The sequence below is a fragment of the Mercurialis annua genome, linkage group LG5 (assembly GCF_937616625.2).
Source record: "Mercurialis annua linkage group LG5, ddMerAnnu1.2, whole genome shotgun sequence".
NCBI lineage: Eukaryota > Viridiplantae > Streptophyta > Magnoliopsida > Malpighiales > Euphorbiaceae > Mercurialis > Mercurialis annua.
This window is the reverse complement of record NC_065574.1, coordinates 14522455-14587575: the sequence shown is the minus strand read 5'-3', so window position 1 is coordinate 14587575 and position 65121 is coordinate 14522455. Positions and strand designations below refer to the sequence as shown.

The window sequence follows — 65121 nt, the reverse complement described above, 5'->3', positions numbered from 1 at the left end:
GCATATGACTCGATCTGGACTGGTAAAGTAGCAATTACTATTAAGCATACATTTAAGCCCGCGGTTTCCAACAAATAACAAGTATTGGTGGGTTTGGATATATTACATGCATAAAGCCTAAAACTGGATGTATATGTTTGATTGATTTTATCAAGTTACTCTTGAAAATCCTATACAACCTTACATTTTACATATAATCCTAAGATATCTAGGTGATTTGCTGGATTTGATTTGATTTGCTAATTTAACGTGGTTATTCCTTTATCATGTCAATATTGGATTTGACATGCTTTTAGAAAAGCGGTAAAAATTATCGACATACACAAGGGAAATTAATAAACATAGAAGGTAAGAAATACTTTTGAACCTCGTTGACTGTAGTGACTAGCACTCACAACATTTTGACCGTCAGTGTTGTCAGAATTGGTTCTCGGGCAAAACACGGAAGTTGTTTGTCTCATCGATACGATTCCACTGGCATAAACTGGGTTAGATTTAGAGTTTGGGTGGACCCAGAATTCAGTCTGGAAGTTGCTGGGTTTGCTAGTTGCGGGCTTAGGGGTCCGGTTTTATATTACAGATTACAAATTTGGTCTTCGAGGCCCAAATTACATTGGTACTAGCCCATTACAATACATAACATAAAACTATATTAAAAACTATGCAAGTGGACTCAAACAGGGCCCAATTTTAAGCTCAAACGAGCATATAAACATAAAAACAGAGTCGAAGCTAAGTCTGAAAGATATGGGATTGGTTATGGGAGTCAGAGGGAGTCAAAAACTCGGCTCCAGTTTCAGAGCCGACGGCGCCGATTTGAGTGTCGGCGGCGACGGTTCATGCAAGGGGCATCATCTTCCGTTTTCGTTTGTTCAACTCGGTTTTTCATGCAAAACACTAAAAAACGCATGAAAAAGAATAGACAAATACAAAAACATACTGGAATCAATAAATAGTGATTAAACATGCATTAATCAACGTTTCTAAGTAAATCTGGAATTAATATGCCAAAAACCTCAAGAACACATAACCATGACAAATTATACCTAACATGCATCCTAAGCAATAAAATTATATGGAACCCGGATATGTTATATAAAACATAGTAAAATCTGCCCTACACTTAATTCTAATCAGTTTATATGGTGATTATAGCAAGAACATCAAACTTGACAATTATGGCGATTTATGGCTAAAACAATCAATTTGAACTATCATGCATCCTAAATAATTTAAGCAATTAATATTAAAATAAGACAAAACGTACAAAAACACTCGTAGTTTTCGCTACAAACAAGTTCTTTTATTTTTTTGGGATACAATTAAACCCTTTTTAGTTTCAAATAGAACAAACCCTTTCGTCCAACATCATTTGAAACATTCGTTAATGACTAACATGTCTCTCAGAATCAAATAGAAAAAAAATTCAAAAATAATTTTAATATTTAAAATATTTACCAAAATTTTGATGGGGTAAGTGTCCCAAAAATAAACTAAAAGGGTTTATTTGTTCGATTTTAAAATAACGAAGGTTAAATTGTTCAATTTTAAAAGAACGAGGGCTTAGTTATGCCCAAAAAATAAAAGGGCTGATATGTACTTTTGAGAAAAGTCGAAGTTTTTTTTTGTACCTTTTACCTTGAAATAACATCTTACTGATAAAGAGTATTAACACTACTAGAAAACAGTCGATTAATGACAAATTTTAAATCTGTCGCTAAAATCAAATTTAGTGCGGATTTAAAATCTGTCGCTAAATCGTAAAATAATTTCCATCCTTAAAAATGGCGGGATGAATCCCGCCAATTTTTATTTCACTTTTAGCAACAGATTGTGGAATCATCGCTAAAAATAATACATTTAGCGACAAATTATTCCATCCATCGCTAAGTGATTACTTTTAGCGACTAAATATATTATTTTTATAAAAACAAGTTTATTAATAATAATTATTATATATTAAAACAATAAATATTTCTTAAAAAAATATTTAAAATAATTATTAAAAAACAATTGTTTAATTATATTGAAAAAATAATTAGTATGAAAAACTAATTATTTTATAACGCGAGAGTAAATTGCAGGAGTCAATATTTGTTCCTTTTAGTTATATTTAAATATAATATACATAAATATGTAATAAAAATCTGAGTTGTTTAAGAAGAAATTACGCAAAGGGAAGTTATAAGATTAAAGAGTTTTGGGTGGGAGCAATAGAAGGATGGGTGACCAACTGCCCTACTGAAAAGTTGGGAAGTTTGTAAAATTGCATATGGGTGATAGTTTATGGTATATCGCGGGTGGATTGGTGACAATGGACGACCAATTAAATAATAAACAGATATTTGATCCATACGAAACTAATATCCTAGCATGCGACACATCTCTTGAATAATCATATATCGTTCAACCCAATCATAAATCTCAAATTGTGAGTCCAACTCACTGGTGGGTCCAACCCACTGGTGGGCCCAGCCCACTAGATACGGGGCTCAGGTTACACCGTAACCGAGTTCACTCTCGTATCGTAATCATATCATATCATACATATCCAATCATTTCTCAAATGCAGACACACTAGACTGACTTAATACTGGTGATCACACAACCTATTGACACCCAATAGGTAGCTAGTTTCTTCGGATCGCATACTAACTCAATCCTAATAATAACTTCAAAAACGTCGAATTCAATCCTAAAACTCAATCTCAATAAAACAACCATATATATTCGAATTTATCACCAATTTTCGAGATATTTACCTTAAAACGAAGTTTAGGATCGATAGAGGATTCAATTTTGAAGAAATCGCCGCGAAAATCACTTGAATCGGACGTCGAACGGCGAAACGGCGGCGGAACGATCGTAATCGGCGATGGTTTCCAAATTTCTCTCGAACTCTCTTTTCCTTCCTCTGTTTCATATTTCTTTATACATATATTTTGGCAAATATACCACTTTGGTCCTTGTTCTTTTTATCCATTATCATTTATCTTTTAAACTTTTCTTTCGTACGATTTAATCTAGAACTAAATCGATAAATCCTTTTATTATAACTTATACGTATTATTTATATCCAATAAATAATACGAAACTCAATATTACTATTTTCCCGTCGAATCCTACAAATTTCCATTTTCGACACGAAGTGGCTAAATTACCACTTTGGTCCCTGTACTTTATTTTGAACTTCTCTTACCATTTTTCCTTTTAATTCCAATTCTAACTTTAGAATTGAAATATAACCTTAATTTCCGCCTAATTGTTTTTCCTAAAACCGACCTACTAAAACTTATTTATCTTAATTTTATCAAAATCTTTCCGATTTCGCCACTCTAACGAATCCAAACTGGACACGTGGTCCAATTAGATAATTAAACATTTTAGGGTATTACATTAAAAGTGTCGCAAAATTTTCTGGGACCCTATGGATTTGGATATGGTTAATTCTAGTCCGTCAAACTTGCAAATTTACCCATAAACTTCTAAAACATTGCAATTAGTCCAATTTTTGAACTTAAACTACAATCTCTTTGGATTTTTATAAGGTATTCACAGCTAATTACGATTTAACCTTTCAAGTTCGCAGTTATGAATTGATTATGCATGCTTGGATTCCAGCAAGTAAATCGATAACTTGTCATCCAGACAATTTTCTCTGGAAATCATCATTGCATGCTTCAGTCATTTATCTTTTTTTACCAGTCCGGGAAATAAGTTTCTACACCTATATTTTCAATTTTCGACGATTCTTTTATTCGAGGAATTAAACTATTAAAAAATTTAAATTTGAGGATAAGATTATGTTTTTTTTACTCGAAGAAATTCAAATAGGTCCTCAATCCAAATAAATCTAAATTATAATTATAATTAATTTTAAACTAATTTAAAAACTTAATTAAATTTAAATAAACCAAAATAAATCTACTCAAAATATCATTAATTTTTAAATCTTATTAAAAAATTGAAAACTATCAAATTAATTTCTAACATAGTTCTCTTCCGTCCCACCGCCCTCCTACACGGTCCATCTTCCACTATGGAAGATGAGTCAAATCTTGTCCGTCTGGACTAACCAGATCTGGTTCATGTTCCTCAAGAGAACTCAATTCGGGATCGTCTTGAAAAAGACGATCCGTTGGTCAAAGGACGGTAGCAGGGTCAGAATATGGCGTCGGCATTCAAATGTAGGGTTGGATATAAATAAATCAATAACATTAATAATTTATATTATATCAAAAAATATTATTCTTTGTTATTATTATTTTTAATTTTTTTAGGAAGACGGGTTTTTGTTATATTTACAATAAAAGCTATTTAGAATATATGCTAAAAAATATTTGATATTTTAGTTACAATTGAAAATAGAAATTACAAAATAAAAAAAAGTTGACGACTAAAAAAAGTATTAAAAGTCGGTAGTTTTTGAGACATAATACCCGACTGTTCAAAATCTTTGTAAACCGATTGAAACTTTTTGTAGACATTTTGAAACTGTTATTTTTAAGGACTATTTGAAACTATTTTTTGAATTTTTTATAAACTGTTTAAGACCTTTATAAAATATTTGAAACTATTTTTAGATAAAGGTTGTAAATTGTGATTTAGAAAATTATTTTGAAAGTGTTTGAAATTTTTGTAAACAGTTTTTATAACATTTGTAAACTGTTTAAGACTTTTGTAAACTGTTTGAATCCATTATATAAACGTTTTTTTTAATATAGTTGCAAAACTATATTTATAAAACCTTTTGAAACTATTTGAAACCGTTTGAAACTGTTTTTAATAAAATTTTAATTAGAGAAAACAAATTAATAGTTTATAGTGTTTTTCATTTTTGAGAAAGTTATTATCGTTGGGTCTGAACTTAAAGCAAAATTTGAGCCGATTTAATTACGAACTAAAAATAGCAGATCAGAATTTAGATTTAAAACTAGCCATAAACTTTTAAGAAATAATAATAGAATCACAGAAATTAATTTATTGAAATGTTATTAGTTGATGATTTTGAATTGATTTATTGATTTGTTATTTTTTTTGAATAAAAGAAGAATAAGAAAAAAAAAGAAGAAAAAAAAAAGTTAGTATGACTAAAATATGTAAAGTAAATATGGAGTATAAGAATGTCACGACCCATTTTCATGAATCGCGACCGGCGCTAGGGTATGGGTAATGTAGTACCGAAACCCGTAGCTAGCCCTTCATTTATCCCATAAACACATAAACCTGCAGAAAACCAATGCTCGGGGGCAACCGAGACTTCAGCCTAAAACTAGCAGTTATAATATTCAACAGTTAATATAACATGCTTAATCAAATTCGAGTCTAAAATAGATATAACATAAATAATCCGAAATAATTATATAACATGCCAGAGCAATATAACCAGTCGAACCAATCCGACAAAATAAATAATAATAATAAAGACGTCTAGTTACTACTGCGGTCTAAGAATAAAACAGTTTTACAGTCCTACTAAAATAAATGGAACCTCCGAAGAAAAGTAAATGCGGAGATCACCAGACTCTCTCAGATCATAATCCTGGGGAAAATTGGGAAAACAACGGGGTCAGATATACTGAGATGAGTTTATACCACTATCTACATTTATTAAGTGGAAAACCTTTAAAACCGTTTAAAACGTTTAAATACGATATTACGAATAATAGTTGGAACCCTAATCCACAATTCTAAATAATAAACATAATCCAACAGGTCTGGTCCCGAGAGCTGTGCTACACCGAGTTACCACTGACCACACTTATACCAGAGTCCCGAGAGCTGAGCTACACCGAGTTACTCTACCTGGTCCCGAGAGCTATGCTCACCGAGTTACCACATTTCCATATATACCTTACCCAGATCAACACCGGTGCGCACGCAGTCCTAATGATGCCCATTAGGTAGCATGTTCCAACTAGAAGCCATAATATAAAACAGTTTGAAATATACGTACAGTATATATATTTAATATTAAAATAACAATTTACTTAATAAAGCGGTAAATAGTAAATATAAACTCACTGCTTGCTAATCCACGTGAAATACCGGCAAGCAACTAACTCTGGTTCGCCTCTGAAGCACGAACAGTAGACGAGTCTAGACAAATAAAATAATTATTAAAATCAGACCCTAACTCTAAAGAGTACTAGACACCACATAGGACTAGCACAAATAACACGTCGGAATAAATAATTCAAAGCACACACAAATAATACCCATTAGGTAATAAAACCCAATTAATATAAGTCTATTGAGTTCTCGCTTATAATTCAATTTATAAATATTATTTAATAATTTTAAATAATAAATAATTTCCAAATAGTGGGTTAGCCGAGTTATCATAAACTACCAAGCTAACCTCACTTGTCGGGCGACCCAAGTCTAACCCGATTCAAAACGTTTATCAAATATAAACCCAAGTTTATATTTATAAAATAAATTAACAAAATAATAATTCATTTTAAAAGCGGAACTCAATAACTTCAATATCAAGTAACCCAAGTTACGACCCAAAAACTTAATTAAATAAGCTATAAAAAGTTTAGGGACTAAATTGTACTTTAGTCAATTAGGGACTAAATTGTACTTTAGCCAATTAGGGACTAAATTGTACTTTAGCCAAAATGATATCCGAAATCAAATTAATTGTTTTTGTTTATAATTAAAACCCAATATAAAGTTACTAATCAAAAATCTACTTAATAAGGTTATAAATAAGTTCAGGGGCTAAATTGTAATTTAGCCAACTTTTGACAAAACGACATCGAAAGCAAATATAACTACCCGAGTAATTATATTAACTTAATTTATAGTTATCTATCATTTCCACTATTTAATTTATACATAATATAAAAACCCAAGTTATTAGTTTAAAGTTTAACCTTAAGGATTAATTTGTTTTAAGTAAAAGACATTGGTGACTAAAGTGAGAATTCAACCATCTTCTCCAAATCAAATATCAAACAACCCGCCACCCTTGTATTAGCATATCACCATTTTTAAGTTTCTGAAGCTAAGTTCATTTATCAATCCTCATCAAACCAAAGCAACCTAATAGCCATAAATCAATCCAAATCAACATAACACCATTGCTACACACCCATAATCATTTAACAGGGAGAATCAAACATCAAACGTTAACTGCCGAAACCAAATCCTTAACACGAAAATGGAAAACGGATTGATAACTCCATGAAATCATAAACTAACAATTACCCAAGAGATCAAAAATCCAAACAAACAAACCCATGGCCAAGGGAAGATGATAACATTCGGCAGAGCCAAAAGGAAATAAGAACAGTAAATGGACAACTAAAAGCGATAAACCGAACGGCAAGATAACGAGATCAACGGCGTACCGTTAAGCGAAGCGAACGAATTGAATCGAAGGTATACGAGTTTAGAACGCCTGAGATCAAACGGTTTCAGTTTCGATCTAGAAACGAACACACACGGATCAGAAAACCGAAAGGTGTTTAAAACAAGAAATCTGAAATTACAACTTAAGAATACTTACCAATGGAGCTGAGTTTGGAGCAGAATTTGGAGGTGAAAACTATGGAGAAAAACGAAAAGAATGGAAGCAAGAGTTTTCTGAATATGTAGGAAAGGAAAATGAGAAATCAAATCAGCTGGAAAAGGAAGGAAATCAGAATAGTAATGGCAGAAATTAGGATCCCCAAACGGACGTTACAAGTCTCGAACGAGACTCAGCAAAACTGCTGAGGTCTCGTTTGAGACTGCCTTGTCTCGAACGAGACCAGGGCAGAAAATGGAGAGGTCTCGTACGAGACCTTCAGGTCTCAAAATGAGACCTGATAATAAAGAAAGGTGGTTCAACCCTCCGGTTGAACCACAAACCAAACCGGAAGTCCAAAATCACAAAAATAAATAAAATGACCAGAAAACCACCGGAAAATTAACGGAAAAATAATTTAAAATTTTACGGATATTACATTCTCCCCAACTAATTAAAAATTCGTCCTCGAATTTAACACGATAGGCAATTCACACCAGAACAACACGTAACACAAGTAGAAATTATAAAAAGTCACAGAAATCAAGATATCGTACCTCACGGAAAAAGAAAAGGATAGCGATTCCGCATATCCAACTCGGTCTCCCAAGTACACTCCTCTACAGAATGATTGCGCCAGAGAACTTTGACCATCGGAATCTCCTTGTTCCGCAATTTACGCACCTGCGTATCAACAATCTCAACTGGCTGTTCCTCATAGGACAGCTCCTGGTCAATCTCAACACTCTGGGGCACAATCACGTGCGAAGGATCAGAAATGCACTTTCTCAACATAGAAACGTGAAACACAGGATGTACTAACGACATGTCTGGCGGCAGAACCAGACGATAAGCCACAGCTCCAATCCTCTCTGAAATCTCATAAGGACCAATATACCTCGGTGCCAACTTTCCCTTGACGCCAAAACGAACCACGCCTTTCATAGGCGAAACCCGAAGAAACACAAAGTCTCCCACCTGAAACTCGATGTCTTTCCTCTTCGGATCTGCATAACTCTTATGCCGACTAAAAGCAGTCTCTAACCTCCGCTTAATCAACGGTACCTTCTCTGAGGTAATCTGAATAATCTCCGCTCCCGAGAGTTTACGCTCTCCGACCTCCTCCCAACAGATAGGAGATCTACACTTGCGCCCGTACAAAGCCTCATACGGCGCCATCTCGATACTCGCGTGGTAACTGTTGTTATAAGAAAACTCAATCAACGGCAAATGAGTATCCCAACTACCCTGAAAATCGAGAACACACATCCTGAGCATATCCTCCAACGTCTGAATAGTCCTCTCGGACTGACCGTCAGTTTGAGGATGAAAAGCTGTACTGAAATCCAATCGAGAACCCAAGGATTCCTGTAACGCTTTCCAGAACCTCGAAGTAAACACAGAACCTCTGTCTGAAACAATAGAAACCGGTACACCATGCAGACTGACAATCCTGTCGATGTACAACTGAGCCAACCTCGAAGCAGTATACGAAACCTTGATCGGTAGAAAATGAGCTGACTTGGTCATACGGTAAACTATCACCCAGATGGAATCGTACCCCTGTCGAGTACGTGGTAAACCAACCACAAAATCCATAGCAATCCGCTCCCACTTCCACTCTGGAATAGGTAGTGGCTGCAGATAGCCAAAAGGTCTCTGATGCTCCAGCTTCACCTGCTGGCAAGTCAGGCACTTAGAAACATACCCAGCGACATCCTTCTTCATCCCGCTCCACCAGTAGGTACCCTTAAGATCATGGTACATCTTAGTAGAACCCGGATGAACACTATAAGCAGACTTGTGCGCTTCTTCCAGAATCTGGTCCCTCAAACCATCTGAATCCGGAACACACAATCTCGAACCATGTCTCAAAACACCATCCACAAAAGTAAACTCGGAATTTCCATCCTGCTGAACCTCCTCAATAATCCGTTTCAACTGTGGATCCTCAGCTTGTGAAGCTTTGATCCGATCAATCAAAACGGGTTGCACTTGTAACTGTGCTAACAAACAACCAGTCTGAGAAATCTGAAAACCATAGCCTGAAGCTATCAAAATGTGCCACTCTCTAACCATGGGTCTACGCCCAATCTCAGAAATATGAGCCAAGCTGCCCGAAGACTTGCGACTCAACGCATCGGCTACCACATTAGCCTTACCAGGATGGTACTGAATAGTACAGTCGTAGTCTTTCAGCAACTCTAACCACCTCCTCTGTCTCAAGTTCAATTCTCTCTGATCAAAGATATACTTCAGACTCTTATGATCAGTGAAAATCTCACAAGTAGCACCATACAAATAATGCCTCCAGATTTTCAGCGCAAAAACCACAGCTGCCAACTCTAAATCATGAGTAGGGTAATTCACCTCATGCTTCTTCAACTGTCTGGAAGCATAGGCAATCACTTGTCCATGTTGCATCAGAACGCAACCCAAACCAATCCGAGACGCATCACAATACACTGTGAAACCATCAATGCCAGAAGGCAATGCCAACACCGGAGCTGTAGTCAAAATCTCCTTGAGCTTCTCAAAGCTCGCCTCGCACTTGTCAGTCCACTCAAACTTGACACCCTTCTGTGTCAGTTTAGTCAAAGGTGCAGATATTCTGGAGAAATCTTGCACGAACCGACGATAGTAGCCAGCTAAACCCAGAAAACTTCTGATCTCGGTAACTGACCTTGGCCTTTGCCAATCCATGACCGCCTCAATCTTCTTCGGATCAACCTTGATCCCATCTTTCGACACCACGTGTCCTAGAAAGGTAACCTGATCCAACCAGAACTCACATTTTGAGAACTTAGCATACAACTGATGCTCACGCAACGTCTGTAGTATAGTCCTCAAATGATAAGCATGCTCCTCCTCACTCCGAGAATAGATCAATATGTCATCAATGAAGACGATAACAAATTGATCCAAAAACGGCTTGAACACCCTGTTCATCATATCCATAAACGCTGCCGGTGCGTTCGTCAGACCAAAGGACATAACCAGAAACTCAAAATGTCCATAACGAGTCCGAAAAGCAGTCTTAGGCACATCTGCATCACGGATCCGTAGCTGATGATACCCAGACCTCAAATCAATCTTGGAAAAACACTTCGCACCCTGCAACTGGTCAAACAGATCATCGATGCGAGGAAGAGGATATCTGTACTTGACAGTAACCTTGTTCAACTGTCTGTAGTCGATACACAGTCGAAAGGAACCGTCTTTCTTCTTTACAAACAGAACTGGAGCACCCCACGGAGAAGTACTCGGTCTGATGAACCCACTATCCAACAACTCTTGTAACTGGTCCTTCAACTCTTTCAGCTCTGCAGGAGCCATCCGATACGGCGGTATCGAAATCGGAGCTGTACCAGGAACCACATCAATGCAAAACTCAATATCCCGATCAGGTAGTAATCCAGGCAATTCCTCTGGAAACACATCAGTGAACTCATTCACTATCGGAACACTATGCATATCACTACCACCAGCCTCCAAATCACGAACCACAGCAAGAAAACCCTGGCAACCCTTGCCTAACATCCGCTTCGCCTTGATGGCGGAAATCAGATTCTTAGGTGTCTCTGCCTTTTCTCCCTGAAAGGAAAAAGGTAGATCACCTGGAATCCTGAACTTGACTGACTTCCCTCGACAGTCAATAGAAGCATAATAGCGTGACAACCAGTCCATCCCCAAGATAACATCAAAAGAAAGAACGTCAAGTACAATCAAATCAGCACATAATTCTCTACCCTGAATAACCACTGGACACGAAGGATAAACAACGTCCACTACTACACCTTCAGACATAGGTGTAGACACAGCTAGAGGTTCACTCAAAACAGATGGTGCCATACCCAATTTCCCAGCAAAACATGTAGATACAAACGAATGGGTTGCACCCGCATCAAATAACACTAAAGCATCTATAAAAGAAATCGGAATGGTACCTTGCACCACGGCATTTGATGCACGCGCATCCTGAGGAGTAAGTGCGAACACTCTGGCCTGACCCTGCGGCTGCTGCTGCGAACTCTGTCCAGTACCATAACCGTTGGAACCCCTACCGCCGTTACCACGGCCACTAAAACCTCTGCCACCAGAACCACGGCCCCGCTGGCCACCAAAAGATGATGTAGGTTGAGAGTACCCTACAGACTGTGTAAACGCAGGTCTCTGCTGCTGATAAGATAACTGCGCCACACTGGAGTTAGACGTCTGCTGCCCAGATGTCGGACACTCCCTGGAGAAATGACCCGGCTGGCCACAAGTGAAACAACCTCCAGGAGCTAACTGGCACTGACCATAATGCCTACGTCTGCAATTCTGGCAGAACGGAATGTTCGATCCCCCACTGTACCCGCGTCCTGAACCACGGTTACTCCCACTGCTACTACTGTACGGAGCACTCCTAGCGCTATGCCTCCCTTTGTTGTGAGTCCGTCGACTCCCCCTGTTGGCCTGAGAAGAGCCACTGTAGAAATTCCCACTACTATGCTGCACTGGGGCCTGTTGCCCCCCACTAGGAAGATCACTCTTTCCCTTTTGATTCTGGAAAGGGTCAGAGATCGTTCCAAACTGAACCATCGAATTCTCCATCCGTCGCGCACTATCCACTAACCGGGCAAACTCCATGTTTGTCCCTATCAGCAAAGGGAGAAACTCCGAGCCTAAACCCCTAATATAACGGTCGTTCACTCGCTCTTGATCACCCTGTAGATCTGTAGCAAACCGCCCCAAACGTACAAACTCAGTAGTGTAGTCTGTCACTGATCTATCCCCCTTCTTCAATTTTAGCAGCTTTTCTCTAAAACTCTCAGTAACAGAGAAGGGTAGATAGTAACCTCTGAACCTGATCACAAAATCAGCCCAAGACAAAGTATCCATAACTGGTCTGATGTTATCGCGATACCAGTCCTTAGCTGGACCCTTCAGCGACATCTCCACAAGCATCACTGATTGACGATCAGAAGCTTGAATCCTCTGACTATTGTACTCAAATTCCTCCAAAAAGTCAAGAGCATCCCCAGTACTATCAAAAGAAGTCGGATTCAACTTCAAGTAGGTCATCACCAACTCTCTGTCTGTTGGAATATGACCGACACCAGCAAGTCCACCAATACCAGCTACAACACCAGCCTGAGGTTGCTGTTGCTGCGCTAGCTGACCCAGTACAGTACACTGATTCTGCAGAAGAGCCTGGTTGTTCTGCATCTCGACAATCCCAGCCAAGAAGGTAGTGAAGTCGAACGCTTGCATATTTGGTGCTTGTTGCACCTCTGGTGCCTGCTGCACATTCGGTGCCTGAACACCTGTTGCACCGCGTCCTCTAGCTCCACCTCTACCAGCACCAGCTCCTCTGCCTCTACCAGCACCTCTACCTCTGCCAGCACTTCCACCTCGACCACGTCCAGCATTAGCCTGAACTGGTGGTACGTTCTGATCGACTTCCATGGAAATCGCATCATCAGCAACAGCTTCTTGCTCTGCCGCAGCACGAGCACGAGTACGAATAACGTTGTTCATATCCTAAGGATTGAACAAGAACAATTTAAATACACAGATATTTCATACCCAAGTATGAACAAAACAAGCAACATATAGGATTTCCCAAGAAATCAACAGCAATAAGATATTCACCCAAGTGAAATAAAATTAACATTTAATAGCATCAAATCAACATACAATGACTGACTCGACTCAATCCTATTGGTGTAGGCAGAATATTTTAAAAATCAAAAGATGACGTTTAAAAAGACATGACAGAAACCTATATCCGCAGTAGTTCCTAAGACACAACAATACTTAACAGAGTAAACACATAGCAAGCAATGGCCTTGGTTTGAAACCAAAGCTCTGATACCAAGTTTGTCACGACCCATTTTCATGAATCGCGACCGGCGCTAGGGTATGGGTAATGTAGTACCGAAACCCGTAGCTAGCCCTTCATTTATCCCATAAACACATAAACCTGCAGAAAACCAATGCTCGGGGGCAACCGAGACTTCAGCCTAAAACTAGCAGTTATAATATTCAACAGTTAATATAACATGCTTAATCAAATTCGAGTCTAAAATAGATATAACATAAATAATCCGAAATAATTATATAACATGCCAGAGCAATATAACCAGTCGAACCAATCCGACAAAATAAATAATAATAATAAAGACGTCTAGTTACTACTGCGGTCTAAGAATAAAACAGTTTTACAGTCCTACTAAAATAAATGGAACCTCCGAAGAAAAGTAAATGCGGAGATCACCAGACTCTCTCAGATCATAATCCTGGGGAAAATTGGGAAAACAACGGGGTCAGATATACTGAGATGAGTTTATACCACTATCTACATTTATTAAGTGGAAAACCTTTAAAACCGTTTAAAACGTTTAAATACGATATTACGAATAATAGTTGGAACCCTAATCCACAATTCTAAATAATAAACATAATCCAACAGGTCTGGTCCCGAGAGCTGTGCTACACCGAGTTACCACTGACCACACTTATACCAGAGTCCCGAGAGCTGAGCTACACCGAGTTACTCTACCTGGTCCCGAGAGCTATGCTCACCGAGTTACCACATTTCCATATATACCTTACCCAGATCAACACCGGTGCGCACGCAGTCCTAATGATGCCCATTAGGTAGCATGTTCCAACTAGAAGCCATAATATAAAACAGTTTGAAATATACGTACAGTATATATATTTAATATTAAAATAACAATTTACTTAATAAAGCGGTAAATAGTAAATATAAACTCACTGCTTGCTAATCCACGTGAAATACCGGCAAGCAACTAACTCTGGTTCGCCTCTGAAGCACGAACAGTAGACGAGTCTAGACAAATAAAATAATTATTAAAATCAGACCCTAACTCTAAAGAGTACTAGACACCACATAGGACTAGCACAAATAACACGTCGGAATAAATAATCCAAAGCACACACAAATAATACCCATTAGGTAATAAAACCCAATTAATATAAGTCTACTGAATTCTCGCTTATAATTCAATTTATAAATATTATTTAATAATTTTAAATAATAAATAATTTCCAAATAGTGGGTTAGCCGAGTTATCATAAACTACCAAGCTAACCTCACTTGTCGGGCGACCCAAGTCTAACCCGATTCAAAACGTTTATCAAATATAAACCCAAGTTTATATTTATAAAATAAATTAACAAAATAATAATCCATTTTAAAAGCGGAACTCAATAACTTCAATATCAAGTAGCCCAAGTTACGACCCAAAAACTTAATTAAATAAGCTATAAAAAGTTTAGGGACTAAATTGTACTTTAGCCAATTAGGGACTAAATTGTACTTTAGCCAAAATGATATCCGAAATCAAATTAATTGTTTTTGTTTATAATTAAAACCCAATATAAAGTTACTAATCAAAAATCTACTTAATAAGGTTATAAATAAGTTCAGGGGCTAAATTGTAATTTAGCCAACTTTTGACAAAACGACATCGAAAGCAAATATAACTACCCGAGTAATTATATTAACTTAATTTATAGTTATCTATCATTTCCACTATTTAATTTATACATAATATAAAAACCCAAGTTATTAGTTTAAAGTTTAACCTTAAGGATTAATTTGTTTTAAGTAAAAGACATTGGTGACTAAAGTGAGAATTCAACCATCTTCTCCAAATCAAATATCAAACAACCCGCCACCCTTGTATTAGCATATCACCATTTTTAAGTTTCTGAAGCTAAGTTCATTTATCAATCCTCATCAAACCAAAGCAACCTAATAGCCATAAATCAATCCAAATCAACATAACACCATTGCTACACACCCATAATCATTTAACAGGGAGAATCAAACATCAAACGTTAACTGCCGAAACCAAATCCTTAACACGAAAATGGAAAACGGATTGATAACTCTATGAAATCATAAACTAACAATTACCCAAGAGATCAAAAATCCAAACAAACAAACCCATGGCCAAGGGAAGATCAAAAATCCAAACAAACAAACCCATCCAAACAAACAAACTCTATGAAATCGAAGGTATACGAGTTTAGAACGCCTGAGATCAAACGGTTTCAGTTTCGATCTAGAAACGAACACACACGGATCAGAAAACCGAAAGGTGTTTAAAACAAGAAAACTGAAATTACAACTTAAGAATACTTACCAATGGAGCTGAGTTTGGAGCAGAATTTGGAGGTGAAAACTATGGAGAAAAACGAAAAGAATGGAAGCAAGAGTTTTCTGAATATGTAGGAAAGGAAAATGAGAAATCAAATCAGCTGGAAAAGGAAGGAAATCAGAATAGTAATGGCAGAAATTAAGGTCCCCAAACGGACGTTACAAGTCTCGAACGAGACTCAGCAAAACTGCTGAGGTCTCGTTTGAGACTGCCTGGTCTCGAACGAGACCAGGGCAGAAAATGGAGAGGTCTCGTACGAGACCTTCAGGTCTCAAAATGAGAGCTGATAATAAAGAAAGGTGGTTCAACCCTCCGGTTGAACCACAAACCAAACCGGAAGTCCAAAATCACAAAAATAAATAAAATGACCAGAAAACCACCGGAAAATTAACGGAAAAATAATTTAAAATTTTACGGATATTACAAAGAATAAAAAAAGGAGTTAAAAATTAAATATAAACATGTTTAGATAGATAAATAAGGTGGAAAATCAGAGTTAAAAAATGCTGATATTTTTTTTAGATATTCTTTTAATTATTTTTTTAGGCCTAATTGATGGATACCGAATCCTACAGTAAATATAATGGAGCCGAGTCACAGGAGATCCGCTCTCAGGTGATACCGGACTCCCCCTGAAGGTCTGAAGATATGAAGGAGACGCCGAATCCCTTAAGATTCGATGATATGCCAATTGATACCGAATCCCTTGAGATTCGGTGATATGCCAATAAAAACCGAATCCCACATGATCCGCCCAAAGCGCGTTAGGTCCAGGATTCGGGTAATCGACCAAGAATGGAAGTATTGTCCTATTCGGACACAAACACTATATATGGAAGGATAAGCTCTACCTTAGGAAGATAAGACTATTTAGGAAGACGTTCCTAAATAAGACTCTTATCAGATTAAGGTAGATCTCGACAAATCAGGAGAATCCCTACTATGTTGCCGAATCCCTACAAAGTAGGATTCACTTGCCTATTACGACTCTACAAGGTATATTCGACTACTATAAAAGGAGCACGAGGTATGCCTAGAATCACAATTACATTCATATACACAAAGCGATGCTCAAAGCTCTAAACTGACTTTAGCATCGTAGAGTTAATCGGACAACCGCCGTCCGGTTAGCTTCTACCTTGTTTTGCAGGTCTTACTCACCGGCTCAGAAGACAGACTCCATCAATTGGCGCCGTCTGTGGGAAAAGCTTAAGTAAACTTCAAATCGAAGGAGCTTTTCTGAACTCAAAAACAAATTTCATTGAAGAAGATGACTTCTGAAAGAGTGAACCTGAAAGACAAACAACCAATGGACCCAAAAAACACTCCGGAAATAATCAACGTGACGGAAGACAGGCTTCACAACTCCGGGGAGAAAAGAAATACCGGAGGGCCCTCTTTTTCAACACCTCAATACCAAACTAATCCGATAAGGGGAAGCAACCCAATTGCTTTCAATCTGAACACTGAAGAACAACAAACGCCGAGCGTAGCAGCACAAGGTTTGTACAACGAAATGCTGAAAAAGGTACTAGAATCGGTCCAAGCAAATCTGGACAGATTGGCTAGCGTAGTCAAAAGAACGAATGATAGGCACGAAGAAACCATGAAAATCCTGAGGGAAAATTTCAGCCCAACAGCTCCCAGAAGAAGAGGGAGAACAGAAAACGCAAACCCAAGCCGCCGAGAGACGAGAGCGGAAAACAACAAAAGCAAGAAACCCCGAACCGGAGGGAATGGAGAAAGAAACAAAGCAAGAAACCAACGAGAGAATAGAACAAGCGATGAGGAAAGCCCGGATGATCAAAATAGAAACAAGTCCAACGAGGAATCACCAGAGACACCCATAAATGAGCATAACCAGGAGGACGCCCGAAGTGGTTTGAATTCAAAGAGAGACGAACGAAGAGAGAAGGAAAGAGAAGATGCCCCACCAAAGAGCAAGCGACAGGAAAGAGATGCAGGGAAAGAACAAACTAAGAAAAAACACCAAGAAGGAGAGGGCGAATCGTCAGAAACACCCCAAAAAAGCAAGGCCACATACGTAGTGGAAGAAGATTTGGAAGAAAAGATCGCCAAAGCACTCAAAAAACTGAAATCTGAAGAGTTGGACATAGACGATCTCAGGTTGAAAGGATCCCCCCTCTCGCCTGAGATCATGGAGGAAACTATCCCATACAGCATGAAGCTGCCGATCCTGCCAACTTTCAATGGGGAAGGACATCCCCGAGATCACACATCTAGATTCACAGCGACTATGGGGCTACTCAGCGTATCAGACGCCATTCTATGCAGGGTCTTCCCCACCACACTCACAGGCACAGCCCAGAGATGGTATAACAAATTAAAGCCAGGCTCAATCAAGAGCTTCGCTTCGCTCTCAACAGAATTCCTCAATAGATACCTCACAAACATTCCAGCAAAAACTACTACCAGCATCCTGAGATCCTGCATCCAAGAAGAACGAGAAACCTTACGAAGCTACATTGAACGATTCAACAAGCAAGCTATGAAGATTGACAACCTGAACGTCGACATGGCGACAGAAGCATTGCGAGAAGAAACGCGATTCGGAAAACTGGTGGACAAGCTACTAGTCAATAAACCCACGACTTTCTCGAACTTGATGGGCATAGCCCAGAAATACTTCGAGCTAGACGAAGGACGAAGAGGCGATTCGGGGAAAGGAAGCAAAAGGAAAAGAATCAAAAGAGAAATCCAGAGAAAAGACCAAGTCGAAACCTGATGATAGGAGAGGAAGGCCAGAAGAGAACAGACGATTCGCCCCCCAGACAAGATATGAATCAAGATATGACCCCAGAGATGACGAGAATAACTTCACACCGCTAAATACCAGCCGAACTAATGTTCTCATGTGGATCAAAGAAAATGTCAAAAACGTGGTATGGCCATCAAAGATGAAAGTAGAGATAAGAGACACCAGAAAATACTGCAAATTTCACAAAGATTACGGACATGAAACGGATAGCTGCAGAGATTTAAAGGTCGAGATCGAAAGGATGATCGACACAGGCGAGCTGAGGAAATTTGTGGCTCGAAAAGAGAAGAGCATCGACAAAGGAGAAAAAAAGAAGCAGAGAAGACAAGCCAAAAGAGAAAGAAGACGAACGCCCATCCAAAGTACTGGGAACCATACACATGATCAATGGAGGAGGACATAGCAGCTCCACGATCAGGAGAAAGCAGAGGAAAGAAGTGATGAACATCAGAGAAACTCACATGCCGCCGGTAATCTTTGATGTAGAAGACTATGAATACGTCAAAGCACCCCACAACGATGCTTTGGTAGTAACTACTATCATTGAAAATTGGAACATGGAGCGAATCCTAATCGACGAAGGAAGCGCAATAAACCTTATGACAAACACAGCGTACAAAATGCTTGGAGGAACGGCATCAAGGCTACACTGAGTCCCGATTCCGCTATCAGGACTCGGCGGCCCCTCCATCAATCCACTGGGAGCAGTCACCTTGGAAGTAATAATCGGCCCAGAAAGAGGAATCAACAAGAAAGTCATGTCACTATTCAACATAGTAGACATGGAATTAACATACAACGCCATCCTAGGAAGACCTTTCCTCCATGATTCGGCGGCGGTGACTAGCATAAGAGCATTGGAAATGAAAATACCAACCGAGAAAGGAGTAGTGACACTGAGAGAAGACCAGGGAATAGCCAAGAAATGCTATGACGAGTCCGTAGTGGATCTTCAAGAGAACAAGACCGAGAAGAAGGAAGAATAGGAAAGGAAAATGACCCATCATCGGTAACGATTTTATGTCTTACCCGATGGCGTCAAATCTATCTTTAATGTTTTGTATGCAGTCTTTTTATCAATAAAAGTTCAATTTCCCTACTATATGATTAGCCAGACGAATCAATAAAGAAATAAAAATCAAGAACAGCCACGAATGATTAAATCAAAGATGAAAAAATGAGTTAAAGATCAAACTCAAAAAAGGAAAAATCACCAAACAAGGCGAATCAACACAAAAGGCTGATAGCCAAGAAAAATGAGTTAAAATTAACTCAAGAAAGGCAAAATCGCAAAACAAGGCGAATCGCCACAAAAGGCGGATAGCCAAGAAAAACGAGTTTAAATTAACTCAGAAAAGGCAAATCGCCAAAAAAGGAGTTTAGATTAACTCAAAATAAAAACAAAAAAAAGAGTTTAGATTAACTCGAAATAAAAACAAAAATAAAGAGTTTAGATTAACTCTATAAAAGGAAAAACGCCGAGAAAAGGGTTTAAAATAACCCTCGAGGCAAGACAAGTACATAAATCAAAAACTGATATAAAGCAAGAGCACACTTGTGAAGAAGCACGAAGAAAATATATTCATAAATCGCGAATTACAAAAGAAAAAAATTCGTACATTATGAAATACAATCAAAAGAAAAACTACTTGACACGGTCCTTGACACGGTCCTTAGATATCTTGTCAAGAAGGCCACGAGCGATTTCCTGGGGATCCAACCCATTAACTCCGGAAAGATCGATATTAGGATTCTGCTCCAGAAGTTTCCTCCCAATCGCAAGGCGATACTCGCTTATCAAAGCAGAATAAAAAGCCTTCGTATCAAGTAAACGGATGTGAAGATTTTCAACCTCTGACCTTAGTTTATCCCTCTCCCCACCAACAAGGGTATTGATTCGAATAAGCTCCTCAATCTCTTGAGTCAAGTCATTGGTTTTCTTCTCGATCACTTTGACTTGGCGATCGTTAATCGCATCTTGCGCCTTAAGCTGCGCCAAAAGGGAATCATGCTCTTCCAAAGATGCCTTCAACTTTGCCCTCTCAGACTCGAAAGTCGCCAAAAGAGAAGATAGACGCTCGACCTCCTCCTCAGCACACTGACGGCGGTCATTCAATACCAAAACAGATTGAAGAGCCTACAACACCAAAAATAGATCAGTAAGGAATAGATCAGTAAGGAAATAAACAAAATCAAAAAACATTATATTCAAGAAAGAAAACACTCACAGAGAAACCATGAAAACAAGCCAGATCGGAAAGCTCCTGACCCGGCCTAGAACAAAACCATGTGACATCATCAGGAATCGCCAAAGTTCGGATGTATTCCGCCAACACTCTAGGATTCAGCAAACTAGCAGGATCCTGACCTTCGACCCATTGCACCAAATCTGGGGCAGAAGAAGAGCTTCCAGGAAGACTCTCTCTCGATGGAGAATCATCGCCAACTCGACGTCTCTTTCTAGACGGAGAATCCATATTTCGACCCAAGAAAATCTCTTCCGAATCAACAACAACCAGCCCACCTAAATACACATCCCCAACTCCCCCCGAGACGGTAAATGATGCTAGAGGGGGAGGTAGGGATGGGACCGCCTCATCACCTACCGCATCAACCAAGTCATCATCATCTACAACAATAGCCCCATCGCCCGCAGGCAACGCTATCTCGGCAGGAACGATGGGAGCATCAGCAGGGATTATATCCACATCGACATCGCCAGGAATAATGTTGGCAATGTGAGCTTCAGGACCGCCCATCGGAACGTCCAAATCTACTTGAAATTTGGAAAGGAAATCGTCAGAAGAAGAAGACATCCTACAAAATAAACATCAAAAGAACTTAAGCAAATTAATATACCTTGAAGAAAGGAGTAGCAAAGATCCGCCAAGCCTCGAGGAGGATCCTCCAAAGGAAACCATCGATGCCGAAGATGACTATTAACCAAGACATCTAAGACAGGACGCTGAAGAGCACCATAGAATGATATATCGAAAGCAAGTGTTGACTCAGATAAACTTAAAGGAGACGGACAACTCCGGACTTGATGAGAAGAAAAACCATCCAAAAAATGAAGAAAAGCAAAGTTATGATAAACAATAAAGAAACGTCTCCGCCAGCGACTGGTTAGGCAAGGAAGATAAATACGAGATTGCCCTCCTCTGCCAAGGGCAAAAACGAAACAACCATCGCATTTCCTAAAGTCTAAGAAATAATACAACACGTTAAGAGAAGGGGCATAACCCCGAAGGCTACACGCCTCCGAAAAGGCGAGCACTACTTTAATCGTACCGGGATAAAGTTGTCCCAGAGCAACCTTTAAATCCCTGCACACTTCAACTAAAAACGAATCTAAGGGAAACCTAAGACCAGCAGCAAACTGCTCTTCAAAAAGAACCGCCCTACAAGATGAACCCGGAGAATCGGAGGCAGCCATATCGGCACCAGGTAATATTACCCTATAATCAGAAGGAAAACTATACTTAAAATAGATATCTAAGACTTCACTCTTACGAAGTTTTGATCTGGTAAAAGCCATAGTAGCGCATGCATCTTCCACTCGACTAAGAGGCATCCTAGAACAGGAAATCACAAATATAAATACAAAATGAAGATCAAACAGGAAATATATTGAAGAACACATTGAAGAACACCAAGAACAGAAAAGGAGTTCCCAGAACAACGATCATGAAAAACATATACAAGAAGGAAAACCACCTCAACATCCAAATAACGAAAAGGAACATACCTGAAAATATGGAGAAAACAAGTCACGAAGAACAAAATGATCAGACAAAGAACGAAGAGAAAATAGTTGCAGAAATAAGAATAAATTCGAAAAGCAAGTGAGAGGAAAATGAAGAAATGCAAAGAGATTAAATATGAGGAGTTTTGAATAATCATTAATCACTAAATCACTAAATGTTGACACGTGGCAACACAAAGAATCTTACTGGAGAAGAAATGTCACCCACAAACATATGAAACGACTCGCCCGGAATACAAAACGACTCGCCCGTGACATAAAAAGACTCAGCTCCAAAAGAGCTAAAATCTACTAAGGCATGAATACCAATTACTTCAGCTCACTTGCGGGGGGGCTAATGATGGATACCGAATCCTACAGTAAATATAATGGAGCCGAGTCACAGGAGATCCGCTCTCAGGTGATACCGGACTCCCCCTGAAGGTCTGAAGATATGAAGGAGACGCCGAATCCCTTAAGATTCGGTGATATGCCAACTGATACCGAATCCCTTGAGATTTGGTGATATGCCAATAAAGACCGAATCCCACATGATCCGCCCAAAGCGCGTTAGGTCCGGGATTCGGGTAATCGACCAAGAATGGAAGTATTGTCCTATTCGGACACAAACACTATATATGGAAGGATAAGCTCTACCTTAGGAAGATAAGACTATTTAGGAAGACGTTCCTAAATAAGACTCTTATCAGATTACGGTAGATCTCGACAAATCAGGAGAATCCCTACTATGTTGCCGAATCCCTACAAAGTAGGATTCACTTGCCTATTACGACTCTACAAGGTATATTCGACTACTATAAAAGGAGCACGAGGTATGCCTAAAATCACAATTACATTCATATACATAAAACGCTGCTCAAAGCTCTAAACTGACTTTAGCATCGGAGAGTTAATCGGACAACCACCGTCCGGTTAGTTTCTACCTTGTTTTGCAGGTCTTACTCACCGGCTCAGAAGGCAGACTCCATCACTAATTATTTAAAAATCACCTACTTTGTAATCTTTTTTTATTTATACTATGACTTAGAAATTTTTTCAAGTATACCCTATTTTCGATTTTTATATTTCATTCGTACTCAAAAATTAATTTTTTAACAATTTAATTAATATAAGGATGAAAATATTAAAAACAATTAAATATAAAAATTATATTATATTTTTTTTCTATTTGGAAAAAAACAAATGGAGGACTAATTTAATTTTTTTTAAAGAAAAATAGGTCAACTCAATTAATTAGGTAGAGATGAAATATAAAAATTGAAAATAGGGTATAATTTTTTTTTTAAAATTATGGTATAAATGAAAAGAAGTTATAAAGTGAGTAATTTTTAAGTAATTAGATATTTTTTAAAAGACATAATCACCAAAAATCCTCACACCTTTTAACCCCTTTTTAAATGCACCTTGACGTTGCAATTTTATCAGTTGCACCCTAATTCGCACCTTTGGTTTTCAATTCCACCCTTAAATACTAAATTGATATCTTTTTCATTTGAAAAAAAGTTAAAATAAATCATCTATTTTTAATTTTTTATGTGGAAAAGAGTTCAAACGAGTACTTTATAAGGGCTTTTATGAATTTTTTCCAAGTGAAAAAAGTCCAATTTGATTTTTAAGGTGGAATTGAAATCCAAAAATGTGAATTAGGGTGCAACTGATAAAATTGCAACGTTAGGGTGCAACTGAAAAAGGGTTAAAAGGTGAGGGTTTTTTTGGTGATTAAGTCTTTTTTAAAAAAGAAAAAATTTGCCCTAAGTTAACGTATGAGATGATACCGATCCAAAAGACTAGTCAAGCCCAACCTATATATATTTCCGTCGAGAAACTTTAGGAATTATGCAACAAACAATCCCCTGTTTTACTACGCATCCTATATCACTCTCTCTAAGGAACACTATTCTAAATCAAACTCCTCCATTAACCTATTCTCATCGGCTACGTACTCTCCGAGGTCTCATCTGCAGCCATGGATGTATGCGGCGATGACTACTATGGCGATGACAATTCTGATACCAATAATTCCTATGACGACAGGGACGAAGACGACGAATATATGATAACGGACAAAAACTATGAGATCCTGACGGTAGCAAAACTTGAGAAACGTCAGGAAGATGAGATTTCTAAAGTTTCTACTTCTCTTTCAATACCCCGAAACGCAGCCACCCTTCTACTCCATCATTATAGATGGACTGATACCAAATTATTTGATGACTGGTTCGATGACGAAGACAAGGTGCGCGAAGAGGCTGGCTTGTTAAACAAGGAACGTAATGAGTGTTCTTGTTCTAGAGACGGAGAGCTAACTTGTAATATCTGTTTTGATTCTTTTACGTTGGAGAATTTTACTTCTGCTGTCTGTGGTCATTGTTTCTGTAAAATTTGCTATGTTACGTATATTACAGGACGTATCCATGATGGTATGGGATGCTTGACGATGAGATGTCCTGAATGGGGCTGTAAAGTTGTGGTGGATCGGGACATGATCGAGGGTTTTAGAGAGTTGTCGGATGAATACAAGAGCAAGTACAATCGGTTCCTTGTCCGATCATATGTGGAGGAGAGTCGGAAAAGTATTATCAAGTGGTGTCCTGGTAAGGACTGCGACAACGCGGTGCAGCTTTTCGAGAGTAATAGCCGAAATTTCGATGTTACTTGCGAGTGTTCGTGGGAGTTTTGCTGGAATTGTCAGGAGGAGATGCACAGTCCAGTGGATTGCGAGACGGCCGGGAATTGGATTAGGAAGAATGGCTCAGAGTCGGAGAACATGAACTGGGTTATAGCTTATACGAAGCCTTGTCCGAAATGTAAGAGTCCGATTGAGAAAAATGCAGGATGTTCGCATATGACTTGTAGGTTTTCATGCAAACACCAGTTTTGCTGGCTATGCCTTGGAGATTGGAATAACCATAACCATCGATGCAATACTTATGATCAGAGAGCCCAAGGGGCAGTTAATGAAGAAGAAAAGAAGAGATCTGAGGCTAAGCAACTAATACAAAGGTACAATCATTACTACCAACGATGGGCGAATAATCATTCTTCAAGGATGAAGTCTCGAGGAGACCTCGAAAAGGTTCGAACTCAGGATAAATGGAAGCTCGCTGAGACATATGGAAAAACCGAAATCGAACTGAGAGCATTAGAAGAAGCTTGGATTCAAATCATTGAGTGCAGGAGAATTCTAAGGTGGAGTTATGCATACGGGTATTATATACCACGCGATAATTTAGCTAACAAGAATCTTTTCGAGGACTTGCAATGGCAAGCCGAGTCTAATTTGGAAAAGCTTCATAAATGTGTAGAAACTGATGTTTTACAGTTTCTGTTAGAGTCAGAACCAGGATTAGGACTACCAGGAGCTGATGAGTACAAAGCTTTTGATATGAACTTGAAGAATCTTACTCTTGTCGTCAAAAATTTCTTTCACAGTTTGTTTATAGTAATGCAGAATGGCCTTGAACATGTGGATTCTTTTCCAAGAAACAAGAAGCAGAAGCAATAAAAAATTTATCAGGTATAATGTTAATCTATTTAGTCTTTTCTTTTGATAAAATGTAATTTATAAGACTGTTAATTAAGGTATGATGTTAATCTATTTAGGATTTTTTTTGGTATTAATGTATGATGTTAATCTATTTAGTCTTTTTTTTTTGTAATTATGTATGATGTCTGCCATTTATGCATATGCTAGAGGAAATAATAATCAGAGAGTCTTGACCATAAAACTTGAATTGGATTTCAAATGTTAAATTTTGAACAATTAGGCTATATGAATCAATTGAGAAAACTGTTACAACTCTCTCAACTATATTCACTGCACAAATTTCCATTTTGAATTCAATTATGAATGGAAAAAACAGAATCATCAAATCATTACAGTCAAGGAGTGTTTGAGGGTTCCAATATGAAGAACATGTTCTCCTAAGGCAACTTTCCGGCTCCCGAATTCATCCACGACACTTAAATGCCTGCAAACATCAACCTTAAATTTTACCATTCCATTTGCTTTTGCATCCAAAGAAACCTTGTCAAAATCCACCAACTGCTTATGTGGTGAATTGTGCACTGACGGAGGCGAAGAGAACAGGAACACGGTGTGGCTTCCTCTAGTTCTTCCGGAATTTGTGACTTGTAAATGTATATCAAAAGCTAAACCTTGGCAATTCTGTTGGCCAGCATCTACTGATATGCATTTTGATGATCGACAAACATGGTCGTCCTCCAATGGAAGTGATACTATTTGAGTCGTTTTAACCAGTTTATGCTTAAATTCCGAATAGCTTAGCCCATCACCGAAAGAAAATACTGTTTCTCCTGTGTAGAACCTGTAGGTTCGACCAGGATACCCTTTGGAGGGATCTGCTCTCATATTCATGTTGGTCATTGGTACTTTATCTACATATGATTGTGGATACCATGTCATTGGAAGTCTGCCACCTGAAAAATGTAAAAAATTACTTGTAACTGATCAGATTTTAATTGGAAAGTAATTGGCAGAAAGGCGTAGATCAAATAGTTACTTGGATTGTAGTAACCGAAGATAACATCAGCAATGGCAGCTCCACCAGCTTGGCCAGGGTAGCCAACCCATAAGATGCTTGTGATTTTGTTATCAGTTTTAGCAAACGAGATATCAAATCCGCCTCCAGACATTATAACAAGAATAACAGGTCCCTTGGATACATTTGCAACTTGACTTATTAATAGCTGCTGCTGTCCTGGAAGACGAATGTCCACTCTGTCCCGACTCTCTGCTTCAATAGATTGATCAGCTCCCATTACTAACACGGTAGCATCCGCTGATGCTGCTAATTTCTTTGCATCCTCCACCTGGGCTGTGCTGCAGCCAACATTGGAGCAGCCAGGCAGATATGTTGTTGCAACTGATGCTGTTAGCCCTTGCAGAGGGGTTGTATATTTGCAAGGGGTACCTTCATAATTCCCAATCATTGTTTTTGTGACATTGGCATTGGGTCCAATAACTGCCAAAGTTTTGATGGCAGTAGGGGACAGGGGAAGTGATCCAGGAGAGTTCTTAAGTAACACTATCCCTTGCCTGGCTGCTTGGCGAGCCAGCTCTTGGTGCTCTGCTGTGCATACATCTTTCGGACCTAAATTTCCATACACATGCTTGCTAGGATCTCCGTCGAAGAATCCAAGTCTCATCAGAGTAGCAAAATTGTTCGACACAGCATTATCAATTGCCGACTCATTCAATAATCCACCTTTCACAGCAGCTTCTGTATGTTGGCCTAGGAAAGATCCACAATTCAGATCTAATCCTGCCGATATAGTGATGGCTGCAGCCTCTTCCGGAGTTTTAGTGTAATGTTGGGAGTTGTAGATCACATCTACCGAGTCACAATCAGAAACAATGTATCCATTGAGTTTCCATTGGCCTCGGATGACCCCAGAAAGGAGGTCCGGGTCAGCACAAGTAGGCTTACCATTCACCTGATTGTAGGAGCACATGACACTGGCAACATTGCCATCTACAACACAGCTTTTGAACGGTGGCTGGAAGGTATCATCTAAATCTTGCTGTGTTACGACAGCATTGAAATGGTAACGGTCGGTTCCTTTCCAGTTATCTAAATCATAGGCAGTATAATGCTTACAACAAGCAGCCACTTTAAGGCTGTCAGGATTAGGATCATCCGATTGTTGGAGACCCGTAACGTAAGCAGAGCCATATTTGCTGGAAAGCAAAGGGTCTTCACCTGGAGTTTCCTGGCCTCTTCCCCATCTGGGGTCCCTAAATATATTAATATTTGGAGACCAAAATGTTAACCCTGCCAGTCCCACATTGTACATGGCTCTTGCTTCAGTCGAAACCACCTTGCATTAACAATTCATTTTCATTTCTTTAGTTTATTTGCATCACTTTTCGAACAAACATAATTATGCAACAAACCAAAAACAGCTCAACATGTATTAATCCAAAGGAAACGACATGTTTTGTGAATAATAAAATCAAAACAACCGGCTATCCAAATGCAATACTTAAATAAGAAATGTTCCCCTTCCCAAATTGATAGACCACTTTATTATTTTTGGCATTCTAAATTATAGGCCACTGTTTATTTTTGATAAATAATTTTAAAATTAAATTTTTTACTTATCCCTATTTATATTTGCATAAGCATAACGATCTCTAATGAATTAATTGCTCCACATTTTAAAATAAAATAAATATGCTTTTTTTTTGAAAAAAAAAACAAATATTATTTTTAATATATGCAAAAAGCACTAACAGAAAGTTGGCCATTATTATAATGTTTATATATCTAAAAAATTATAAAAAGGACAAAATTGAAAAGTAATTAAAATAATAAAATTTAATCAATTTAACCATTTTTTTATTACTGCATTCATTCAAGCGGGCTATCATTTTAGGAGCGATGGAGTGTTATAAATACATATTTTTAGGATTTTTAAAAGTATTTCTTAAAATGAAAATCAATTAATTAACTAATTTATAGCCTAATGCTTTAAAAAATTCCGACATTATAATTCTCTTTCAATTATACCCTGATGTTAAAAACTTGTCAATTTTACCTTATTACGCATTTTATAGTTTCAATTGTACTCCAATTTTTCAATTTTTGTCATTTTTTTTACTTAAATGATGAAACCATTCAATTAATCATGTTTAAAGATAAAATTAAATTCATTTCTATTCAAAAAAGTAAAAATAAATTCTTTATTTTTAAAACCTAACTAAAAACCATAATCAAATTAAAACTAATTTTAAATTATTAATTAATTTAAATAAATTTTAAACATGTACAATTAATATATGCTATACATGGAGAACGTTTTTAAATTTTTTCCAGATGAAAAAAACGTCAATCTAATATTTTAGGATACGATTAAAACGATAAAATGCGAAATAGGATAAACTTGACAAGTTTTCAACGTTCGGATAGGATCGAAAAGAGACTATAAAGTCGGGATTTTTTAAAGTATCAGATCCTAACTTATTGATGTTTGTGAAAGCATAATTATTTATTAATTTGGGCTCGAAAAGAGTAATATGATTCGATAGATGTTTAATATATTTGTATAACTGGCGGTCTTGCTGATTCCAAAGTGGAAAGAGAGCAAGCTGTCAGCAATGATAACTCCAACTACTTTGCTCCAAAAAATGTATAAAATCATCAACCCCATGATTTTTTCACCAGAAATATGCGCATCCAATGCAACAACTTGAACACTTAATTATTACCTACTTCACTTCAATTATCGTACACATTATTTCCACTTTTCTTTTCTACCACCAACAAATTTCTTCTTCTTTTCTTGACGAAATGTGCCACCCTAACATCTAATTTATGCTATCTATTAGAAATTAATTTCTTTCTCCCTCTTTTATTTTTTAAATAAGCATATATAACAACTTTTATTTGAGGAAAAATATGTATACTAGAGGCATTTTACTTCCTTTTAAAGTTAGACATCAAAAATAAAGATATATAAATAAAAATATTAGAATGTGAATAAAAAAAGATTTTAAAATGATACTAAGATGATATGTTAATAAAAATGACAAGAAAGCCGGCTTAATTCCAAAACTATCACTAATGATAAAGCAAATGGAAAAAGATTCAAATTACTCTCTCAACTTGGGTTGAAATCCCAACATATTTATGTTAAACATCTTTTAATAATTACATACACATTTTCCAATTTAGATGGCTTCATTTCAATGCCTGAATTGTTGGTTTAAATGGCACCATCATTGAATTAATGCTACATGTCAACATAGGCGGATCTAGGAAGAGCGTATGGTGAGCAATTGCTCACCTTATAATTTTGCGTCCCCTTCAAAGCGTTAATATAGTATTGGAAAAATATAATATTGTCACCTTAATGTATATAGTTTGTCAATTTTAAAATTTACTCCCTCCGTCCCAATAGAGTTGTCCACTTTAAGAAAAAAATTTGTCCCAAAACTCTTGTCCACCTTCAAAAAGTAACTAAGTTTTACACTTAGTTTTCCCATATTAGCCCTATTAAAAATCCACTAATGAGTAAATTGAAAATAAATTACAAGTGGACCCTATATTAAATAGGGGTATGACAAGAAAAGTAAAGAAAATTTTACAAAACCCATAAGTAATAATTGCTTTTTTTAAACTGTGTGATAAAGGCAAAGTGGACAACTCTATTGGGACGGAGGGAGTATATTTTTTCAATTTTATTTAAAAAAAAAGTCTGGGTCCGCCATTGCATGTCAGTGTCAGGGTACTCAGGACTTGAAATGACTCAAATTGGATACTAAAAATGATAATGTTTTGCAAGTGGAGGAGTAAATTGATTATTTGTTACATTAAATAAACTAACCATAACATAACTAAAAATTACTGGAGTTGGAGTTAAAAAGAAAAAAAAATACCTTTCCAATGGCTAGAAAAAGAGAAGCATTGAAAGAAGCAGCAGTTAAAATGACTTGAGGAAAGCTGGTAGCAGCAGGAACAACACTGGAGAAATGCGTACCAGGACCCACATAAGACACTCCATGCAAAGCTTCAGACCACCATTCATACTTGGGTATACCAAGCCTGCTCACACTCCCTGCACTATTCACCAAGAACCCTATTTTTTCTTGCAATGTAAGTCTCTTCACCAGGTCCCCGACTCTCTCCCCGCTCCCCAGCGACGCGTTACAGAATCCCAAACCCGCCAATGACGGATTGCTCCGAACATCGCAGGCGAAAACAGCGGCCGAAACTCGGGTTCTTGAACTCAGAACATGAAAACAGAAGAGTGAGAAGAAGCAGAGCAGCAGTCTGCTTTGAGAAACCGAGGCCATTAGAGCAATTCTTGAAAATGAAAGGGAGGGTATGTTTACAGGTTTTTAAAGCGTAGTTTTCAAAAGATATGTTGTTTTGTAGCAGTCCGTGATGGATAATGGAAATAACACGGAAAGGTAAATTATTTTATTAAATTAAGGTATGCGTTGCAGGGAAGGGATTGTTTGTTTTTGGGGAGAGACCAATTAGGGGAATCTATTATTTCAAGAACTCATCCGTGATGGGCTATTCGTCCTCTATGCTCTTTCTTTTTGTTTGCTTCTTTAATTATTTTTAGTGCCAGATTTTAGTTATGTGCATGAGAGATCATGAGGGATTCATACTTTTTTATAAGAGCCAATTGTTTTAATTAAGTCCCTCATGTTTGTTATCATTTACACTTTGGTCATTTTTGTTTGAAATTTTAAACGATTTGATTCCTCACTTTTGATTTTGTTAACAATTTAGTCATTACGTCTATTTTTGTTGTTAGTCAACAAATTAGAGGAATTAGGGGTAAATTAATTTCAAACTTGAGGGATGAAATTATAGATAAAAATAAAAGTGGGAGACTAAATCGTTTTTTTATTTAGTTTTTTGACTTGGTTGACTAACACCAAAAATAGACGGAAGGACTAAATCGTTGATGGAAATAAAAGTGAGGGATCAAATTGTTTGATTTGCAAATAAAAAGATCAAAATATGAATTATGACGTATTCAGAATAATTTACTCTTTTTATACTTATGATTATATTAAACTTCACTCAAATGAAATTTAACAAATAATAAATCGTTATTCTTATAAAAATTGATTTTTATATTTAATAATAAATGAACAAAAGATCACTTTCACCCCTAAACTTGCGTCAAAGTATCAAAAAGTCCAAAACTGAAAAATAGGATCATTTATACCCTCAACTTGCATATCTCGCCTCAAAAACACCCCTCCACACTCTCACATCAGAGGGTGGGGTACATTCTCCGGTTTTAGATAGTGGTTTTCTTTCAAAGTGGTAACAAAAAAAATGGTTACAATAAAACTTAAAATTTTCAATTTTTTCAAATTAACATATAAAACTTTTAAATTAACATATAATTTTTTTAAAATTATAATTAATTTTAATTTTTTTTATTAGTATTATTTAAAAACATGAGGACCTTATAGTATTTTTTACAATTTGTTTTTAAAAATCGTTTTCTGGCGAGGAGGATGTTGGACCATGGGTCTTCTTACTCCTAATTTTGATATATACAATCAATCGGCTTTATTGTGTATTTAATTCGTTACCCTTAAGTGTGCAGGAGTGCATGATTTTTATCCCCAACGATCGTTGAAGCTTTCAAACGATCGTTGAAACTCATCAACGATCAAATCCAACGATCATGGGGTTCAACGATCGTGGGATAATCATCAACGATCGTTGATGAATTAGATCATTTAGTTGAGCACTTCACGAGCAAGTCAACGATCTGGACAACGATTGTTGGACTGCTTTCAATGATCGTTGGTCTTGATGAAAATTAGGTGATTGCTATGCAAGATGAAATCAATGAATTTACAAGGAATAAAATTTGGGAGTTAGTGCCTCCTTCAAATGGTCAAACCATTATTGGAATAAAATGGGGTTATCGTAACAAGTTGAATGAAAGTGGAGTAATAACTCGGAACAAGGCCCGATTGGTTGACCAAGTCTATAACTAAGAGTAAGGCATTTATTATGAAGAGACTTTCACTCCAGTTGCTCGTTTAAAGGCCATTCGCATGCTTTTAGCATATGCATCTTGCATGAATTTTAAACTCTTTCACATGAATGTTAAAAGTGCATTTTTAAACGGTTTTATAGAGGAGGAAGTTTATGTTAATCAACCTCCCAATTTTAAAGATCTCAAACATCCAAACTATGTTTACAAACTCCACAAAACTTTATATGGTTTAAAACAAGCTCCTAGAGCTTGGTATGAAAGATTGAGTGGTTTTTTACTTAAGACGGTTTTTCCAAAGGCAAAGTTGGCACGACACTTTTCAGGCACCAAAAAGAATTTTTAGACATAATTATCCCCTAAAAAATTATTTAATACGAATTTAATGTTGTAATAATCAACTTAAGAGTTTTAACCTCAACCATCTTATTATCACTTTATACTCCTAATCTCTATCACTCCACACACTTTCACACTCCTGACATAATTAAACCTCTAGTTAACCCTAATTCACCCCTATCCTCTATCAATAGTCCACCAACACAGCCTAGTTAGAGGTCGGACCGTAAACGATTTTAGCATATATCAAAGAGCAAAAACTCTGGAAAATACGGGGGAGAAATATTTGCTTTTGTTTTATAATATCTCTCAAAAAAGCAATTTTTTACCAAATGCCTAAATTTTAAAAACCGTATTTATTTTATGCCTTTAAATTTTGTTTTAATTATCAGTGCATGAGTCAAAGTTCATTTGAATTCCCACTAATTTAGCCATTTGAGTAAATTGATTGTCACACTTAAAAATGGAGAGATTGTTGGACCAAATCCTTTTTAATCCCTAATTTTAATTTTGACAATCAATTTAAAGGTTTTAATATTGTTTATTAGTGTGTAGAGACCTATTAAAACCATCGTGTGTCAATTCAGAGTGTTTTAGGGAGAATCAAAATATTAGATTTTTCAAAGTTATAATGTGTTTTTCGCTCCTGTAACATAGTTGTCTTGCGGAACGACATTTGTGTATAGGGTGCTACATAATGGTCAGAGGGTGCGATAAAGTTGTTGACTGAAACCTGAATTGTTGACTTCGTATAGAAGGCGCGACACACGTGTAGAGGGCGCGACCAATATGAATGTTGGAGGTCCAACGATTATTTTTAGCACCCTAATGGATGTGTGACACATGACAACAACTGATTGGAAGATTTGAAATGGTGCAAAAGTTGTTGGCGCGCTATAGAATGACCCCGAAAGAGAAACAAAATCCAAAAAGGAGAATGAACTCTAGTTTAATTTGTTAAAAATATAAGGTTAGATACTTGTTTAGAACTCTATTTTCTTTGCTTATCATGCCTGTCAATATTAATCCCTATGTCAGTTATGTTTTAATTCATATAGTTATTTTAATTTTTTAATTTTTTTGGTGTCTACTTTATTTAAAAAAAAATCGATATCAACTTACAGTATATCGTGCTTATATGATATAACATAACGTTGTATCATAATGAAGGTATTCTTATGAATCGATATACTTAATAATGACAAATCTTTTTAGTTAAATCATATTCCGAATCTAGAATCTTCTAGTCTTGTGTAAGCTATTTTATACATCCAAAATAAAAAATGATATATGTTAATCCGTATAAAAGATAGTTCTAGCACAGTTAGGTAGTGACTTTCATCCCAGAACCGGTTACCAGATTTTAATAAGTTTGAACAAACCAACAAGTTCAAACTTTGCGTCGCTTTCAATAATATACAAAAAAATACATATTATATAAATCATACAATCTTTTAAATTGAAAATAAATATAATGTAATGTAAAAACTAAAATATATTGTATAAATTAAAAACAAATATTATATAAAATAATAAAAATAAAGTCAAAATAAATACTACATAAATTAAACTAAATAAAGATTGTATAAACTAAAATATATAAAGATTACATTAATTTAAAATTAATTTAATGCATAAATTAACTCAATATATGTTAGAGATTAATATTGTAGATTAATCATAAAAAAAATAGGGTCAAATTTGTATTTTTACCATTTCACTAGTTGAAATAGAAAAAATATCAAAAAATCTCGTGTTTCTTTGGTTAAAGCATGCTCATGATTCTTGGTAGTTGTTAAAATGTTAATATATTTGGTAGGAGTTTATGTCAATCAATTAGTATCTTCAATTGAATGATTTTTTTTTTTAGTTAATTGAAGCAAAGGAATATTTGTGAAAGAAAATAACCCCACAGCCTTGACAATTTGCTGGCAATACTTATACCATTTGAATTATAACTCGTTGGCTTGACCGTAATGACTTGGTCATTTAAAAAACAATTAATCAAATGTATTTAGAGTTGTATAAATACTCTTGCATATTATTGAATGAAATATACAAAAACATTCTCTTCCATAAAATCTGAAGTTTTTATATTATGAAAAAAAGGAAACTTTCTTGTATTTATGATGTTTGTAAACCTTTTTATCGTGTTGAAAAAGTAAGGTTAGTCTTGTGGAAATTATTTATAATGTCTCATAGTTTTTTTTTTTTGTCAAAGGTGGAAATCGACTCTTTCGAGTCTCATGTTAGTTGTTAGTTACCGAGGCGTGGTTCGAACCCACAACCTCTCGATGCACTTAGAAACGCCTTAACCATTTAGGCTAGGCCTACATTGGCAATATATCTTATAGTTCGTCGACGTAATTTCATTTGTGTTTCTGACGTGTTCGTCGGTACATGTTGTTTGTTGGATGGGGATAGTAGTATATAGGCTACAGTGATACTGTAGAACAAACCATTAAAGTGTCATCTTCATCTTATTTTTAAGGGTTAATGCCATAAAAATTGACAAATTTTACACGTTTTCTCATTTTAATCACGTAGTTTAAATTTTCTCATTTTCATGCACAAACTACCATTTTTTCTTAAATTGATGCACGGTGCTGAGATGTCACGACTCCATTGGTGTAATTCGCTGAGGTGGAGGTCATTTTACACCAATGAATGAGTGCCACCTCAGCACCATACATGAATTTGGAAAAAAGTGTTAGTTTGTGCATGAAAATGAGAAACTTTAAACTGCGTGATTAAAATGAGAAAATGTGTAAAGTTCGTGATTTTTTTTGACATTAACCCTATCTTTAAAAATAAGCTTAATACCTTAAAAAAATTCTGATCTTGTAGCCTCTTTTCGATCCTACCTTTACGTTAAAAACTTATCAATTTCTCTATTTTGCATTTTATTGTTTCAATTGTACCCTGAAATATTAAATTGACGTCCTTTTCATTTGAAAAAAAAATCCAAAAACGTTCTCCATGTATAACATATATTAATTGTATATATTTAAAATTTATTTAGATTTAATTAAATTAATTAAGAATTCTAATTAATTTTAATTTGATTATGGGTTTTAGTTATTTTTCAAAAATAAAGGATTTATTTGTACTTTTTGAATGAACATGAATTTTATTTTATCTTTAAACATGGTTAATTGAATGGTTTCATCATTTAAATAAAATATTGACAAAAATTAAAAAATTAGGGTACAATTGAAACGATAAAATGTAAAATATGATAAAATTGACAAGTTTTCAACATCAGGGTTGGATAGAAAAGAGATTATAAGATCGGGGGTGTTTAAGGCATTAGACCATAAAAATACATTATGGCATTGTTCGAGTTGAAAGATTTTAGATGTTCAAAGTTCATAAATTTTATACAACTCATGTATTTAAATAAAATTAATCCTTTAGCCGGATAAAAATTTATGAGAATTAATAGATTTTCATAATCTTTCATCTATACTATATATAAAAGTACGGATGGGGGGAAGGGGGGGGGGGGACGGGACGGGCACATTTACGTTAATGTCCTTTTCACTTTATAAAACTTAATTATTAATTAAAAACTATTAAGATAATTATTAGAGTTAGAGTACTAACTAAAATAAACTACTATGTTAAGATAAATTAGAGTACTAATCAAAATAAACTACTATATTAAAATAATTATCTGTAATACTAATTAAAATATATTACTTTAACTATCTAATAATTACTATTTTAATTCTTTTTTAATTGTATAGAATTTAAAATAAGATAAACTATTCCGATAAATTACTATTTTAATTATTATTTTATATTTTCTATTAAAATATAATATAATTATAAAATTTAAGTATTAATTGAACATAACAAGATAAATTATTACAAATTATGTTTGATCATTTGACAAGTTACACTACGAGCCACGTGTGTAACACGTAAAACAAGACTAGTCTTTTAAAAAAAATTATTTGAATTCCTACATCCTAAATGAGAAAGTTAAAATTTATTATTTTGGGGCTACTCTCCTGAAAAACCCTCCACCTTTCAACCCCACTTCGTTTGCACCCTCACCTTTAAAATCATCAAATAGCACCCAAATTACTATCTTTGACTTTAAATTGCACCCTAAAAGTATTAAATTGGCTTTTTTCACTGGGAAAAAATTAAAATTGATACTTTATATTTTAGTTCATATTCTAAATAGTTTTTAATGTTTAAATTTCAACAGTAAAACCATATTTCTTAAAATTGTAAGAATTAAATTGTTTACATTAAATATAAATCAATTAAAAATATCATTAAATAATTACACAACCAAAAACCACCACTCATATTTTTCGATCACCGCCATCCATCCATCGTCGAAAACAAATTCATCAAAAATTAAATAAATATTTAATATATCTTTTTTTTATATATTATGTAATTAAAAAATTAATTTTTTAAGTGGAAAAGATGGACGTTCAGTCGTCTTCTCCGACGGAATAGACCCACCACGGTGGGTCTGTAACAGATCCACCACTCTGTTGCTCCCAGACCCACCAACGGTGGTGGGTCTATAACAGATCCACCACGGTGGATCTGTTACAGACCTAACGGTTTGTCCGCTGAAGAAGACAACCGAACTATCGTCTTCTTCGGTTATTTTAAAAAAAAATTGAAATATAAAAAAAATGTTTTAATATTTATTTAATTTTTGGACGGAGATAGATGAACATTGGTGGCCGGAAAAGGATGGTGACGGTTTTCGGTTATTAAAAATTGTTGAATATTTTATTAAATTTTTTAATTTTGTTTAATTAATATTGTTGAATTAAAACGGTAAAATTGAATAAAAGTGGACGTAAAATTTAGTAGTTTATGAAATATTTTTTAGGAAATATGGTTTTATTGTTGAAATTTAAATATTGAGCACTATTTAGAATATGAATTAAAATATAAAGTATTGATTTCAACTTTTTTTCCAGTGAAAAAAGGGCAATTTAATACTTTTAGGGTGCAATTGAAAGTTAAAGGTGATAATTTGGGTGCAATTTGGTAATTTTGAAAGGTGAGGGTGCAAACGAAGGGGGGATTGAAAGGTGAGGGATTTTTCAAAGGTTAAGCCTTATTTTTAATGAATAATGCATTATTTTTAAAAATTTATAATTTCAAATTCTTTTTTATACATTCATGAATTTCATATTTATTCCGAGTAAAATTTATGAATTTTAAAATCTCTTGATCCAAACGGTGCTCATCATAAGCCGATCTTTTGAAAACATTAAATGTGTTTTGTACCAAAACTGTTGGGACATTGCGAATATCTATCTATAACAAATATAAAAGTATATTCGCAGGGGATACTTTCATTCACGGACAAAAATACCCTTCACATATTTTATCCAAGTTGATATTCCTAATTGTGACATATAGGAATATTTGTACTTAACATATGGAAAGATGGCATTCCTAATTAATAAAGAAAACATATTAAAAGTAATTATAGCAGTAGCTACCATTATATATTAAATTCCTAATCCTAAAAAGAATTGTGACACAACTATTATTATGAGTTAAATTCCTAATCTTAAAAGCATTGCACATATATATTATTATATATAAAAGAATATGACGAGTTTCATTAATATTAAATAATTATATTATAATATTTGTGTTAAAGTTTTGATATTTTTGATATTTATTAGTTATTTACTATAAAAAAATAATATAAAATTACTTCAATCATATTCTCATTTTTTAATAACAATAATATCAAAAATTAAATTTATGCTTAATTCTAATTTTTTAACATTTTCAATAAAAAAAATTAAAATTTTATAAAATAATTAAAGAAAAACAAATAAAAAAACACAAGTCTAATAGATTTTAAATAATAATATATTATTAAAAAAATATAAAATTATAATATTAAATAATGGGTCATATAGATATCGTTAAAATGTGTAGCACGTGGCCAAAAAAACTAGTAAATATAAATACACATTTCCCCTTTATATAATAAGATTGATGGCGTATGCACTTTGGAACCGCTCTATTATGACTTTATATGTCGTCCACATAAAGTTTTGATGAAGATAAAATTAAGAATACTGCAACTAATTGTGAATAAAATCAAGTATGAAGACTTTTTAAAATAAAAACTAATGATACATAAACCATTCTAAGAATATCCATAAGTTATAACACCACACCTATTTTTAGGGCTGTTGCTCATTTTTCACGACCTGCCGGCGTTCAGGCGTAAGACTTTCCGATTCAATAATACGGATTTTTCTTAAAACAAACCACAGAATAAATTTCAATAATACATACATGGAAAAAATTTCTACATTATTCAAGATAAATGAACAAAAAAGTTTACTACATTATTCGAATCCAAATCTGCCAATTACTCTCAACGAGGATATAGTTGAGGCTTGGTTTAACAGCCAAGAGTCAAAATGAAAGAGAAGGAACAAAAATAATAAATAAAGTTCCCAATAGATTCATTATAATACAACAACAATCCCTCTATCTAACAGACTATACACAGCTAATTGAAGAGGGGGTACCGTACTACAATCTATGCACAAATTCATCATTCGAACAGAAGCGAGGTGCTTCAAAGTCCATCAATTGCATTTTTAAGATTCCCACCAAACAATGACATCAGACCACCTCCGTGGACTCTTCCCTCCGGAACCATGTAGTCGCAGCTGGTTATGCTGCGAACGTTATTCCCATTTCTATCTTCCTCTTGCTTCTTATTGTTGATGAAAGACGATGATGATTTCATGGATGGGGGAACCAATACCTGTGGTGGTATGAGATGCTGTCTTTTAGCTTGCTTTTCGAAAGACTCTGTGCAGTCGGAGACAGCACTGATTCCGGATGAAGAATAATTGTTGTCGATACTGCTTCGAGCATTTGAGGTAGCAGATACAAGTCCTTGGAAGAGTCCGGGCCCAATTAAACAGCTGTTATTTGATCCTCCGCGAACCATGCTGGCATGTGCAGCACAAAGACCACTCTTACCCCTTGCAAATTTCTCACATTTACCCTCTCCCCAGTTGCATCTCTTGCCTCCACCGTGTGCCTTGCAGAAGTCGGTGCTACCTTGAGCACTCTTTCCACAGTTTGAGAATCGGCAGCGCTTTCCTCCACCATGCTTAACACAACAGTCAGTACGGCCTCGTGCACTCTTAGTGCAGTCAGGTACAACACATCTCTTTCCACCACCATGTGCAACACAGAAATTAGTGCCTCCATGAACACTTTTAGGACAAATTCCACCACCATCATAAAGGCAGCGCTTCCCTCCGCCATGTCCCTTGCACAAAGGCGTGCTTCCTTCAGCTCCTTTTGTGCAGCCTGCAAATATGCAACGCTTTCCCCCACCATGAGCCTTGCAAAACATAGTACTTCCTTGAGCACCCTTTACACATCCTTCATATTGGCAACGGCGTCCACCCCCATGCGAAATGCACAGCCCAGCATGTCCTTCTGCACTGCGTGTGCAGCCATCAATCTTACATCTCTTCCCACCACCATGCCTAATGCAAAGCCCTGACTTGCCTCGAGCAGCCTTTGTGCACACTCCAGGAAACCCACATCTCCGACCACCACCATGGGCTATGCAAAGATCTGTCTTCCCCTCCGCACTTTTCGTGCAACCTAATTGTTGACACCTCCTTCCCCCACCATGGGACTTACAATATGCAGTTCGGCTTTCAGCCCCTTTGTTACAACCAGGTTTCTGGCATCTTTGTCCGCCGCCATGCCCGATACAAAGACCTGATGCCCCCCTTGCTCCTTTTGAACAGCCAAAGAACTTGCACTTCTTTTGGTTGTTCGTTTTGTGGTCTGCAGATGTAGCTGAAGTGGCCTGCTCAGACATAGTGCCCATTGAGAAATCTGTGGTGGTGGCAGATGTTTCATGGTTCAGGTGCAATTGATGACATTGAGATTTGGTGCTAAACTGAAATAATTCTTCTCCCACTAATGAGATTTTTCCACCATCCACTCTTGGAGCTAAGAGGAGAGATGGCATGTAGCCACCAGATTTCTTCGCTGAAGTGGAGCCCTCGTCAACAACAGGAATCAAGCATCTATTGTCATCACAAGAAACTAGATTCGGAATAGGTGTGCTAATATCAGTCTCCAGATATGAACATTCCGCCACACCCAAAGCTTCCTTGGTCCCTCCTGAAAGGCCAAGTTTTAGGACAGAATCATCATCAGATGATAAGCCCTGAGGCAGTCCAGCAGAAGAAGTCAAAACTTTAGTCTTGTCACACCCGGTGTTGTAATAATCATCACAATATGTAGTTGGTGTTGGACCTAAACCAAGAACCAACTTACAGCTATCGTCACCACTGGCAATATCAACATTAAGATTATCTTGAATACTTCCAAATCCAGCCATTTTACTTCCTCCATAGCTGAGGCAGTTCAAGCGTAAGGTTGTGTCACCAATGTTATCACTTCTTGCAGATTTGCTATTGCGAGAATTCTGCATATGTCTATCAATAAAATCCATTTACGGAAACTGCTAATTAACAAGCTAAGGAAAAGGAGGCTAAACTGAAAAGCTAGTTTTCAGCATAGGATAGAGAAGCCAATATGTAATAACGAGAAAAATAATGATCCAATCAAATTAACTCCACCACTGACAAAGCCTGACGTGTCGAACCTGTCCATCTTTGTAAAATTTTAGCACCAAAGACACAGAACTTAAAGGCTGAAGCACTTAGATCCTACAAATATCTGACAACATTTCTAGGATAAAACCCTTTTATAACGACTGTGAAAATTGAGATAAATAGGTCTTGGGAGCGCCTTATGCCCCTTCCGTCAATATTCTTTAGCTTCATTCACCTGACACAGAAAAAGGCACTATAATCTTAATACAATAATACAATAAAATAAATAGAAAAACAGGAGTTCAGATGTATTAGTACTTCAAACATTCATAGTAACATCAATACAGAAACCTATTTTAAGCAGGTATTGTAACTTTGACGTGATAACCGAAGTAGGAAAGGGCAAATGCAAGTATTATTTTGCATTATCAAAAGAAGAATAAAAATTATTTATCCGCACACAGGAATTTGCAATCACGCATAGAAATGCCACAGCCTACAAGATCTACAGCACAGACTTCAATTATACATTCGCTTCCAAAAAAAAAAAACGGTTCGATCAAAACAGTGAATGAAGTTGAAATTAATTCAGGTAAAGAAAAAACTAATGGTTTCACGGACACTTCGTCCAATCAACATGTCCCGTTTCAAACACAAAACTTCATATTTTACAAACGAAACCTTAAAATAACACCGTCCTGAGTTCCCATGTCCGTGCTACGTACTATGTCATCTCAACATAATTACATATCACACACACACACAACAGAGTCATCTTTCATAATGAATTTTCATTTTTTTAGGGAAAAAAGACAGTGTTGACATTCCATTTGTGAGGTCAAATCCAAAGCTTATCACTTACAAACTAGGAAACAAACAAGCATATAAAAGAAGCAGATCTGAAACTGAACATATGATATTAATCCCACCATTAGTGGGTTAAAATTTCACAAAAAAAACACAATCTTTATAAAGTCAATAATACAAGAAATTGAAGAAGAGAAGATACCGTTGTGATAAAAAGAAGGCAGATGTGGAGAAACGGAAAGGATCTGAGAAGTGGGTGCAGACATCGTTCAATTGCAACGGAACAACACACCAAATTGGCAACAAAATAGAGCGATAGATAGATATTTATTTAGAAGCTAAATTCTTTTTTTCAAAATACACAAATTTAATAGATTCTCTCATACACAACTCTTTTGTTTGGGCGGATGTACCTAATAATACCTCTTCCTTTTTTTTTAATTTTTTTTTTTGGGTAAATGTTGAGAGGGATATTTTGCAATTTTATTTTATTTTTTTAATGCCCAATTGTATTAAACCTTTTATTAATATTTATTTGAAATGGACGTCTGAGTTTTTTTATTGTTGCTGTTTAAAAAAGAGGTGTTTACAGTTTATCCTCTCTTTAACAAAAATTGACCAAGCAGATCAAACGTCGTTCGACATGTAATAAGGATATTGGACATATATGGAGTTATTCACTCTTCTAGGTGGCCTGGAATAACAATGCCTTAATCTGGGTATTATTGATGTAAGTGTTTGGTGATGATTTCGCGTTCTTTACGTGAAAAATGTATATGTGTGTTTTGCGTCTATGAGTAATGCCCCTCGACCGTCTCAAAGGCCATAGGACTGTCTCGGATGCCCGAGAATTATCGTGTCTAGCGCCGAGCAGGTCCTTTATCGGTTTGTTTATAGTATTCTGCCACTTCTGCCCGTTTAGTCCGAGTATTAACTCGGTTGGGTTTAGTTTGTCAAGCCTTGTTCGGTAACCCGAGTATGTTTTAAAGACCTGTTTGTTCGGCCGAGATGTTCTGTCTGGATTTCTCTATTTATGCTCGGATGTTATACTTGATTCGGCTATGCTTATTTCATTTAATGATGCCTCATTTTGAGATCGGTCCATTTTTGTCTTATTATCAGTTTATTAGCTAAATTATTCTTTTTCTATTAATTAATTAGGTCTGTGCTGATAATTTGATTAAATTAGCAGTTTGGTTTCTGAAAGTATAAAAAAGTCTAATTGAGTTATGACGATCAAATCTTCACAGAGTAACTCATTTAATCTCCGTGATTGTACAAATTGACCCATAAACCTCTCAGATTATGGAATAATTTTAGGCCTAATTACTACAAAACTGCTCACTTTATAATTTTTTTTCATTTATACCTTGTGAAAAAAATCATTTGCACTATATTTTGGGTTTTCAGGAAATTGACCTTTTTTCATTTGGAAAAAAATTCAAATGAAAAATAATTAATTAATTTTTTTTGCAAAAAAAAATCATCGAGTTTCGGTGGCGGGTTCGTAAATTAGAGGAGTACGGTGGTGGATCGGAAGTTTTTTAAATTTCGCATTTTTTTCTTTTTCTTATCAATGAATAAATCTCTTTACTTGTATGACTTAGATGTCTCGTATTTCTCGAAAAAGTGATTCAATTGATGGGATTTGGTTTTAATTTTTTAATAAAATTTTAAAAAACAATTAATTTTTAGGATTTATCTGTATATTTTTAAAGCTGAAAAACTTATTTGTATTTTTTAAAATATAAAAGAATATGATATAACTCTTCTATTTAATGTTTTCATCCTTACATTAATTAAATTGTCAATTTTTTTAAATTTGGGGTAGAGGTGAAACCTGAAAATTCAAAATAGGGTGCAAATGAACTTTTTTCTATATCAGGGTATAAATGCAAAAAAATTACAAGATGGGTGGTTTTTAAGTAATTAGGCCTTAATTTTATTTTTTAAATTTACATTCATAATTGTTTTTAAATTTTTATGAATTATTACGGCAATTATGATTAAACCTTTCAAATATGCCGCTACATGCCGACCTTGAATTTCATCAAATGGACCAGTAGCTTACCGTCTTGAAGTGTTTTCCTGAAAATCATCTTTAAACGCTTTAGATTCTTATTATTGTACGAAAAAGAGGTGTATACAATATAAACCATACAATTATTTCAAGTAATGCATCTAAAGTTGATCTCGACAATTTTCTATTCAACTTTGCGGCACATAAAGCAAGAGGTATACACATGTTCTAACATTCTGATTGTTTTGAAGACAATTATTAGAAAACATTTGTTAGACCAAATGGTCTCTCAACTCATAAAAGTGACTAGAAAATGTAAACGTTTTTATTAATGTAACAATCTCCACTAATTTCTGAATACAAGAAAGCTATATTCCAAGGCCATTCCTGCCAACTTTCTGAACGCCCTATTTGAAATTACATGATTCATCAATTCTAACATTACCATATAAACTAGATATTGACAACCAAGATAGAGAGAAAAAAAAACAAAAAAAACTTTATGCACATATATGCGTAAACTACATTTCTTGCCATCAAATGAGCCTCGATAACACTCCTGATGCGTACATACAAAGTAAGGCATCATCTGGGACCAGACAATTCATCTGGGGGGATGTGGGACGAGGAATCAACTATCCAATTTGTGTTCGGGTGCTGAAAGTGGTTAAATTCTTGACGGAATATCTCCTCTTTCTGCCACTCTTCCCACCTTTCTGCCAATCCATCACCTTCCAGCATTCTCACCACTTCAGACATTTTAGGTCTTTCCATTGGGGAACTTTGTGTGCACAGTAGAGCCACTTGGATTAGCTGCTCCACCTCATCATTAATATAATTACCCTGTAGATCCGCATCAACCAATGTCTCCAACTTTTTGTCTTTCAAAAGCCCTTTCACCTAAAATTTCAGAGATAACGTCAAGCAAGTTCTTAATTCAGATCAATACCCCGAAAAAGAAACAAAACTAAAAAGAATCAACTAGCTGTACTAGACCATTTGGACTGCTATATCAAACCGATGAGATTGATAATACATGGGAGTAGTAGCAATAAGTAGCAATCTAGAATACTAGTTACATGATGGCATGTGCAGTTAAACACCTAGTATTGTAAGGGTTCCATATGGCTGAGTTGTGTGTTGTCTCCCATTAGTTCTCAAAGAGCTGAGACTGGTCGGTGGGCAGGCGCCCCATGTAGGCTAAGCATGATACCCTTCATAGGAAATGGATAGACCACTTAAAGATTGATTTATAAGCACGTGAACTACAAAGGCAAGATATGGGTAGACAGCCTAATTCAAGCAGTTAAGGAACACTAATTGATCAGTTGGCCACACTATATATGCAGCAAAAGTTGTACGATGTGTCCATTCCCAGGCAGTTGCCTTGCTCCAGTATGTTGCATTATAGGCTGAATCTGGCTAACTATTAGTTTTTCAATATTATCAACTATAGCATGGTCATTTTTCGCCCTGCCCATGCCCAAAATCCAGTTGTTTAGTCTGTAGAAAGTAATTCCTGGATCTCTACCAGGCAATTGAATTATGATTCATGAAGATCTTTAGTTCTCTAGTCTTTAAATATAGAAACCAATATAGGTTGAGAGCTCTCCTATGATCTGTGTTCATTTCCCCAAGATTGCTGTTCTATTCTTCTATTCCTTGCAAGTACATGCAACTAAAGTTTGTTTGGCATGGGACCTATTTTTATAAAAATGTAATTGATTCCATTACAAGCATCTAAATCCCAAAATTCATGAGAAGGTTTACTGCAGTCTATAATGCTAGAGCCATATTTATCATCCATTAATATAAAGAAATTTCCATGTAAAGAGTTAGCACGAGGGAAGACACAACTATTCAGTAAATGAAGCAAAGATAGCGAAATATTGTCGAATACATCCGAACTACAATGTTTCTTGATGTAAAACATATACATACCTTTTAAAATTACCACAAAGTATTCTTTATTCAAACCTAACCTATTTTTATTGCATTGCTTATGATTTTTGGAAGTGTTAAAGTGCTAAAAAAGGGACAACAATGATGACCGTAACATACAAACAGATAAAAGCAAGATGAGAACTACATACCCAATCAAGCAGCATGACATCATCATCATTTGCAAGCCGAGCAAGATCAAAAGCCCTTTGTCCAGTGATCAGTTCAAGAAGCATGACACCATAACCAAAAACGTCAGTCTTCTCTGAAGACTTTCCAGTTGATAGGTACTCGGGAGCTATATGCCCAATTGTGCCACGCACTGCAGTGGTAACATGAGTATCTTTGTAGTCCATGAGTTTTGCCAACCCAAAGTCACCAACAACTGCTTCAAATTCTTCATCCAACAATATGTTTGCAGCTTTCACATCACGGTGAATGATCTTAGGATCACAATGATCATGCAAATAAGCCAGTCCCCTTGCAGACCCTAATGCAATTCGCTTTCGTATTGGCCAGTTTAGGGGTGCTTGTGATTCTGAACGCTCTGTTGTAACACATCAATAAAATTTGAAGATACCAATCATTAGTACAATTGTCCACTGTGCATCTTAAACTTGATGATCTGTGTGCACCAAAAGCTCTTCTGGCATTCTAACATTCTTATATCAAAATTCTCACATATAAATGCCATGTTGATCACAATATATTGGAAATTTATCGCTTAATTCAGATGTTTTCTTGAAACAAGAAACATACATATATCGAACAGAAGCAAGCAAAATAAATGCTATCATTGAAATTTGAAAGGCAATCATTTATTTGATACATAAAAATTGAGACAAATAAACAACAATGGGTGGCCAAGAACAGTACCTCGTAAACATGAAGCTACACTTCCATTAGCCATGTATGGATAGACAAGTAACCGCTCCGTCGTGGTCATGCAAAAACCACGAAGGCGAAGCAAATTTCTATGGACAGCCATGCTGATCATTTCCACTTCTGTTTGGAACTGCAGCTCACCACCCTGTGTACGCTCCTCTTTTAATCTTTTTACTGCCACTAAAGAACCATCTGCTAAACGTCCCTTATATACCTTTCCGAATCCACCCCTACCCAAAATGTTCTTATTGCTAAAATTATCCGATGCAACTTGTAATTCACGAAGAGAAAACCTTTTAAGCTGTCCAAGATGGACTTCAGGATCCTCTTCGGCTGTAATAGAATTTACACAGTAAAAATGCATCCTTAAAAGACTTTGGAATCAATCACAGCAACTGCTAATAGAAAATACTAACCTGGTACATCGAAGAAGTGATCCTCTGGTTTTCTGCGTCGCCAATAAGCAAGAGCAATTGCAGGGGCAGCAAACAGCAGAGCAGCACCAGCAGCAACTCCTCCAGCAATAGGTCCAGTGGCACTATTGCCTGTTAAAATGACACACAAATACTCGATACATCAAGTTTAAGCTATCATCAACTTCAAATTCTCCAAATTTTAAAGTCCAGTCAAGAAAATGAATTCAAATCTTACTTGGAAACACAAATCGCAAATCATTATATTACAGAAAAAGAATTTGATCCCTTCTTTGTATGGATGTCCGACAAGCATGCTTGTTTTATAAATAATTCGACTTTTCACTTTTTACTTCTTGAACTCGGATTTCTAAATGATTTGCTGATTAGTAGGTTTATGTGTTGTGTGGCTACTTCATATCACCTATCATTCGTTTCTTAATTAAATTTTTTTTTTCCAACATTGAAACACATGCATGGATGGGCCTTTGTTGGTGTATAAAAATTGTTATTGTTGATAAACATTACAACCACCTTAATGATCTACAAATGACACCCGGTTCGATGGTTCCCATTGGTCAATGAGAAAACAACAGGTGAAAATGGCAAAGCTAAATAAGGCATCCTTACAATGCTTGGATTACAAAGAGAATGCAATCAATAGTTACTTTATCCACAAACAGGAAGTTTATAAAATTTATTAACACTATGTAACAGATAAGTGGCATTGCCAAAAATGCACAAAAAATTCCAACTGAGCAATAAAGCAAACCGAATAAGTGATTTGACATGAAGAAAAGGCCTAATCTCAACTGCAACTTAAAGTTAGTAGCACAGAAAAATGCTGATATTTATACTAACCATTAGAGGGAGAAGGTGACGATGGAGTCAGAGGAGGAGGAGGAGCAGGCGGAGGATTGCTTAGTAGATTATTAAAGAAACTGCAAACAAATGCAGTGGTGAGTGAAACAGTTCATTAGGTCATCAAAAACCATCAATTAATGCCAAAATACAGAACCACATGAAATAAACCTGATGGGAGTGAATAAGGAAAATGAGCCATTGACAGGAGTATCCCCCGTTAGTCTGTTGGTCGAAAGATCCCTGCATTTTGCATAACAATGTAAGGGCACACAAATGGTATATGATTATCCATTCTTCAAATATAAAACACTATCTGACTAATTTCATCTCATAAGATAAAGGAGAATAAGAATACAACTACTCACAGGACTTGCAAGGTTTTGATGGTTGTCAACGACATAGGAATTGTTCCCGACAAGGTGTTGTTGTTGAGACGCCTATGTCATCAAGAAAAGATAGTCAGTTTCAAGAGAATTACGATCAGAAAATTTGTGTTACATAAGATTTATAATTAAAAGAAACATTAGTTTTGTTAGTTTCAACTACTGACTTCTATTTGGTCAAATCCCCAATATCCACCGTCATCCATTGCATTTGTGAAATGATTAATTTGAATTAGTCATGTCCTATAGAAAACTCATGAGCCTATTTAACAAAGAACGCTCATGTACACACATAATAAGCTAATGAGCCATTAGAATGTTAATAAAGTAAAAGTGCTTATATTTCCACAACAGACGAGGTTCTTAGTAGTGAAATTGTGAAGATTCTTTCGTTATTTAACAAATACATTGTCTATTTTATCATATTAAAGTACAACATTGGACATTTGCAATCCAGAAATCCATTACATCCTGGGATTAAGTAGAAAAATGCTGTTTTCTCTTGGATAATATTTTGTAGTGCATCAAGATGCATGACTGTAATAACTAGAACCGAAACCCCACTAACAATTAACAATTGTTAAGATCCAAGACTTCTCCATAGAGACAAGTACGTAGTATAAAACAACATCAAAAAAGCTAGATTAATATATTTACCAAATTAAGTTCCAAAAAAACTATTTACTAAAATGGAAAAATTGGAGAGGATGCATATTCATACAGGAATCTGAGTTTTTGAAGCTTGCCCAATGTCACTGGAATTGGACCACTTAATTTGTTCAAGTAAAGATCCAAGCTCACCAAATTCGTCAAATTCCCAAGCTCTTCCGGGATTCTTCCACTTATGTTATTGCTATAAAGTTCCCTGTACGAGCACTTTGATTTCAAATTACTTATTTAAAAATATAAAGCAACAAATGGAATAATATAAGAGCATCATATATTATGATAAGAATGAAAAAGTTATAAATCCAAATCACAATATTTACCACAAAAGATTAATGCAAATAAAAGCAAAATTGGATCTTTATGGTTTATAAAAAAAACCGTACATTAAACACTTTATAAAAGCAAATCTGGGTGTCCTCACGAGAGAAGAGATAAAGCATAAAGTCTCGGGTGCATAACCACACTGTTGCACTTATATGCAAGTTTTGCTCACATGCACACAGAATCTAGACGAAGCCCGATCTCTTTAAGGCATCGTGTACTATGCCTCAGCATAGTGGAGTTAGTAAAGCCACCATTCAAGTATGCATGCACATGTATACAGGATGTCGAATAATCACGATAATTATGAGCAAAAATGCTGCACTTATAATTTGAACAAAAACATAGCATGAGCACATAAGAAAAACGGGTCTGCAAGTCTTTCTGTATAGGAGGCTTTGACAGGATGAACTTTGTAGCTTTCTTTTGCACTGATGAGAATAAACTTACTGCAGTTGGAATCATGTGACTCCAAGTTGCTATGACAGTGATAGGATATGCCTGTCAACATGCAATGATGATGTAACAAGAAAGAAGTCAAAGAAAACAAAATTCAAAAACTTAGAAGATTTTATATTTTGGTCTAGTATTTACAATTTTAACACCCAAAGGTTATTACTGTTAATTTCAGGTTCAGCTTTGCTGGAATAGTATTTTAGGTGTCTATTTTATTAAAAATCCTATTTAGGAGTCTATTAATTAGATTTCATTTTTTATTATTTTCTCTCCTAATATTTTGGTGTTTTAATTATTTTATTATAATTTAATTTCTTTATTAAGCCTTTTTTTCTTCAAATTTTTATTATGTTTCGATTTACATGGTTATGAGTGTAATGGAGTCGAGCCAACTCACGAACTACTCGGAATTGACTCAAAAAGAACTTATTTGACTCGACTAATATCGAGTTGAGCTCGAGTTCTAGTTACTCGAGTTAATTACTGAGTCAAGTTCGAGCTTCAAAATACTCGGCCTGATTACCTCACAGGCCTAATCGAACTTTAATTAGTTATTTTTTTACCCTTTACAATACATGTATTTACAATAATACCTTTATTTACATTAAAATTTAATTTTAAAATATTATACAGATAATTGAGTCGAATTCGAGTCTTAAATATTCCAATAAGTTCGAGTCAAGTTTCGAATCTTAGATTTTAGAGTTGAGTCAAGCTCGAACTTGCTAGTTTTTCAACTCGACTCGATTACACCATTATATATTGTCATTGCTTTTAGTTAACATGGTTTTAGTTTTTTTGGGTTTTTTTTTCCTATTAATTGACTATAAATATTGCTGTGATTTTTTATAAAATAAAATAAAATCCATAATAATTATTGTTGCATGGCTAATCCACCAAAGACAAATGATTTATTTTTTTTTATTTTTTTTTTATTTTGTGGTTTTTTATTAATTTTTTTTAATTAGGTTTTATAATAAAACTTAAGTTCATTGAGTTTCTTCTTTAATAAATTTTTATAAATTACATTATGTGGTCTTTTCCGGGTAAGACCCCTTGGCGCCTCGGAGCGCCTTTCGCCTTAATAGCTATGGTGCGAGTCTTAGAAGACCTATTATCTTTTCTTTATGCGAGTCTTAGAAGGTCTTACATTATGCGAGTCTTAGAAGGTCTTGTAACACATCCATAAAGAAAGAAGGAGAGGAAATACTAAGAAGACACCAGCTCTAAGATCCAAACTACTTATTAGATTACTTCTCATTAACCAAAAGATGGAGAAACCATCAGCAGATGAGACACGGATAGATGTAAATAATTTTATCATTCAAATTATGTAATATATTAGTTGAAGAAAGCAAGAGGACAGGAACGATAAACTTGAAGAATGCATAGTGATAGTAAGACTAGTAAGAGTTGAAGAAAAGGAAATCTGCGTACCAAGTAGTAACTAAAGCTGATATGATTGAAAATTGAATCAACAAAATGAAAAAAGATAAATAAATGAGGAAGGCGGGCTATAAATACATAGAACAAACTTTAGCATAGTTACAGTATTACTTACAGGTATTGTAAATTTACAAGCTGACCAAGTTGAGAAACAAGCTGACCAGATAGATCTGCATTTCCAAGATCACTATGGAAACAGAAAGCAAGCGTATAATCATTAAACCCACCTAAACTCAAAGGCAAAATATAAAGGGTTAATTACATATAAAATCACCATCTTTACACGAATTTTCAAAAATAACACGACCTTTAAAACGTGTCAATTCAGGACATCACCTTTCATTTCTTTTCAAAAACAACATGGACACGTTTTTAGATAAAATTTTGCTGACTTGGACACCCAATAAGAGTGCCACGTGTCATGCCACGTCAGCAAAAATGCCACTAAAAATGTGTCCGTGTTGTTTTTGAAAAGAAATGAAAGGTGGTGCCCTGAATTGCCACGTTTTAAAGGTCGTGTTATTTTTGCAATTTCGTGTAAAAGTTGTGATTTTATATGTAATTAACCCAAATATAAATGATGAGAGAAAACAAATTACTGAGGAAAAACAGATACTTACACACGGGTGACAAAATTGTCACTATTGCATGTAACATGAAACCAAGTGCAAGGATTCACAAGGGTAGGATCCCAACTCTGAAGAACATTGTTAGGATCAGCCAGATTGGTCTTCAATGCGTTTAACGCATCACCTGTCTCACACAAAAACAGTAATAAAGACCAGAAGCCAATATGAACATTTTACATAATTCAAACACTCAGCACATAAGTTCAACGATGGACAATCATAACTTAGATTACATCTTGACAAAAAGCAGATAAAACTTGATCAAAAATCAATACCACAGCATCGGAATGTTCACGAAAAGAAGACTAATTTCAATCATTTTTTACATAGGAAACCTTAAAATAACAATGTTTCGCCGTGTCCGTGTTACCTAGGTGAGCATTCTTGAACGGTGAAGATGAGATTATCATAATAAGCAGATAATTCCCAATAAGTCAATGAGCTAAACTAAAAAAAGTCAACACAGCAAAATCTGAGAAACCCATATCTAAAATCTAGCAAACAAATATTATGAATTCAGAAATTAAAGAAATACCTTCAGAATTAGCAGCAACTTCACAAACAAAAATGAAGCATAAAAAGAGCAAGCGCCAGATCTTGCACATCTTCTTCTCCACTTCAAACCCTCATAATGAGGGAAAATATGACCAAATTGAAATTTCAATTGGAATGGGAAATTCAAGAGTAAGGATCTATCAAATTTATTTGGGGTTTTGTGCAGTCAAACTGAAAATTGGAGAAACCCAAAATAAAAAGCTTATTCAATTAAAATTTATTTGGAATGGGATGGGAGTTTGTATGAGCAGCAGCAGTAGTTTTTTTTAGTCAAATAAGATTAACTAAAAGTCTTCCCATTTCATATATTTCTTTGAAAGAAAAAATTAAAATTGGGTTTTTTGGGATAAGTATGAGTTTTTTTAAGTCTGAATTGATCTATTAGATATGAAACAACTAATATTTATCTAAATATTAAAATAATCAAATTAAGATACTTTTGACATATTATAATTTTAAACAAAATTATCACACTAAGAATGTTTCACATGCAAAGATTTTAATCAAACCAAGAGTGTCCTTAAAAACATTACACCAAAAAAATTAAAATTTATAATATAAAACTATATAGTTATATTAGTATATAAGCGGTGGAAGCGAACATTTTACCTGAGGCGGAACTCGGGTGGGTGGGGTGAGCTGGAACGGTCGCTTTATTTCGGTTTCAAAATATTAGAGTGAATTGAATATTTATTTTAAAGAATATCAAATAATTTTCTAAAAATAATCGAACAAATGATATGTGTTTGGTCTAAAAAATTTAAGAACATTCAAATAACATGGTGCTCGGTCTAAAATAATATACTATTTAGTTTAAACAATTTTTACAAAAATTAATTGATAGTATCGTTCCGTCTAAAAAATAGCTGAATGGCATATAATTCGATTAAAAAAATTGCTTCAGCTAAATAAAAATTCTTGATTTACCACTGTCTATAAAAAGGGGAAAAAACACCGTTTAAATATCTGTTTTTGATGATTAGTTAGGGAGAAGATTTTTTTTCTACATTTTATTAGAGTAATAGAGACAGAAAAGGAGAGAAGAATGATTCCAAATTAAAAAGTAGAGCTCGATTTGCTAATATAATAAACTGATACGGATGTTAAAGTCGCAATGGAAAGTAGACGGGTCAAATACGCACGCCAAGCTTACTCTTCCACAACAATCCGCCCTCCCCTCCTCTCTTTACTTTACACTTATGCCTCATGAAATTATTTATGGTTCATATCAAAAAAATCACCAACTTTATAACTTTTTTTATTTTAATCACACATTTTATATTTCTCATTTTCATACACAAACTACTATTGTTTTCAAATTTATGTACGGTGCTGAGGTGACATTCATTCATTGATGGAAAATGACTTCCACCTCAGCAAATTACACCAACGGAATAGTGACACCTCGGTACCGTGCACTAATTTGAGAAAAATGTTAGTTCGTGCATGAAAATGAGAAAATTTAAACTGCGTGAACATGTAAAATTCGTGATTTTTTTGACATTAATCCAATTATTTAATATACGAAACTTTTGATTTTTATTTAAAATAATTAGAGCAATTTTTTTATTTTAGAGAGTTTGATAATAAATTAAAAATTAAATGAACTTTTTTTTAGTTTAAAAAAACTGAAAATCGTTCTCCACATATAAAGAGCTATTTTCACTCCCTGCTTCATTTTTTAAAATGTAAGTTAGTTAGTTTTATTTTAAAATATAATTTTATTGGTTTTTAATACAAAAATTAAATAAATAAATAAGTTAACAAGAAAATAAATTTGTACTATTAATATTTAATATTAAAATTATTATTTTTAATATAAAATAATTAATGTTAGATAACCTATTAAATTAAATTATTAATAGGACGTTTCTGCCACACAGAAATGTCCCAGGAGGACGTTTCTGCCACACAAAAACGTCCTCCTGGGACGTTTCCTCAAACAGGCGGCGGCGACATATCCAGTCGACGCTGCCAGTATTATTTTAAAACAAATTATACAAGTAAATTAATTATTAAATATGTACTAATATTTTGTTTTTATGTTTATTTTACAGGTTCAATTTGAAGTTTTTAGCGATGACGATGTTGATTACAGTGCACAGTTTCTGGCCGAAAACATTGTTTAAAAGCGACGACGAAGCAATTCAATGGGCGAAACAAGTTGTCATTCGTAATGGGTTCGAGCTTGTTATTTTTTCCCACAAAAATGGGGGGACACGAAAACTTCTGAGATGTTCTTGGGGTGAGCGGTATACAGGGTCGTTCACAAATTCAGTGTCACAACCCAAATTATTGAGCCGAGACCGGCGCTAGGGAATGGGAGTGGTAGCTCCGAAACCCGTAGCAAGCCTAAAACAGTTATTATTTTTTCGCATTTAAAAGTATAATATTATATGTAAACATTTTCAGAAAAACTCTTTTAGAAGATACATTTATAGATATTAAAATATCATATTAGAGTTTACAATATAAAATACTATTTGAAGTCAAAATGTCTATCTAATACTAACACCTACTGACTACTGCAGCTCTAGGAATTCATACTTGTGCAAGTCCAATGACTTCTGGCATAATGGAGATGGCTTGTCTGATCCGACTTCTAACACCTGCAAACATCAGAGTGAGGGGTCAGTATTTGGGAAAATACTGAGTGAGTATGCAACTTATTATCGGTATTATCAAAATACACATCGCATACTCAAACATATATATATCTATCTCGGTATGATATGAAAATAACATAATATTCATAAATAGCAGATCCGACCGAAACCCTAATCTTAAACTCTGAACTTATCTTATTTCGAATATTCGAATCAAACTGATCCAAATGGTCCGACCCGGGAGTGTTCACACTTAACCACGTCAGCCGCAACCAATCTCTTAATCTCAAAGTGTGAGTCCAACTCACTGGTGGGTCCAACCCACTAGATACGGGGCTCAGGTTACACCGTAACCGAGTTCTCACTCGTATCGCATTCATATCGTATGCGCATTTCATAATCTCATAGACAATCTAGACACGCTAGACTGACTCAAATACTGGTGATCACACAGCCTATTGACACCCAATAGGTAGTTGGTTTCTTCGGATCGCATACTAGATACTCATATTCAAACAATGAATATACTGGCATTCATATAGTCTAATTCATCAAACATAATATCTCATACGAACAAATCATGTAAACGCGATGTATTAATGATAATATTCATAATATATGAAAATAACTTTTGTAATAATAATACGCGAAAGTAAATTGCCACTCACAGTGACCGCTTTCCGAAATATGATAATATAAAGATCCCATGAACTTCCATTCGTCGTTTGATCACATAGTTATTCCAGCTCTCCGGCCTGGTAGCTTATCGATATGTCAATTACCTATTCAAGGCACACGTGCGTTTAATCTATAACGTCAATGTGATACCAAAACCCTAATCATACTCTTTATGTTCTATGCTCAAATTTCATCAGATTGAAGTCCGTAAACTTCAAACAACTCAAAACACTAAGCATCGAACCTCAGAACATTGGAACGGGTCACGAATGACCTACAATTGGTCCGGGAAGGGTCCTGGCAGGACGTGAGGACCTTCCTCACGTCGTGAGGCACCCCCTCACGTCGTGAGGACGTGACCTCCGACCTATAAACCAATACCGATATGTTTCCAACGTGTTTCCAACATACTAACACGTATCCACATTTAAACGACATCCTAAACAATCATAATTGTAGTAAGAACGCTTAAAACGAATCGAATACGCGAATTCAATAAAACCGCTCGATTCAAAACCTAGGCAGCAACTAGATCCTCATTTACAGAAACCAATCATTGGTTCTTACCTTATTTTGATGCTCTAGGATGAAATAGAATCCTCTCCTCTTTCCAACGCAACGAGAATCGCTCAATTCCGAGTCCGAACGAAGAAATTACGCCGATTGCAAGTTCGCTCGCTCCGCAAGATTGTGTCTCACGTCGTGAGACACCCTTAAACAGTCCCAAATATCGCCTCGACGTGCTTCTGACACCCCTAACTCATTCCGACATGCTTCTACATCAATAATACACAGAATTCAACTCAATAATCATCAAAAACGTCAAAACCGACGTGATTACGGTTCGTTTGATTCGTTTCAAACCAAAACAGCCCTAAATCTATCAAATTCCGAAACCAAACTTCAATTTTACCTTATTTTGATGCCCGTAGTTGATAGAGAATCAAATTCCGAATGAATCGATATAAAGAACTCGCGATTTGGACGAGAAACGGCGAAACGGCGACGGATCGTAATCGATCGTCGAATTTCTCTCGCTCTGTAACATTTCTTTCATTCTCTTCTCTGGATGGTTCCAGCTCCTTCAAATCATATACATATATTTGGCTAATTAGCCATTTTAGTCCTTTAACTCTTTAACTTAAACCATTTCTCTTTTAAACTTACTCTTTTAACCAAATGATTAATTATCCATCTTATACATATTATTTATATCCAAATAAATAATACTAACTCAATATTATTATTATCCGTCACTAATCTTTTAATTACTATCCTCGATATTTAATTGGCTAATTTGTACTTTGGTCCTTGAACTTTTCAAAAGTTGCAATTTAGCCCAAAATGCATCCGCGTCCAAATTTTAAAAGGTCTCCGATTGACCCGAAACTTTTACCACTATTACTATAAAATATTTCGCGGACCTTGGCGAAATAATTTCCCTTTTGGGGACATAACTGGTTAAAGTACCACTTTAGTCCCTGAACTCTAGTTTGAGACTTTTCTTGATATTTTTTCTTTTAATTAAAATTCAAACTTTAGAATTGGAATATGATACTAAATTCCGCATAATTACTTTAATTTCTTGGAAATTATTTCCGATATCGCCACCCTGGCGAATCAGAACTGGACATATGGTCTAACTAAATACTTAAATTTTTTGGGGTATTACATTCTTCCCCCCTTATAAAAATTCGTCCTCGAATTTTCATATACTTTTCTTACTTTTTAATTCCCTTTATATCTAGAATTTTATTCATAGTAGGGATACCGTGTTCATTTTACGATACTGGTCAGCGCAAGGAATCGTCATTCCAATTTCTATACTTCTTGCACTTTGATGTCAGTTATCACTGACAACCTTACTTTTGATTTCTTCTCTTTGAACTTTCAGTTCCTTACTGATATCCAATGGTAGTTCGTCTTAATGACGTCTTATCACTAAAGATGACAATCTTTGTCATTCGACATCTTCCTTTATGATGATACTAATCATATTCATTTATACTTACGGTTCTCTATTCTTGATTCCTTACTTCTATTCAATACGTCTGATCTTACCATCATTTCTTGTTGAGTAATGTGAATACTCAATTAGCTCATGCTTCTTTACTTATGTAGTTTCGTTTATATTGTTGTTGCTATCGTCCCATTGTTATTCATCGTAGTGTTATGAACTTATCTTCTTATCCGTTATCCTCCTTTGTATTACTGTTACTCCTCTTATCGTCGTTTATCTTAGTTATTCATGAGGTGAATCCTTATGACATATTCTTAGAAAGCCTTCATTTACTTCCCTTCTTGTGTCAATATATCTTGTATATTTATTGACCTACTTCCTTTCCTTTAGCGTAACGCACTATTCTTGAATCTTCTTGTTCCTTCTTCCTTTATATCCATCTGTTTCATTGATCTGGTTTTCATTCAGATAGGATTTTCATATTGGTCGCTGATTTCTTATTTTAATAAGACAGCGCGTGACCAATATTCAGGTAAGCTTTCTTTGCTTATAAACCTTAATTGAGGATCTTAATCTTCTTCCGATTATATATTTACATCAGAATGTCTTCTGATGACATCATTACTCAGTCCATGCTTGATCTTTTTTACTTATCATCCTTTCTCATTTCATCTACGCTTTTCTTTTTCTCTGTCGTCTTCTTGACATTATTCGTCTTTTGACCTTTAAGAATGCTTTTAGCATTTATCGTCATAATCCAACTATTTCTTATCTCTTTCTTCCTTCCAATTCTCAATCTTATTTTGACTCTTAGCTTCCAAATCATTTATCTTTATTATCACGTAGCGTTAAGCTTATTTCTCATTACTATCCGTAGTCTTGCTATTCCACTTGTTATTCTTACTTTTGTCCATATCGTAGTTATATTTCTTCGAATTTTTTTTTATTTTATTTTTTTGACTTCTTGTCCTTTGTCAACCAATAGGATTCATAGTCTAACTGCTATGATCCTATGGTATTTCTCTTGCGTTCCTTATTCACGCTCTTATCGTGTTTCTTGATCATCTTCTATTGCATTCTTTACTTTCCTCTTTAGCGCATCTTGTACATCGCATACTATTTGCTTTTACTATCCACAACATCAATCATTTATAGAGAGTTGTGGTCTTCTTGGTCTGAATTTCCCGATGTAGTGCGTTCTCAATCGTATATATATTATCTTATCGTACTTATACTATCATAATGGTCGTCTATGAAGCCGACCATATAATGGTATCATCTCTATTGTATCTCGCGTTATTGATATTTCTTGTTTCAATACTCTGAACGTCGATCACCAATTAAATAATGGTTTGCAGTTTCCTTTGCCTGAATCATCGACGTAGTGCGATCTTGATTACTTATGTATTGTATTATTATACTTTTACTGACATCTTAACTGTCAGTGGATCCGATTTTATATCTCTGTCATCTTTACTTTTCTTCGTTTCTATGTGTTCGCGACTACATAGAGTTCCCTTTCCTTAATCTCCATGTCTGTTCTCCATGTAACTTCTCTTTTCCTTACCTCAATCTCTCTTATAGAGTTCCTTGCGACATACGCAAGGTATTCACACTTTCTTAATGTTTATCATCTTCTCGTTCGATTTATCTGATATTACTTTCTTTCGTATGGCTCAATTCCAATATTGAGTCTCTGCTTTACATTCTATCACTTATTTCAACATACTAAACTTTAATCGTATATCTGACATGTTCGATGTCATATACCATCTCTTAACCGTTCATATATTATATCTACACCTTCCTATAAGGGTTATTATTAACCTTCTAGATCAATCGCACTATTCCTTTTACTCCTTATTAGTCAAACTCGAAACTTAGGATTCCGTGCTTTGCGTACATCTAACATACTTATATTTATTCTACTCTTTTCATTTACTTATAATCACAACCTGTGGTGGAGATTCTAACTTCTAGTTCACTTATTACAACATTTGTCGTCTATCTCTTGATCTTTCTTATCGTGTACCTCCAACTATTCATTCTCATACAGGGTTGGTGTTGGTTGTACTCAGCAAGTCAAATCTTACACTTTAAACTATTCAATCCCATTTAACTCTGACATTAACTGTACCTAGTTAATCAAATTCTATACTCTGTCTTTTGTATTCTCGTCATACGCCCTCTTGACTCATCATCCTTATCTATATATATCTTCCATTGATACTCCTATTAAATTAATTCATAATGATGTTGGGCTACTGCGGCACTTCCAATGCCTGTATGTTCCCACTTTACTTTGCTAAGTTCACGTTGTCCTTTATCTCGTCTCTGGCCTTTACTGATCAATTGGAGTAGATTGCATTCGCTTTGGTTACCTCGATCTTCTTCTCGCGCCTCATATACTTGCTGTACAACAGCGCGCGTTCGTGCAATTCTTTATTCGTACTATGGCGAATATATAAAGGAATCCTGATGAATCCCTTAAAATATAACACCTACTAGTCATCGCAATTAACCGTTGTCCACGTAAATTGGACTTTAGGAACGTCTCCTTCCCTTATGCTTTCTAGGATGATGTCTCTTATTGCAAGTCTTCTGAGTGTTCTGACTCATCGTAGACTTAGCAAATTATCAAAACATATACTCGCGTTGTATATGTTACACACATATTACTAGCGTAGCTATAAGCATCTATGTTGACCGGATTCAAGAAAATCAGTGTTCCCTAGATTTTCTTGATTACGTAACATAACTTAAGTCTTCTGAGCATTCCGCTCACATAGACTTAATCAAACATCAAGAGTATTAAAACATAACATACATGTCATACGTTGTTAATCGGATATGTTTTACTATCCGAACACATATCTACTATCCTAGTCGCATACTAGTCTGTCTAATCAAGGCTAAGTTCATTAGCTAGAGGCACAAATCCTATGCTCTCACAACTATACGTATTCATTCGCCTCATAGCCTAGATCACAGCTTGCTCGCGAGCACTTCACTTCCGTCACAGAGTTCTGGTCTAGGTATACTTACATAAAAAACAAAACTTCTTTGAAAACTCTTTCAAATAAAACGAATCAATTGAAAATTTCATTTAAATCTTAGCAAAATTATGCACTAGGGTGATGACGTCTCTCATCCCCAAAGAGTTGCCACATCTCACCTCTTCGTCTGAACATAATGCATATGATGCATGTCCTATTAATGCATGTATTGATGTATGTAGTGATGCATTTCTATCAATGTCGTGACAATCATGTATTTCTATATCGGGTCTAGGCACAATTATGCTTTCAGAATCGTAAAACAAATAACTTTAACAAGTTATAATTAAACTTTACGTTTTGTAAGTTCTCTAGACCTTAAAACTCTGTCTCCGGCAAGTTTCTCCCATTTCTATAACTTTACATTCCTTCTTCACACTCTTTCTAAAATTTCGATCGATCGAATCCAATAACATTTCTCACGTTATCTGATGCTAATCACACATATATATGACATCAAATCACAATCATATCAATTATATTCTATTCATAGGAGGCAATACCTCTCCTAGAAACTTCATTTCAAAAAGCATATCATGTATGCCTGTCTCATCGAAACAACATATACGTATATATCTCGTATATACGTGTCACAAGTAACAAATAAGTATTTCACAAATCATTTTATCGTGCTTATCACAAAGCACATCATATTAACGACTTGGATCAGACAAACCTCAATTATATAGCTGCAGTAGTTCCTAGGTTACCTAACCGACAAACGCATCTTAGCAGAGGTAACTGGACCAGCTGCTCTGATACCACAATTGTCACGACCCAAATTATTGAGTCGAGACCGGCGCTAGGGAATGGGAGTGGTAGCTCCGAAACCCGTAGCAAGCCTAAAACCGTTATTATTTTTTCGCATTTAAAAGTATAATATTATATGTAAACATTTTCAGAAAAACTATTTTAGAAGATACATTTATAGATATTAAAAAATCATATTAGAGTTTACAATATAAAATACTATTTGAAGTCAAAATGTCTATCTAATACTAACACCTACTGACTACTGCAGCTCTAGGAATTCATACTTGTGCAAGTCCAATGACTTCTGGCATAATGGAGATGGCTTGTCTGATCCGACTTCTAACACCTGTAAACATCAGAGTGAGGGGTCAGTATTTGGAAAAATACTGAGTGAGTATGCAACTTATTATCGGTATTATCAAAATACACATCGCATACTCAAACATATATATATTTATCTCGATATGATATGAAAATAACATAATATTCATAAATAGCAGATCCGACCGAAACCCTAATCTTAAACTCTGAACTTATCTTATTTCGAATATTCGAATCAAACTGATCCAAATGGTCCGACCCGGGAGTGTTCACACTCAACCACGTCAGCCGCAACCAATTTCTTAATCTCAAAGTGTGAGTCCAACTCACTGGTGGGTCCAACCCACTAGATACGGGGCTCAGGTTACACCGTAACCGAGTTCTCACTCGTATCGCATTCGTATCGTATGCGCATTTCATAATCTCATAGACAATCTAGACACGCTAGACTGACTCAAATACTGGTGATCACACAGCCTATTGACACCCAATAGGTAGTTGGTTTCTTCGGATCGCATACTAGATACTCATATTCAAACAATGAATATACTGGCATTCATATAGTCTAATTCATCAAACATAATATCTCATACGAACAAATCATGTAAACGCGATGTATTAATGATAATATTCATAATATATGAAAATAACTTTTGTAATAATAATACGCGAAAGTAAATTGCCACTCACAGTGACCGCTTTCCGAAATATGATAATATAAAGATCCCATGAACTTCCATTCGTCGTTTGATCACATAGTTATTCCAGCTCTCCGGCCTGGTAGCTTATCGATATGTCAATTACCTATTCAAGGCACACGTGCGTTAATTTAATCTATAACGTCAATGTGATACCAAAACCCTAATCATACTCTTTATGTTCTATGCTCAAATTTCATCAGATTGAAGTCCGTAAACTTCAAACAACTCAAAACACTAAGCATCGAACCTCAGAACATTGGAACGGGTCACGAATGACCTACAATTGGTCCGGGAAGGGTCCTGGCAGGACGTGAGGACCTTCCTCACGTAGTGAGGCACCCCCTCACGTCGTGAGTCACCCCCTCACGTCGTGAGGCACCCCCTCACGTCGTGAGGACGTGACCTCCGACCTCTAAACCAATACCGATATGTTTCCAACGTGTTTCCGACATACTAACACGTATCCACATTTAAACGACATCCCAAACAATCATAATTGTAGTAAGAACGCTTAAAACGAATCGAATACGCGAATTCAATAAAACCGCTCGATTCAAAACCTAGGCAGCAACTAGATCCTCACTTACAGCAACCAATCATTGGTTCTTACCTTATTTTGATGCTCTAGGATGAAATATAATCCTCTCCTCTTTCCAACGCAACGAGAATCGCTCAATTCCGAGTCCGAACGAAGAAATTACGCCGATTGCAAGTTCGCTCGCTTCGCAAGATTGTGTCTCACGTCGTGAGACATTGTCTCACGTCGTGAGACACCCTTAAACAGTCCCAAATATCGCCTCGACGTGCTTCCGACACCCCTAACTCATTCCGACATGCTTCTACATCAATAATACACAGAATTCAACTCAATAATCATCAAAAACGTCAAAACCGACGTGATTACGGTTCGTTTGATTCGTTTCAAACCAAGACAGCCCTAAATCTATCAAATTCCGAAATCAAACTTCAATTTTACCTTAGTTTGATGCCCGTAGTTGATAGAGAATCAAATTCCGAATGAATCGATAAAAAGAACTCGCGATTTGGACGAGAAATGGCGAAACGGCGACGGATCGTAATCGATCGTCGAATTTCTCTCGCTCTGTAACATTTCTTTCATTCTCTTCTCTGGATGGTTCCAGCTCCTTCAAATCATATACATATATTTGGCTAATTAACCATTTTAGTCCTTTAACTCTTTAACTTAAACCATTTCTCTTTTAAACTTACTCTTTTAACCAAATGATTAATTATCCATCTTATACGTATTATTTATATCCAAGTAAATAATACTAACTCAATATTATTATTATCCGTCACTAATCTTTTAATTACTATCCTCGATATTTAATTGGCTAATTTGCACTTTGGTTCTTGAACTTTTCAAAAGTTGCAATTTAGCCCAAAATGCATCCGCGTCCAAATTTTAAAAGGTCTCCGATTGACCCGAAACTTTTACCACTATTACTATAAAATATTTCGCGGACCTTGGCGAAATAATTTCCCTTTTGGGGACATAACTAGTTAAAGTACCACTTTAGTCCCTGAACTCTAGTTTGGGACTTTTTTTGACATTTTTCCTTTTAATTAAAATTCCAACTTTAGAATTGGAATATGATACTAAATTCCGCATAATTACTTTAATTTCTTGGAAATTATTTCCGATATCGCCACCCTGGCGAATCAGAACTGGACATATGGTCTAACTAAATACTTAAATATTTTGGGGTATTACATTCAGATTCTTCCAGACGGAAGAATACGAAGATGAAAGCGTGCAAATGTACTTTCGCGATTGTGGTGCGGCTAAGGGGACACTACTAGAAAACAGTGATTTAGCGACAGATTTTTCCCTCGCCAAATGCCCAAAATCCGTTGCTAAACACGTTTAGCGACGGATTTGCGACGGAAACAGTCTGTCGCTAAGTTTTTGGTCGCAACGTTTGATAACGACGGAAAAAA

General features: G+C 35.6%; 4 protein-coding genes across 4 annotated transcripts; 1 reads left to right on the top strand and 3 right to left on the bottom strand.

Moving 5' to 3' along the window:
- The first annotated feature begins 24097 nt into the window (after positions 1-24097).
- Positions 24098-25818, top strand: LOC126682204 (probable E3 ubiquitin-protein ligase ARI8). The gene has a single exon (XM_050377800.2). The coding sequence runs from the start codon at positions 24208-24210 to the stop codon at positions 25744-25746; it is 1539 nt and encodes a 512-aa protein (XP_050233757.1). The 5' UTR covers positions 24098-24207; the 3' UTR covers positions 25747-25818.
- Positions 25819-25957: 139 nt separating this feature from the next.
- LOC126682203 (beta-xylosidase/alpha-L-arabinofuranosidase 2-like) lies at positions 25958-31332 on the bottom strand. The gene is made up of 3 exons (XM_050377799.2): positions 30643-31332; positions 26765-28082; positions 25958-26681 (listed from the first exon to the last, which is right to left on the bottom strand). The coding sequence occupies exons 1-3, from the start codon at positions 31057-31059 to the stop codon at positions 26110-26112; spliced, it is 2307 nt and encodes a 768-aa protein (XP_050233756.1). The 5' UTR covers positions 31060-31332; the 3' UTR covers positions 25958-26109.
- An 8183-nt stretch (positions 31333-39515) lies between these two features.
- On the bottom strand, positions 39516-42909 carry LOC126680931 (uncharacterized). The gene is made up of 2 exons (XM_050376233.2): positions 42705-42909; positions 39516-41930 (listed from the first exon to the last, which is right to left on the bottom strand). Exon 2 carries the CDS (start codon positions 41590-41592, stop codon positions 39676-39678), a length of 1917 nt encoding a protein of 638 aa, XP_050232190.1. The 5' UTR covers positions 41593-41930; positions 42705-42909; the 3' UTR covers positions 39516-39675.
- A 1916-nt stretch (positions 42910-44825) lies between these two features.
- On the bottom strand, positions 44826-53393 carry LOC126680983 (BRASSINOSTEROID INSENSITIVE 1-associated receptor kinase 1-like). The gene is made up of 11 exons (XM_050376320.2): positions 53065-53393; positions 52521-52653; positions 52016-52087; positions 49730-49873; positions 48991-49062; positions 48794-48865; positions 48623-48702; positions 47765-47893; positions 47340-47681; positions 46616-47010; positions 44826-45422 (listed from the first exon to the last, which is right to left on the bottom strand). The coding sequence occupies exons 1-11, from the start codon at positions 53132-53134 to the stop codon at positions 45108-45110; spliced, it is 1824 nt and encodes a 607-aa protein (XP_050232277.1). The 5' UTR covers positions 53135-53393; the 3' UTR covers positions 44826-45107.
- Between the last annotated feature and the right edge of the window lie 11728 nt (positions 53394-65121).

What these genes read in the sequence shown, in the direction of transcription:
- LOC126682204 (XM_050377800.2), top strand. Translation starts at nt 24,208, where the DNA reads ATGGATGTATGCGGCGATGACTACTATGGCGATGACAATTCTGATACC.
- LOC126682203 (XM_050377799.2), bottom strand. Translation starts at nt 31,059, where the DNA reads ATGGCCTCGGTTTCTCAAAGCAGACTGCTGCTCTGCTTCTTCTCACTC. An exon ending in TTTTTCTAGCCATTGGAAAG is followed by an intron (nt 28,083 to 30,642) that starts GTATTTTTTTTT and finishes TGTTAATGCAAG; the next exon opens with GTGGTTTCGACTGAAGCAAG. An exon ending in CTTCGGTTACTACAATCCAA is followed by an intron (nt 26,682 to 26,764) that starts GTAACTATTTGA and finishes TACATTTTTCAG; the next exon opens with GTGGCAGACTTCCAATGACA.
- LOC126680931 (XM_050376233.2), bottom strand. Translation starts at nt 41,592, where the DNA reads ATGGATTTTATTGATAGACATATGCAGAATTCTCGCAATAGCAAATCT.
- LOC126680983 (XM_050376320.2), bottom strand. Translation starts at nt 53,134, where the DNA reads ATGTGCAAGATCTGGCGCTTGCTCTTTTTATGCTTCATTTTTGTTTGT. An exon ending in GTCACCTTCTCCCTCTAATG is followed by an intron (nt 47,894 to 48,622) that starts GTTAGTATAAAT and finishes TCATTTTAACAG; the next exon opens with GCAATAGTGCCACTGGACCT. An exon ending in ATGTCATGCTGCTTGATTGG is followed by an intron (nt 45,423 to 46,615) that starts GTATGTAGTTCT and finishes CTGAAATTTTAG; the next exon opens with GTGAAAGGGCTTTTGAAAGA.